We start from the raw sequence: 72,089 nt of genomic DNA, 5'->3' as shown, positions 1-72,089 counted from the left end.
GTAATTCAACATTTCACTTGATAACCCAGGCATGGTATGTGAAAACAGCTCCATGGAGTATTCTGTAGTGTGGCCTACCGCATCCTTCAATTTGGGTTGGGGTGAAGGACACAAAGAAAGGTGTGGTTCATGACCATGAGCCTCCAAAGACGACTCAGTGCTTGTATTTTTTACAAGTTCAGAAGAGAAGGCGATAGAGCTGGAGGCCGAGTCAGCAATGTAGGCCAAAACTTTTTCCTGAAGCTCCGGCTTCAAAAGCGGTTTACCTACTCCCAGAAAAGGGAGCCTTCGAGGCCTTGTGGAGCCAGACGATGACGCAGGCTCAACACCTCCTGCATTAGGTGTTATTTGGCTTTTGCCACTACCAGCGAGCAGGGACCTCACTCCTAATGTCACTGTTTGAATTGTCTTAACTTGTATTGAATTTATTGTCTGTACATGTCCCCGCTTAATTGTAAAGTGCTGCGGAATATGTTGGCGCTATATAAATAAAAATTATTATTATTATTATTATTATTATTACCAGCAGAGCCAACACCAACACCATCATTACCAGCTGGCACCCGCCGCCCACTAACACGGCCTCTTACACCACACTTCCTCATTTTTTTTTACAAATGTACCCACAATTCCACCAACGATATGGAACTGTAAAACAAGGTACAAGGTGTATATAGGACAGGGTAGAACTTAATTCTCCTACCACTTCTGGACACTGATTTATTGTGTGAGGCCCAGTGTATATCACACCGCTGTATAACAGGCTGAATTTCGCTGTTGTGACAAATGTTAGATAGGACAGAAGAAATGGAATGTCCTTACACCCTTCTGGACACTGATGTATTGTGTGAGGCCCAGTCTATATCACACCGCTGTATAACAGCCTGAATTTCGTTCTTGTGACAAATGTTAGATAGGACGGAAGAAATGGAATGTCCTTACACCCTTCTGGACACTGATGTATTGTGTGAGGCCCAGTGTATATCACACCGCTGTATCACAGCCAGAATTTCGCTGGTGTGAAAAATGTTACATAGGACAGGGCAGGATTGGAATCTCCCTAGAGTGTAGGTCTGTAAGAATGGACAAACTCCTCGGCTTTTCCTTACAGAGTGACACCCATATATAGGTTCAATTTGGCCGTGATAACAGCCGTTACACGGTCCTGAGAGAGGAGCGTGCACGTACACCGCGGTACAGTGTATGTAAATTTGTCAAGCTCCGTGTTTTTGGATATGGACTGACGCACACTGTCTCTCTCTAGTTTTGAATGTAATCAAACAGCAAATCAACTATACTGTTTGAAAAGCGGACAAAACTATAAGGTGTAGGTCTGTAAGAATGGACAAACTCCTCGGCTTTTCCTTACAGAGTCACACCCGTATATAGGATCAATGTTGGCCGTGATAACAGCCATTACACGGTACTGTGTGAGGAGCGTACACCGCTGTACAGTGTGTGAAAAATGAACGCTCAGTAACTTACAAGGACAAAATTAATAAAATCTGGATTGCTTTGAAAAAAGCAGTTTGCTCAGCAGTGTGCACACAGCAATGCAGCTACCAGGTAGTCTTAAAAGGCAGCCTAATAACCAACAGAGCTGATGCACCAAAATATAGCCTCCCCTTGCACTGCACAGTGACTGGTGTGTTGTACAGGCAAAATCGCTAGCAGCAGAATCAGTTTTTGGTATCTTCTTCCCTGCCTAACGCTCTCCCTACAGAATTAGCAGCAGCAACCTCTCCCTATTCTGAGATCAGCATGAGTAACATGGCGGTCAGTGTTCACGCCCTTTTATAACCCCTGTGACGCCCCACAAAGCAAGCCAATCACTTGCATGCCCTTCTCAAAGATGGTGGTGACCGCTGCCTATGTCATCACGTTGCTCACAGTGTCCATTCTCCCTGATTGGCTGCAAAAAGGGCGCTCAAGCATCATGTGAAACGCAACTTTGGCGCTAAAGTCGCCGACCTCGTGGCCGACCTCACGCTGGGGTCAGGTTTCGTTTCATGAAACCCGACTTTGGTGAAAGTCGGGGACTTTTGAATTTTTTCGACCCGTTTCGCTCAACTCTAGCAACCAAGTATTAGGCTGAGGGTGCCAATATTTTTGTCCGGCCCATTTTTGGAGTTTTGTGTGAAATGATCAATGTTTTGCTTTTTGCTTCATTCTCTTTTGTGCTTTTTCATTTAAGACAAATTAAATGAAGATAATAATACCAAAGAATTTGTGATTGCAATCATTTTCAGGAAGAAACTGAGCATTATCTGACAGAATTGCAGGGGTGTCAATACTTTTGGCCAACACTGTAGGTGTAGTCAGAACAGGAAAGTTCTAGTAGGGGGACAAGGTCACAAAATAAATGGTCAATGATGTTTGGGCCACAAAAGTGTAGATTTGCTGTTGTTGCCATGTAAATTAAAACACAGGCAAATCCAATCACCCAACACATGACTGTCAATATCACACAATATTCTCTTTTCATGATAACGGTATAATGAAGAGCATTACAGATGGCTACATATCTATCATAAGACATAACTGTGAGGAGAAGACATTCAGATGATGCTAAGGAACCTAGAAAATAAAACTGAGTGATACAGCCAGCAAAAGTAATGGTGGCCCCATTATTCAGTAGGATGTGAAGCATGAAGGGGGTAATGTCTATGATTACCACAATGTAACTGATGGACAGTTGTGAGATGAAGAAGTACATTGGAGTGTGGAGGGTCTTGCTGGTGAGCACCAGGGTGATGATCAGGAGATTCCCACATATTGTTCCACAATAAATCATCAGGAGAAGATAAAAAAGGAACATTCTTAGTTCTTGACTAACTTGAAATCCTATGAGGAAAAGCTTTGCGACCGCAGTCAGATTATTCTCCAACATGAAGAACAAATAGTTATTATACTAGAGTAAAAAATAAGAAAGGATTCATTTGTTTTTTAGAAACAATAGTGTTCCAAAATAATTATAATGCATTTTACGTGACAGAATAGTTAATGTATGTTGATATGGGCAACTGTCACTATAAAGAGCTGCACAGTACACGTTTTTTGGGAAAATATATAGGGAAAGCCATGTTTTTACTTTATTAAGAACAAATTAATGAATTAAATGAATTTAGTTCTCCTGGTCCAGATAAATTACATCCAAGGATACTGAAAGAGTATACAGAAGAAATTGCAGAGCAACGAGTCAGAATCATTGAAAAATCCTGAAAAGCAGGAGAAGTGCCAGTTGATTGGAGAAGGGCAAATTTTGTCCCTATCTTCAAAAAAGGAAAGAAGACAATGCCAGATAATTACAGAGCAGTGAGCTTTACTTCTACACCTGGAAAGATCTTTGAACAAATTATTAAACAGCATCAATGTAAGTACCTGGATAAGAATACAGTAATTAACCAGAGCCAGCATGTGTTTTTAGCAAACAAGTCATGCCAGTCTTACTTAATGTCCTTCTATGATGGAACCACTGACTGGGTGGATCAGGGAAATATGGTAGATAGAGTATGTATTGACATCAGCAAAGCATTTGATAAAGCATGCCATACTATCCTTATTAAAGAATTAGCAAGTATGGGATTGAAAAGACAATGGTTAGGTGAATTTATAACTGGCTCAATGATCGTACTCAAAGAGTGGTAATAAATGGTTGCACATCCAATTGGAAGAATGTTTCAAGTGGGGTACCACAAGGCTCTGTCCTGGCCCCAGTGTTGTTCAACATGTTTACAAATCATCTAGATAAGGGAACTGAAGGTAGACTAATCAAATATGCAGACAATGCAAAGCTAAGAGGGATAGCTAAAACTGGAGAAGACAGAAAGGTTTTGGAAGGATCTAAATAAGCTTGGACAATGGGCACTAACAAATAGTATGGTATTTAAAAGGAAGAACTGCAAGATTCTACATCTGGGCAAGAAAAAAAAAATCTGTAGAATGGGAGGAAAAGAACTAAGCAACAGCAAATCTGAAAAAGACTTGGGTATACTAATAGATGACAGACTACATTTGAGTCAATAGTATGATGCAGCAAGAAAAAAAGGCAAACACAGTACTAGGATGTGTTAGGAGAGGCATAGAGTGTAGATCACAAGAAGTAATTATCACCCTCTACTCCTCCTTGGTCAGACCTCATCTGGAATACTGTGGCCAGTTAAAAAAGACAATGAAAAACTAAAAAATGTTCAGAAAAAAGCTACCAGGATGATGAGCAGACTGCAAAGTATGTTCTACGAGGAATAATTTATGGATTTAGGAATGTTTAGCTTGTAAAAAAGGAGACTAAGTGGAGACTTAATAGCTGTCTACAAATATCTGAAGGGCTGTCACATTGTAGAAGGATCAACTTTATTCTCATTTGCACCTGGAAATACGAGAAGCAGTGGAATGAAACTGAGAGGGAGAAAATACAGATTAGATATTAGAAAGAACTTTTTGACAGTGAGGGTGATCAGTGAGTAGAACAGGCTGCCACGAGAAGTGGTGAGTTCTCCTTCAATGGAAGTCTTCACACAGAGGCTGGACAGAAGTTTGTTTGAGATGGTTTAGTGAATCCTGCATTGAGCAGGGGGTTGAATACGATGACATTTGAGATCCCTTCCAACACTAGCATTCTATGATTCTATGACAAAAACATAAGTAAAAATAAACAAAATAGATAAAAACAAAATTAACATATACCCTGCTGTTAGTACGCAAAATGCAATAGTGCATACAGGGTACTTAATAAACACTTTTTTTGACTGAAAAAAATGCAACTAGCATCAAGGTGCATCCAAACTGGGACAGTCCAAACCTCTAATATTAAAACACTGCCATGTGTCAATAATGACCTCAATGTGAATAAGGGCCGAGCACGACTGGAGCTCAACTATAGACACTTAGTCATAGGAAACTATATAAATGCAATGCCCAAAGAAACGGAGTCCAAACCCATGTGTGCACTGAGTGCAAGAACCTAAAACAAATGTATGCGCTATCTTTCTTCAAATTGTAAACTGCTGTTATATACCTTCCAATTGGTGGCGTATTTTGGCCCCATTCCTGCTCGGCTTTTTATTCACATTGAGGTCATTTTTGACACCTGGTATGGTTTTATTATCATCATCATCTCAACTGGATACACCTTGATTTTTGTAAAATGACTTTTAGTCTTTTTTTTAATCAAAAACAGTGTTTACTAAGTCCCTTGTGCTATTTATATGCATCAATGCGTTAACTTACAGCAGGGTGGAGGTTCATTTTGTTTCTAGCTTAGATTTTGTCTGTTTAACCCCTTCACCCCCAAGGGTGGTTTGCACGTTCATGACCGGGCCAATTTTTACAATTCTGACCACTGTCCCTTTATGAGGTAATAACTCTGGAACGCTTCCATGGATCCCGGTGATTCTGACATTGTTTTCTCGTGACATATTGTACTTCATGTTAGTGGTAAAATTTCATTCAAATATCTTGCGTTTATTTGTGAAAAAAATGGAAATTTGGCAAAAATTTTGAAAATTTCGCAATTTTCCAACTTTGAATTTTTATGCCCTTAAATCACAGAGATACGGCACACAAAAAACTTGATAAGTAACATTTCCCACATGTTTACTTTACATCAGCACAATTTTGGAACCAAAATTTTTTTTTGTTAGGAAGTTATAAGGGTTAAAAGTTGACCAGCGATTTCTCATTTTTACAACACCATTTTATTTTTAGGACCACATCACATTTGAAGCCAATTTGAGGGGTCTATATGATAGAAAATACCCAAAAGTGACACCATTCTAAAAACTGCACCCCTTAAGGTGCTCAAAACCACATTCAAGAAGTTTATTAACCCTTTAGGTGCGTCACAGGAATTTTTTTGAATATTTAAAAAAAAATGAACATCTAACTTTTCTTCATAAAAAAAATAATTCAGGTTCAATTTTTTTTATTTTACCAAGGGTAACAGGAGAAATTGGACTGCAAAAGTTATTGTGCAATTTGTCCTGAGTACGCAGATACCTGATATGTGGGGGGGGACGACTGTTTCGGCGCATGGCAGAGCTCAGAATGGAAGGAGCGCCGTTTGACTTTTTCAATGCAAAATTGGCTGGAATTCAGATTGGACGCCATGTCACGTTTGGAGAGTCCCTGATGTACCTAAACAGTGGAAACCCCCTACAAGTGACCCCATTTTGGAAACTAGACCCCCCAAGGAACTTATCTAGATATGTGGTGAGAACTTTGAACCCACAAGGGCTTTACAAAAGTTTATAACGTACAGCGGTACAATTAAAAAATCATATTTTTTCCACAAAAATGATCTTTTCACCCCAATTTTTATTTTCCCAAGGGTAACAGGACCCTAAAAGTTATTGTGCAATTTGTCCTGAGTACGCTGATACCCCACATGTGGGGGTAAACCACTATTTGGGCGCATGGCAGAGCTCGGAAGGGAAGCAGCGCCATTTGACGTTTTTGGCTGGAATTGAGATCGGACACCATGTCGCGTTTGGAAAACTCCTGATGTACCTAAACAGTGGAAACCCCCCACAAATGACACCATTTTGTAAACTAGACCCCCCAAGGAACTTATCTAGATGTGTGGTGAGCACTTTGAACCCCCCAGTGCTTCACAGAAGTTTATAACGCCCGGGCGTGAAAATAAAAAATTCGTATTTTTTCCACAAACATGAACTTTTAGTCACCATTTTTTATTTTCCCAAAGGTACCAGGAGAAATTGGACCTTAAAAGTTGTTGTCCAATTTGTCCTGAGTATGCTGATACCCCATATGTGGGAGAAAACTACAGTATGGGCACACGTCGGGGCTCGGAAGGGAAGTAGTGACGTTTTGGAATGCAGACTTTGATGGAATGGTCTGCGGGTGTCATGTTGCCTTTGGAGAGCCCCTAATGTACCTAAACAGTGGAAACCCCCCACAAATGACACCATTTTGTAAACTAGACCCCCCAAGGAACTTATCTAGATGTGTGGTGAGCACTTTGAACCCCCCAGTGCTTCACAGAAGTTTATAACGCCCGGGCGTGAAAATAAAAAATTCGTATTTTTTCCACAAACATGAACTTTTAGTCACCATTTTTTATTTTCCCAAAGGTACCAGGAGAAATTGGACCTTAAAAGTTGTTGTCCCATTTGTCCTGAGTATGCTGATACCCCATATGTGGGAGAAAACTACTGTATGGGCACACGTCGGGGCTCGGAAGGTAAGTATTGACGTTTTGGAATGCAGACTTTGATGGAATGGTCTGCGAGTGTCATGTGCGTTTGGAGAGCCCTTGATGTACCTAAACTATTGAAACTCCCCACAAGTGACCCCATTTTGGACACTAGACCCCCCACGGAACTTATCTAGATGTGTGGTGAGCACTTTGAACCCCCAATTGCTTCACAGAAGTTTATAACACTCGGACGTGAAAATAAAAAAATCATTTTTTTCCACAAAAATGATATTTTTGCCCCCAATTTTTTATTTTCCTAAGGGTAACAGGAGAAATTGGACCCCAAAAATTGTTTTGCAATTTGTCCTGAGTAGGCTGATACCCTACATGTGGGGGTAAAACACTGTTTGGGCGCATGGCAGAGCTTGGAAGGGAAGGAGCACCATTTGACTTTTTCAACTCAGAATTGGCTGGAATTGAGATCAGACGCCATGTTGCATTTGGAGAGCCCCTGATGTGCCCAAACAGTGGAAACCCCCAATTCTAACTCCAACCCGAACCCCAACATGCCCCTAGTCCTAACCCTAACCCTAGCCCTAACTCTAGCCCTAACCCTAGCCCTAACCCTAACCCTAACCCTAGCCCTAACCCTACCCTAACCCTAGCCCTAGCCCTAACCCTTCCCCAACACACCCCTAGCCCTAACCCTAGCCCTAACCCTACCCCAACACACCCCTAGCCCTAACCCTAGCCCTAACCCTAATGGAAAAATGGAAATAAATACATTTTTTTTATTTTATTATTTTTCCCTAACTAAGGGGGTGATAACGGGGGGTTTGATTTACTATTTATGGCGGTTTTTATTTTTGGCAGCTGTCGCACGCTAAAAGACGCTTTTTATTGTAAAAATAGTTTTTGCATCACCACATATTGAGAGCTATAATTTTTCCGTATTTTGACCCACTGGGTCATGTGAGGTCTTATTTTTTGCGGGACGAGTTGACGTTTTTATTGCTACCATTTTCGGGCACGTGACATTTTTTGATCGCTTTTTATTCCGATTTTTGGGACGCAGAATGAAGAAAAACCAGCGTTTCATGAATTTCTTTTGGGGGGGTGCGTTTACACCGTTCCGCGTGTGGTAAAATTGATAAAGCGGTTTTATTCTTCGTGTCAGTACGGTTACAGCGATACCTCATTTACGTCGTTTTTTTATGTTTTTGTCGGTTTTATGCAATGAAAACTATTTTATATAAAAAATAATTATTTTTGCATCGCTTTATTCTGCGAGCTATAACTTTTTTATTTTTTCGCTGATGATGCTGTGTGGCAGCTTGTTTTTTGCGGGACAAGATGACGTTTTCAGCGGTACCATGGATATTTATATGCGTCTTTTTGATCGCGCGTTATTACACTTTATGTTTGGCGGTATGATAATAAATCATTATTTTTTGCTTCGTTTTTTATTTTTATTTTTTAAGGGGTTCGCTAAAGGGGTTAACTAATGGGACAGTTTTATAGGGCGGGTCGTTACAGACGCGGCGATACCTAATATGTGTACTTTTATTGTTTTTTTTTTTATTATTTCCAAAAAATGGATTTATTGGGGGAATTTTTTTTTTTTTTTTTCTAATTTATTTGGCGATTTTTTTTAAATTATTTTTACACTTTTTTTTTATTTTTTTTTTACTTTATTAAATAGTCCCAGGTGGGACATCACTGTCCTGTGACAGATCGCTGATCTGTCACATCACAGATCACTGTGACAGATCAGCGATCTGACACAGGCACTGCAGAAGGCTTCCTCATGCCTGCGCTTTGCAAGCACTGAGGAAGCCAGCTTCCTCAGGCCCCCGAAGGCCCCTGTCGCCATCTTGGATTCGGGGGCCTGGAGGAAAGGAGTCCCCCGCAGCAGCGCTGCACATTGCCCTGCCATGGGGGGCTCAGGGAAGCACGGAGGGAGCCCCCTCCCTGCCGATGCTTCCCTTTAACTCCCGGTACACAGCGATCATGTTTGATCGCGGTGTGCAAGGGGTTAACGTGTCGGGGGCGGTCCGTGACCGCCCCTGACACATTGTGCCGGGTGTCAGCTGTGATAATCAGCAGACACCCGGCCGCGATCAGCGGCGCTCACCACGTGGGCGCCGCTGATCGCACCCGACGTACTATCCCATCCATGGGCATAGGGGCCCAGGTCCCATGGACGGGATATACCGTCGGATGTCAGGAAGGGGTTAATGGCAAGTGTGACCATGCTCCTAAACATTACATGTACACCAAGTTATATTCCAGTTAATTTCTTTCAGTTTTTCTATAAGTAACAATAAAGTCTACAAAATATTTGTAATATGTAAAAAATAATGATAACTTTATATAGTTCCTAAAGAATCGAACATGAATTGTAAAATACATTTTCTTTTAAGTTTTCTTTGCTTTACAGTCCACTGTGTTCATTTCTAAATAGCCATGAATTACAGAGAAAAGCTGAAAAAATCAATAAAAATTAAAGCAAAATAAACTTTCTAAAAATAATACCTATATTCCATGAATAAAAATAATGAAACCTCATGATATGAATTAAATAAGCTTTATAGAGTATGAAGCCACAGTATTCCTCAAGGTCTTTCCCATCTCATCCCAGCAGAACATTAGAAAACAATAGTTTTATCTTTCCCCTAATTCCTCAGATTTGAATACATTCCCCAAACTTTTAAATAGGATTCAACGCAGAAGGACTGGTCCAAATAAATAAAAACATAAATGACTTCTAGTCATTAGCTACAATGCATAGTACAGTTGTGGCCAAAAGTATTGACACCCCTGCAATTCTGTCAGATAATACTCAGTTTCTTCCTGAAAATGATTGCAATCACAAATTCTTTGGTATTATTATCTTCATTTAATTTGTCTTAAATGAAAAAACACAAAAGAGAATGAAGCAAAAAGGAAAACATTGATCATTTCACACAAAACTCCAAAAATGGGCCAGACAAAAGTATTGGCACCCTCAGCCTAATACTTGGTTGCACAACCTTTAGTCAAAATAACTGCAACCAACCGCTTCCGGTAACCATCAATGAGTTTCTTACAATGCTCTGCTGGAATTTTGGACCATTCTTCTTTGGCAAACTGCTCCAGGTCCCTGATATTTGAAGGGTGCCTTCTCCAAACTGCCATTTTTAGATCTCTCCACAGGTGTTCTATGGGATTCAGGTCTGGACTCATTGCTGGCCACCTTAGAAGTCTCCAGTGCTTTCTCTCAAACCATTTTCTTGTGCTTTTTGAAGTGTGTTTTGGGTCATTGTCCTGCTGGAAGACCCATGACCTCTGAGGGAGACCCAGCTTTCTCACACTGGGCCCTACATTATGCTGCAAAATTTGTTGGTAGTCTTCAGACTTCATAATGCCATGCACACGGTCAAGCAGTCCAGTGCCAGAGGCAGCAAAGCAACCCCAAAACATCAGGGAACCTCCGCCATGTTTGACTGTAGGGACCGTGTTCTTTTCTTTGAATGCCTCTTTTTTTCTCCTGTAAACTCTATGTTGATGCCTTTGCCCAAAAAGCTCTACTTTTGTCTCATCTGACCAGAGAACATTCTTCCAAAACGTTTTAGGCTTTTTCAGGTAAGTTTTGGCAAACTCCAGCCTGGCTTTTTTATGTCTCGGGGTAAGAAGTGGGGTCTTCCTGGGTCTCCTACCATACAGTCCCTTTTCATTCAGACGCCGACCGATAGTACGGGTTGACACTGTTGCACCCTTGGACTGCAGGGCAGCTTGAACTTGTTTGGATGTTAGTCCAAGTTCTTTATCCAACATCCGCACAATCTTGCGTTGAAATCTCTTGTCAATTTTTCTTTTCCATCCACATCTACGGAGGTTAGCCACAGTGCCATGGGCTTTACACTTCTTGATGACACTGCGCACGGTAGACACAGGAACATTCTGGTCTTTGGAGATGGACTTGTAGCCTTGAGATTGCTCATGCTTCCTCACAATTTGGTTTCTCAAGTCGTCAGACAGTTCTTTGGTCTTCTTTCTTTTCTCCATGCTCAATGTGGTACACACAAGGACACAGGACAGAGGTTGAGTCAACTTTAATCCATGTCAACTGGCTGCAAGTGTGACTTAGTTATTGCCAACACCTGTTAGGTGCCACAGGTAAGTTACAGGTGCTGTTAATTACACAAATTAGAGAAGCATCACATGATTTTTCGAACAGTGCCAATATTTTTGTCCACCCTCTTTTTTATGTTTGGTGTGGAATTATATCCAATTTGCCTTTAGGACAATTCTTTTTGTGTTTTTTCATTTAAGACAAATTAAATGAAGATAATAATACCAAAGAATTTGTGTTTACAATCATTTTCAGGAAGACACTGAGTATTATCTGACAGAATTGCAGGGGTGTCAATACTTTTGGCTACAACTGTAGATGGGTGTCTGCCTACAGCCTGAAAATGATGCATGGCAGAGTGCACATTCTCTCTGCCGCCACCATCATAGTCTGTGGCCCCATCGGCGCATACATACAAATCCCATTTTGTGGGGGCTTCAGTCATACGTCCCGATGGGTCCACTCACCGACTGCTTGAATGCAATGTGACAACATCCTAACTCCCAACCAATTTACTGGAACTATGAGATTATGTTTTTCACGAACTGAATATATGCAGAGTAAAAAACTCACCAAAAACTTAACCTCAACTAGACTGTACCATTTGTTCATAACGGTTTCCTTAGGTTACTTACATTAGTTTTTTTTTTTCTCGCTTTTACTGAAATTAATCTCAATTCCATTGTGAAGAAATGTCCCTGAGTGAAACGGCTCCAATGTTCTCCGTAACATTCGTGTTGTGAGGCTATCAGGTACCTGAACATGAACCCCAGCTGATATTTATATGGCTAGTGTGAGGCAAGGTGCTAGACTTCCGGAGTCTTGGGAGATTTTTTTCCCCATTGTCTGGAGTGTCCCCTTTGCACTCTGAATTCGAAACTTAAAATTAAAACTATTGTAAATTTTAATTTGAGGGTATGGAAATCTATTTGGTTATAAGAAGAAGATAAAGTGCAGGACGAAAAAAGAATTTTAAATAAAGATTTCATAACGTAATTTTAGCTTCCACAGGTGCTTCTCACAAAATTAGAATCTCATCAAAAAGTTAATTTATTTCAGTTCTTCAATACATGAGGAGAACATAATTTTACCTCTATATAAGTCACTAGTGCGACCACACTTAGAATACTGTGTACAGTTCTGGTCTCCGGTGTATAAGAAAGACATAGCTGAACTGGAGCGGGTGCAGAGAAGAGCGACCAAGGTTATTAGGGATCTGGGGGGTCTGCAATACCAAGACAGGTTATTACACTTGGGGTTATTTAGTTTGGAGAATCGATGGCTTAGGGGTGATCTTATTACAATGTATAAATATATGCGGGGACAATACCAAGACCTATCTAATGATCTTTTTACTCTTAGACCTGTGACGGGGACAAGGGGGCATCCTCTACGTCTGGAGGAAAGAAGGTTTAAGCATACTCACAGACGCGGATTCTTTACTGTAAGAGCAGTGAGACTATGGAACTCTCTGCCATATGATGTTGTAATGAGTGATTCCCTAATAAAATTTAAGAGGGGACTGGATGCCTTTCTTGAAAAGTATAATATTACAGGGTATATACACTAGTCTCCTTAATATTGCCTTGATCCAGGGAGCTAGTCTGATTGCCGTATGTGGAGTCGGGAAGGAATTTTTTTTCCCCAATGTGAAGCTTACTGTTTGCCACATGGGTTTTTTGCCTTCCTCTGGATCAACATGTTAGGGCAAGTTAGGACAGGATATGGGTTGAAGTATATGGACTTAAAGTCTTCCTTCAACCTTAATTACTATGTTACTATGTTACAAAAACTGAATCTCGTGTATTCTATAGAGTCATTAAAGAGTGATCTATTTCACGGGTTTATTTCTGTTAATGTTGATGATTGTGGCTTACAACCAATGAAAACCCAAAAGTCATTATCTCAGTAAATTAGAATACTTTATAACACCAGCTGAAAAATTATTTTCAAATCCAAAATGTTGGCCTACTGAGATGTATGTTCAGTAAATGCACTCAATACTTGGTCGGGGCTCCTTTTGAATCAATTATTGCATCAATGTGGTGTGACATGGAGGTGATCAGCCTGTGGAACTGCTGAGGGGTTATGGAAACCCAGGTTGCTTTGATAACAGCCTTCAGCTCGTCTGCATTGTTGGGTCCGGTGTCTCATCTTCCTCTTGACAAAAACCCACAGATTCTCTTTAAGGCTAAAGTCAGGTGAGTTTTTGCTGGCCAATCATATGATTCTAACTTTGTGAGAAGCACCTGTATACATATATATTATATATGGTCATGTATAATAAACTGGAAAGCAACTGATAACATAAACAGAAAATAGAAAAGGTAAAGTTCTCTTATATATGAGACAAATCCATAAGGCAATACAGGCACAATAGAGATGAACGGATCAGGCATCATTCAACTCTGCTTGTGTAAACAGGCTTTCCTGGCAAAGTCACATTGCTGAGAATTAATAATCCATGAATGTTTAAATGTTTCAGTTTACTGTAATAATATATTTAAAAATTAGTGGTTCATGCACATGGATTTTCCCTTAATCAAAAAGGACCACATAAAAGCTAAAGCTAGGAGGTAGGAACTTGTGATGACACAATGTCATTCTGGACACTTTTGCTGGGGTGAATTATTCTTAATTATGCCAGATATCTGATGACCTTTTTTATATGTCAATTTGCGGAATGCCTGCTGATTATAGATTGCACCAGTCCCCTGCTCTTTAGTAGTCAATCTGCATCACTTGGAGGACAATTATGCAGACTAATTGAAGAATGGAACAATGAGGGAACAGCAATGACAACCTCCCCCCAATACTGTGGAAAAATGACCTAAAATGGGAGCTGAGGGTTATGAAAGGGTCCTGCTTCTGTCACCAATGTGATTCTACAGGCCATCAGCGCAAAGAAAATGGTTCCAGATGGTGGAACACAGATCTGCTGCACTGCAGAAAACTGAGCCCACAAAGCCATTTGGATAGCCCAGGTTGGGATAATCAGGTCACCTGGCCACATAGCTTGATGTGTTTGCTCTTTCTAAGCTTGCCTATTCTATCTCCTCTTTGTGGGTAACTGCCAAAAGCAGGGTGCTGCTGGTTGGGGTACTTAGATCTGGATGCTCCAAATTCATGGTGGTTCTAATTCACAGTGACCCAGTAGAAAGGTGAGACTCTGTCATTTGCAAATTCTTGTGTCCTTGCTGGGAATGTGATATATTATGTTAAGAGTTGGTGACCCAATAAACTCTCACCATAGTGTTGTACTCTCACCCTGTGCTATCTGAGTAGTACTCTGCCCATGGGGAAGGAGTACTAATATTCAGTGGGATGAGCTACAGTCCATGCGGGCTTTCTAAAGACAGCTGTACCAGTGGACTAGACCACCCATACTGTAGATCTTTGCACCTCAACAGAACTCAATCTATAAATGCTGCAACAGACAACAATATAGTTCTGTGGCTTACTGCTATCAAAATACAACATTAAAATAGACACAAAGGTAAATTGGATATATTTTGTCTTCAATATCTCCCATCCTTAACAATGCATGCTAACGCTATGAGATCCGTGGCTTTGACAGGAGCAGTACAGTAGAGAGTTAGTACAGGCAGACGATAAGACGTGTGTCAGTTTAGGGCTAGTAATGGAAGCCCCTAGACAGGGAGTGGTTGCCTGCCTAAGTGTTATCCTGTAGAAGATAGTACACAGACAGGTAGGAAGGCAGGCTGATTAAATCATCAATATGAGCTGTAGATGAATTAAGGTCTACACTGATCTATGCCTGTTTGTTTGGACAAATGTTTGTATGGGGGACATTACAACCAGATGAGGACCAGCTTGGGGGACATTTCTGCAAGAAGAGGACCAGGATGGGGGACATTGCTACAAGAATGAGACCAGGATGAGGGGCATTACTACAAGAAGGGGACCAAAATGGGGAACATTAAAACAACATGGGTATCAAGATGGGGGACATTACTATAACATGGGGACCAGGATGGTGGGATTAACTGCAAGAAGGGGATCAGGATGGGGAACATTACAACAAGATGGGTATCATGATAGTAGACATTACTATAAGATGGGGACCAGGATGAGGGGCATTACTACAAGAAGGGGACCAAAATGGGGAACATTAAAACAACATGGGTATCAAGATGGGGGACATTACTATAACATGGGGACCAGGATGATGGGCTTAACTGCAAGAAGGGGATCAGGATGGGGAACATTACAACAAGATGGGTATCATGATAGTAGACATTACTACAAGATGGGGACCAGGATGAGGGGCATTACTAAAAGAAGGGGACCAAAATGGGGAACATTTCAACAAGATGGGTATCAGGATGGAGGACATTACTACAAGAAAAGGAGCTGGATTGGAAACATTACTATAAGATGGTAATCTAGATGGGGGATATTACTAGAAGATGGGAATCAGGATGGGGGAGTTAACTAGAACAAAGGTTCAAGGGTGAAAAACATTACAGCAAGATGTGTATCAGTATGTGGGACATTACTGCAAGATTGGTACCAGGAAGGGGGACATTACTACAAGAAGAGGACCAGGATGGGAAACATTAAAACAAGATGGGTATCAGGATGGAGGACATTACTACAAGATGGGAACTAGGATGGGGACAGAACTATAAAATAGAGATCAGGATGCGGCATTACTACAAAGTTAGGAGCAGGATGGGGGACATTACTATAAGATCGGAGCAAAGATGATGTCAAAATTCGGTCACAGTTCCATAAATCATTGCATTTCCACTAATCCTTTTGTTATGAATTTGGCTAGGACATTGGTGCTGTATGATGAGCAGGGGGAAGATGGGATATACAATGATTGATGAGTGGTGGGTGTGGAGAGGTTAGAGGAGCTGCACGCTCTTTTTTCCCCCTTAAATTTAAATTTAAGTGTGTTGTTTCCGGCAGCTAATCAGGACACAGAAACCATCCAGAACGTCATGACACAAAGTCTTCTGGCTGATGAAGTCACTTGTCCTTGGCCATATAAAAAGTAGACATCTTGTTTTGCTGGCACCATTTTCTCAGCGTCACAGTGCAGAGAAACCGATCCTGATAGTGCTGTAAGTGAGCTTGTCATTTACAGTTGTGGCCAAAAGTATTGACACACCTGCAATTCTGTCAGATAATACTCAGTTTCTTCCTGAAAATGATTGCAAACACAAATTCTTTGGTATTATTACCTTCATTTAATTTGTCTTAAATGAAAAAACACAAAAGAGAATGAAGCAAAAAGCAAAACATTGATAATTTCACACAAAACTCCAAAAATGGGCCAGACAAAAGTATTGGCACCCTCAGCCTAATACTTGGTTGCACAACCTTTAGCCAAAATAACTGCGACCAACCGCTTCCGGTAACCATCAATGAGTTTCTTACAATGCTCTGCTGGAATTTTAGACCATTCTTCTTTGGCAAACTGCCCCAAGTCCCTGATATTTGAAGGGTGCCTTCTCCAAACTGCCATTTTTAGATCTCTCCACAGGTGTTCTATGGGATTCAGTTCTGGATTCATTGCTGGCCACCTTAGAAGTCTCCAGTGCTTCTCTCAAACCATTTTCTTGTGCTTTTTGAAGTGTGTTTTGGGTCATTGTCCTGCTGGAAGACCCATAACCTCTGAGGGAGACCCAGCTTTCTCACACTGGACCCTACATTATGCTGCAAAATTTGTTGGTAGTCTTCAGACTTCATAAAGCCATGCACACGGTCAAGCAGTCCAGTGCCAGAGGCAGCAAAGCAACCCCAAAACATCAGGGAACCTCCGCCATGTTTGACTGTAGGGACCGTGTTCTTTTCTTTGAATGCCTTTTTTTTCTCCTGTAAACTCTATGTTGATGCCTTTGCCCAAAAAGCTCTACTTTTGTCTCATCTGACCAGAGAACATTCTTCCAAAACGTTTTAGACTTTTTCAGGTAAGTTTTGGCAAACTCCAGCCTGGCTTTTTTATGTCTCGGGGTAAGAAGTGGTGTCTTCCTGGGTCTCCTACCATACAGTCCCTTTTCATTCAGACGCCGACAGATAGTACGGGTTGACACTGTTGTACCCTCGGACTGCAGGGCAGCTTGAACTTGTTGGGATGTTAGTCGAGGTTCTTTATCCAACATCCGCACAATCTTGCGTTGAAATCTCTTGTCAATTTTTCTTTTCCGTCCACATCTAGGGAGGTTAGCCACAGTGCCATGGGCTTTACACTTCTTGATGACACTGCGCACGGTAGACACAGGAACATTCAGGTCTTTGGAGATGGACTTGTAGCCTTGAGATTGCTCATGCTTCCTCACAATTTGGTTTCTCAAGTCCTCAGACAGTTCTTTGGTCTTCTTTCTTTTCTCCATGCTCAATGTGGTACACACAAGGACACAGGACAGAGGTTGAGTCAAGTTTAATCCAAGTCAACTGGCTGCAAGTGTGATTTAGTTATTGCCAACACCTGTTAGGCGCCACAGGTAAGTTACAGGTGCTGTTAATTACACAAATTAGGGAAGCATCACATGATTTTTCTAACAGTGCCAATACTTTTGTCCACCCTCGTTTTTATGTTTGGTGTGGAATTATATCCAATTTGGCTTTGTTTTTTCATTTAAGACAAATTAAATGAAGATAATAATACCAAAGAATTTGTGTTTGCAATCATTTTCAGGAAGAAACTGAGTATTATCTGACAGAATTGCAGGGGTGTCAATACTTTTGGCCACAACTGTATGTAGTATGCATGTTGCATGTAGTATATATGTAGTATATATGTATTATATATGTTGTATGTATGTTGCATGTAGTATATATGTAGTATGTATGTTGCATGTAGTATATATGTTGTATATATGTATGTTGCATGCATGTGGTATATATATATATATATATATACAGTATATATATTGTTATAAAACACTCCGGGATCGGCTTTGCTGGGGTCAAAGGTCAAGTGCGTTCAGCATGAAACTCAGGCGCAGAGCTGGGATTCGGGTGTAACTGACCCTGGGTCAGGTAGAATCATAGAATCATAGAATCATAGAATCGTAGAGTTGGAAGGGACCTCCTGGGCCATCTGGTCCAACCCCCTGCTCAAAGCAGCATTCGCTAAATCATCCCAGTCAGATGTCTGTCCAGCCTCTGTTTGAAGACTTCCATTGAAGGAGAACTCACCACTTCTCGTGGCAGCCTGTTCCACTCATTGATCACTCTAACTAGGTTTATTAACGGTGAAGGCAATGCAAAAGGAAATAATACATAAAACAAATCCTTGCCTGTCCGGCACTAACTAAACAATGGACAACCTAACTACCAACTGGCGGGCTTCTCCCGTCCAGCCAAACCACAGTTGCAGTGGGCACTGCTTTCACTCACGTGTGTCTCTCACACAGATAGGCTCTCTGTGCTCCCAGGCTGAGACACTCACACAACCACCTGGCATCCTTTTATATCCACCTCCCATTATTCATTAGCAAGCAGGTGCGATACTGACCAGACTAGGCCACATAGGAAAGGAATCTGGGCGAGATATACCTGCCCTCATCCACTATTCCCACATGATTCTCACATATCCCCCCCTCTGCTCAGACCACTCCGGTCGAGCAATGACACCCGCCAAACAGTGCACTCGGGACAGGGCATCTGCATTTCCCATCTGTAACCCTGGGCGGTGCTCCACCGTAAAAGTGTAGGCCTGCAGGGCAAGGAACCACCGGGTCACCCGGCTATTCCGTTCCTTGTTCAAGTGCATCCACTTGAGAGGGGCATGGTCAGTGATCAGCCTGAACTTTCGGCCCACCAGGTAATATTTGAGGGCCTCTAGAGCCCACTTAATGGCGAGGCACTCTTTTTCTACGACTGCATACCTTTGCTCGTGTTTATTCAGCTTCCTGCTGAGATAGAGGACTGGGTGTTCCACTCCGTCCCTCACATGTGACAGTACGGCCCCGATACCGGTATCAGAGGCATCCGTTTGTACCACAAACTCGCTGCGGAAGTCCGGAGTCACCAGTACGGGCTGAGAGCAAAGTGCCCGTTTTAGGCTATGGAAGGCTTCTTCAGCCGCTAAACTCCATTTAATCATGACGGAGTCTTTCCCTTTTGTAAGATCCATCAGGGGGGTAGCGATGGCTGCAAAATTGGGTATAAACCGGCGATAATAGCCGGCGATCCCCAGGAAGGCTGGCACCTGCTTCTTGTTGACAGGTTGTGGCCAGTCCTGAACCGCCTGAAACTTATCAACCTGGGGTTTAACAACACCCCTCCCAATTACATACCCCAAGTACCGGGCTTCTTCTAGCCCGATGTGACATTTCTTGGGGTTCGCGGTTAGACCTGCCTCCCACAGGTCGTCAATCACAGCTTGTACTTTCTGGAGATGAGTCTCCCAGTCCAAGCTGTAAATGACAATGTCGTCCAAATAGGCCGAAGCGTACTGCCTATGTGGCCTCAGGACTCGATCCATCAGTCTCTGGAAGGTCGCCGGTGCTCCGTGCAGTCCAAATGGCATATACACATACTGGAATAAACCTTCCGGCGTAGCAAATGCCGTCTTTTCTCTGGCAGCCTCTGCCAGAGGGATCTGCCAATACCCCTTTTACCCCTTTGTTAGGTCTAGGGTCGTAATATACCGGGCTTTTCCTAACCGATCTATTAACTCGTCGACCCGGGGCATAGGGTAGGCATCAAATTTTGAGACCGCATTCAGTTTCCTGAAGTAATTGCAGAACCGGATGGTGCCGTCCGGTTTAGGAATTAGCACATTCGGGCTGGACCAAGCACTGTGCGATTCCTCAATGACACCTAACTCTAACATTGCCTTCACTTCTCGGGAAACGGCTTCACGGCGTCTCCGGGATTCGGTAGGGCTTTACGTGAACTGTGACACCAGGTTCCGTTACGATGTCATGTTTCATTAGCGTAGTCTGCTCGGGTTTTTCTGAGAAAAACTTTTGTTTGTGAAGTAGAAACTGCCTGACCTCAGTCTTTTGCCGCTCCGAGAGGGTCTCTTCAACCCGTACCTCCGGTACGGTATGCGAGCAGACGGGACGGGCCAGCTCCGCTGACAAGGCAGACCGATCTTTCCAGGGTTTTATCAGATTTACATGATAAATCTGTTCAGGTTTCCGTTTACCTGCCTGGTATACTTTGTAGTTTACTTTACCAACTCTTTCCTTAATCTCAAAGGGGCCCTGCCACTTTGCCAGGAACTTACTGTCCACCGTGGGGACCAGGATCAACACCCTATCTCCGGGTGCAAACGTACGGATCTTGGCGCCCCTATCATAGATTCTTTTTTGGGCTCCTTGAGCCTGCATCATGTGTTCTTTGACGATAGGCATAACAGCCGCAATACGGTCCTGCATTTGTGTGACGTGATCTATCACTGTTTTAAACGGAGTGACCTGACCCTCCCAGGTTTCTTTTGCAACGTCTAACAGTCCGCGAGGACGTCGGGCGTACAATAACTCGAAAGGCGAGAATCCCGTGGAAGACTGGAGAACTTCCCTGATGGCAAAAAGCAAATACGGAAGTAAATAGTCCCAGTTCTTCCCATCCTTGTCTATCACCTTTCTCAGCATCTGCTTCAGAGTTTTATTGAACCGTTCGACCAACCCGTCTGTTTGAGGGTGATACACGGATGTGCGTAACGGTTCGATTTGTAACAATCGGCAGAGCTCCTTCATTACCCTAGACATAAAGGGGGTCCCCTGGTCGGTGAGTATCTGTTTTAGTATTCCGACCCGACTAAACACATGCACCAGTTCCTTGACAATCGTCTTGGTGGCCGTGTTACACAAAGGGATGGCCTCCGGGTAACGAGTGGCATAATCCAAGATGACCAGGATATGTTGGTGTCCACGTGCAGACCGTGGAAGAGGCCCAACTAAATCCATCCCAATCCTCTCAAACGGGACTTCAATAATAGGTAGGGGTACCAAAGGGCTACAGAACCGGGGCTTAGGTGCAGAGGCTTGGCAGTCAGGACAAGACTCACAATATACACGAATATCGTGATGCATGCCTGGCCAAACAAAACAGTGTAATATCCTTTCGGTGGTTTTCTGGACTCCCAGGTGACCTCCCATCAAATGTCCGTGGGCCAGGTCCAGCACCTGCCGCCGGTAGGGTTTTGGCACGACTAATAGTTGCACCGTATCTTCCCCCTTTCTCTCTATCTGATAGAGTAAATCATTTTCCAGAACCATGTAAGGATATGCCAGCCTAGAGCCAGGTTCTATGGGTACCCCATTTATCACTTTTACATTTGTCCTAGCCTGAGAAAGGGTAGGATCCTTTATTTGCTTGCTTTGGAAGTCATCTTTCTGAACTTCTAAATCCAGCAAACGGGGAGGTGGACGGCTGTCGGCCTCCTCCTCTTCCCCGGTCTCCTCCGTATCACCCGCCATGACTGAAAACGGGAACTGCAGGTCATTTCCCGCAGACTCTTCCCCTGAGTCTTCCGGGGAGACCTCTTCCAGTGGCTCGGGACCCACACGCGCCCTGGGAGAAGAATCATGTATACTATTACCCGAGGGCATCAACTGATTCTCCCACAATTGCCAAAAGTGGGGAAAATCCCGGCCCAGGATGACATCATGCAATAACGCCGGGACGAGTCCCACTTTATGTTGCACAGACCCATAGGAAGTAGTAATGCATATGACCATGGTGAGGTACAAACAGGTGTATCCATGCACACACGTTACAGAAAATTTGTCTGATTTTCCAGTCGGGGCTGACACCAGACTGGCCTTCACCAGAGTCACCACACTTCCCGAGTCTAACAATGCCACCACATTTTTGCCATCAACAGTTAAATCACACAAGTGTTTTTCCACATCCTTTTGACCGGCATTCACACTCACTACCCGTGCAACCATAGACATGCGGTTTTTAGAGTCTGTGACGTCGCACTGCATGGGTTCAGTAGTGACCGGACAGTTCGCAGCAATATGTCCCATCTCTTGGCCCCTTGCTTAGACCATGGTTCGTTACTCTCGGCCTCGCAGTGCGGGCAGTCCCGTTTTCCTCCCCAACTGTCTTAGGGATTTTTCCATCTCCCCTACTCCCTGGAACAGTCTTACCGGTTCCACGTGGAGATGATGAAGAACGAGGTGGGGTAGCGTCGTCTCGGAGTCCTTCCGCCACGGAGTAACGTTCAACCAGATCCACCAGTTGATCTGCCGTCGTAGGATTTCCATGGCTTACCCACTTCCTCAGGGCTGGCGGTAGAGCTCTCAGGTACTTGTCCATGATGACTCTCTGGATTATCTCTGGCGCTGTCAACACCTCGGGTTGTAGCCACTTCTTCGTCACGTGGATCAGGTCGAACATCTGTGACCGCGGTGGTTTATCCGGCTGATAGGTCCATTGATGCACTCTCTGTGCACGGACATCGGTCGTCACTCCCAGCCGGGCCAAGATCTCGGATTTCAATTTGTCAAAGTCCTGCGCAGCTTCAGGTTCCAAGTCATAATACGCCTTTTGGGCCTCACCGGAAAGAAACGGGGTAATCAGGCCGGCCCATCGTGCCTTCGGCCATTTTTCTCGCACCGCCGTCCATTCAAACGTGGTCAGGTATGCCTCGACGTCATCTTCGGTCGTCATCTTCTGCCAGTACCGACTCACGTGAATCACTCTCGACTCGGCTTCCAGGTTAACCTCATGTAGGCTTGCCAGGCACTGCGCCACCTGCTGGAGAAGCGAACGATCGGTAGCTGTCATGTCCACCAACTCCTTCAGCTGGGCCATCATCACCCGATTAGCTTCTTGCTGGATGGCGGTGGACTGTACCAGCGCTTTTACCACGTCCTCCATGCTCATGCTTGCAACGTGATGCCCGCGTTCTCCACCACAATGTGATAAAACACTCCGGGATCGGCTTTGCTGGGGTCAAAGGTCACGTGCGTTCAGCATGAAACTCAAGCGCAGAGCTGGGATTCGGGTGTAACTGACCCTGGGTCAGGTTTATTAACGGTAAAAGCAATGCAAAAGGAAATAATACATAAAACAAATCCTTGCCTGTCCGGCACTAACTAAACAATGGACAACCTAACTACCAACTGGAGGGCTTCTCCCGTCCAGCCAAACCACAGTTGCAGTGGGCACTGCTTTCACTCACGTGTGTCTCTCACACAGATAGGCTCTCTGTGCTCCCAGGCTGAGACACTCACACAACCACCTAGCATCCTTTTATATCCACCTCCCATTATTCATTAGCAAGCAGGTGCGATACTGACCAGACTAGGCCACATAAGAAAGGAATCTGGGCGAGATATACCTGCCCTCATCCACTATTCCCACATGATTCTCACATATCCCCCCCTCTGCTCAGACCACTCCGGTCGAGCAATGACACCCGCCAAACAGTGCACTCGGGACAGGGCATCTGCATTTCCCATCTGTAACCCTGGGCGGTGCTCCACCGTAAAAGTGTAGGCCTGCAGGGCAAGGAACCACCGGGTCACCCGGCTATTCCGTTCCTTGTTCAAGTGCATCCACTTGAGAGGGGAATGGTCAGTGATCAGCCTGAACTTTCGGCCCACCAGGTAATATTTGAGGGCCTCTAGAGCCCACTTAATGGCGAGGCACTCTTTTTCTACGACTGCATACCTTTGCTCGTGTTTATTCAGCTTCCTGCTGAGATAGAGGACTGGGTGTTCCACTCCGTCCCTCACATGTGACAGTACGGCCCCGATACCGGTATCAGAGGCATCCGTTTGTACCACAAACTCGCTGCGGAAGTCCGGAGTCACCAGTACGGGCTGAGAGCAAAGTGCCCGTTTTAGGCTATGGAAGGCTTCTTCAGCCGCTAAACTCCATTTAATCATGACGGAGTCTTTCCCTTTTGTAAGATCCATCAGGGGGGTAGCGATGGCTGCAAAATTGGGTATAAACCGGCGATAATAGCCGGCGATCCCCAGGAAGGCTGGCACCTGCTTCTTGTTGACAGGTTGTGGCCAGTCCTGAACCGCCTGAAACTTATCAACCTGGGGTTTAACAACACCCCTCCCAATTACATACCCCAAGTACCGGGCTTCTTCTAGCCCGATGTGACATTTCTTGGGGTTCGCGGTTAGACCTGCCTCCCACAGGTCGTCAATCACAGCTTGTACTTTCTGGAGATGAGTCTCCCAGTCCAAGCTGTAAATGACAATGTCGTCCAAATAGGCCGAAGCGTACTGCCTATGTGGCCTCAGGACTCGATCCATCAGTCTCTGGAAGGTCGCCGGTGCTCCGTGCAGTCCAAATGGCATATACACATACTGGAATAAACCTTCCGGCGTAGCAAATGCCGTCTTTTCTCTGGCAGCCTCCGCCAGAGGGATCTGCCAATACCCCTTTTACCCCTTTGTTAGGTCTAGGGTCGTAATATACCGGGCTTTTCCTAACCGATCTATTAACTCGTCGACCCGGGGCATAGGGTAGGCATCAAATTTTGAGACCGCATTCAGTTTCCTGAAGTAATTGCAGAACCGGATGGTGCCGTCCGGTTTAGGAATTAGCACATTCGGGCTGGACCAAGCACTGTGCGATTCCTCAATGACACCTAACTCTAACATTGCCTTCACTTCTCGGGAAACGGCTTCACGGCGTCTCCGGGATTCGGTAGGGCTTTACGTGAACTGTGACACCAGGTTCCGTTACGATGTCATGTTTCATTAGCGTAGTCTGCTCGGGTTTTTCTGAGAAAAACTTTTGTTTGTGAAGTAGAAACTGCCTGACCTCAGTCTTTTGCCGCTCCGAGAGGGTCTCTTCAACCCGTACCTCCGGTACGGTATGCGAGCAGACGGGACGGGCCAGCTCCGCTGACAAGGCAGACCGATCTTTCCAGGGTTTTATCAGATTTACATGATAAATCTGTTCAGGTTTCCGTTTACCTGCCTGGTATACTTTGTAGTTTACTTTACCAACTCTTTCCTTAATCTCAAAGGGGCCCTGCCACTTTGCCAGGAACTTACTGTCCACCGTGGGGACCAGGATCAACACCCTATCTCCGGGTGCAAACGTACGGATCTTGGCGCCCCTATCATAGATTCTTTTTTGGGCTCCTTGAGCCTGCATCATGTGTTCTTTGACGATAGGCATAACAGCCGCAATACGGTCCTGCATTTGTGTGACGTGATCTATCACTGTTTTAAACGGAGTGACCTGACCCTCCCAGGTTTCTTTTGCAACGTCTAACAGTCCGCGAGGACGTCGGGCGTACAATAACTCGAAAGGCGAGAATCCCGTGGAAGACTGGAGAACTTCCCTGATGGCAAAAAGCAAATACGGAAGTAAATAGTCCCAGTTCTTCCCATCCTTGTCTATCACCTTTCTCAGCATCTGCTTCAGAGTTTTATTGAACCGTTCGACCAACCCGTCTGTTTGAGGGTGATACACGGATGTGCGTAACGGTTCGATTTGTAACAATCGGCAGAGCTCCTTCATTACCCTAGACATAAAGGGGGTCCCCTGGTCGGTGAGTATCTGTTTTAGTATTCCGACCCGACTAAACACATGCACCAGTTCCTTGACAATCGTCTTGGTGGCCGTGTTACACAAAGGGATGGCCTCCGGGTAACGAGTGGCATAATCCAAGATGACCAGGATATGTTGGTGTCCACGTGCAGACCGTGGAAGAGGCCCAACTAAATCCATCCCAATCCTCTCAAACGGGACTTCAATAATAGGTAGGGGTACCAAAGGGCTACAGAACCGGGGCTTAGGTGCAGAGGCTTGGCAGTCAGGACAAGACTCACAATATACACGAATATCGTGATGCATGCCTGGCCAAACAAAACAGTGTAATATCCTTTCGGTGGTTTTCTGGACTCCCAGGTGACCTCCCATCAAATGTCCGTGGGCCAGGTCCAGCACCTGCCGCCGGTAGGGTTTTGGCACGACTAATAGTTGCACCGTATCTTCCCCCTTTCTCTCTATCTGATAGAGTAAATCATTCTCCAGAACCATGTAAGGATATGCCAGCCTAGAGTCAGGTTCTATGGGTACCCCATTTATCACTTTTACATTTGTCCTAGCCTGAGAAAGGGTAGGATCCTTTATTTGCTTGCTTTGGAAGTCATCTTTCTGAACTTCTAAATCCAGCAAACGGGGAGGTGGACGGCTGTCGGCCTCCTCCTCTTCCCCGGTCTCCTCCGTATCACCCGCCATGACTGAAAACGGGAACTGCAGGTCATTTCCCGCAGACTCTTCCCCTGAGTCTTCCGGGGAGACCTCTTCCAGTGGCTCGGGACCCACACGCGCCCTGGGAGAAGAATCATGTATACTATTACCCAAGGGCATCAACTGATTCTCCCACAATTGCCAAAAGTGGGGAAAATCCCGGCCCAGGATGACATCATGCAATAACGCCGGGACGAGTCCCACTTTATGTTGCACAGACCCATAGGAAGTAGTAATGCATATGACCGTGGTGAGGTACAAACAGGTGTATCCATGCACACACATTACAGAAAATTTGTCTGATTTTCCAGTCGGGGCTGACACCAGACTGGCCTTCACCAGAGTCACCACACTTCCCGAGTCTAACAATGCCACCACATTTTTGCCATCAACAGTTAAATCACACAAGTGTTTTTCCACATCCTTTTGACCGGCATTCACACTCACTACCCGTGCAACCATAGACATGCGGTTTTTAGAGTCTGTGACGTCGCACTGCATGGGTTCAGTAGTGACCGGACAGTTCGCAGCAATATGTCCCATCTCTTGGCCCCTTGCTTAGACCATGGTTCGTTACTCTCGGCCTCGCAGTGCGGGCAGTCCCGTTTTCCTCCCCAACTGTCTTAGGGATTTTTCCATCTCCCCTACTCCCTGGAACAGTCTTACCGGTTCCACGTGGAGATGATGAAGAACGAGGTGGGGTAGCGTCGTCTCGGAGTCCTTCCACCACGGAGTAACGTTCAACCAGATCCACCAGTTGATCTGCCGTCGTAGGATTTCCATGGCTTACCCACTTCCTCAGGGCTGGCGGTAGAGCTCTCAGGTACTTGTCCATGATGACTCTCTGGATTATCTCTGGCGCTGTCAACACCTCGGGTTGTAGCCACTTCTTCGTCACGTGGATCAGGTCGAACATCTGTGACCGCGGTGGTTTATCCGGCTGATAGGTCCATTGATGCACTCTCTGTGCACGGACATCGGTCGTCACTCCCAGCCGGGCCAAGATCTCGGATTTCAATTTGTCAAAGTCCTGCGCAGCTTCAGGTTCCAAGTCATAATACGCCTTTTGGGCCTCACCGGAAAGAAACGGGGTAATCAGGCCGGCCCATCGTGCCTTCGGCCATTTTTCTCGCACCGCCGTCCATTCAAACGTGGTCAGGTATGCCTCGACGTCATCTTCGGTCGTCATCTTCTGCCAGTACCGACTCACGTGAATCACTCTCGACTCGGCTTCCAGGTTAACCTCATGTAGGCTTGCCAGGCACTGCGCCACCTGCTGGAGAAGCGAACGATCGGTAGCTGTCATGTCCACCAACTCCTTCAGCTGGGCCATCATCACCCGATTAGCTTCTTGCTGGATGGCGGTGGACTGTACCAGCGCTTTTACCACGTCCTCCATGCTCATGCTTGCAACGTGATGCCCGCGTTCTCCACCACAATGTGATAAAACACTCCGGGATCGGCTTTGCTGGGGTCAAAGGTCACGTGCGTTCAGCATGAAACTCAAGCGCAGAGCTGGGATTCGGGTGTAACTGACCCTGGGTCAGGTTTATTAATGGTAAAAGCAATGCAAAAGGAAATAATACATAAAACAAATCCTTGCCTGTCCGGCACTAACTAAACAATGGACAACCTAACTACCAACTGGCGGGCTTCTCCCGTCCAGCCAAACCACAGTTGCAGTGGGCACTGCTTTCACTCACGTGTGTCTCTCACACAGACAGGCTCTCTGTGTTCCCATGCTGAGACACTCACACAACCACCTGGCATCCTTTTATATCCACCTCCCATTATTCATTAGCAAGCAGGTGCGATACTGACCAGACTGCCTTCTACTACTCTTTGGTCAGACCTCATCTGGAATACTGTGTCCAGTTTTGGGAGCCACATTTTAAAAAAGACATTGACAAAGTAGAGCAAGTTCAGAGAAGAGTGACCAGAATGGTGTCCGGTCTGCAAACCGTGTCCTATGAGGATTTCAGAATGTTTGCTTGCAAAAAAGAAGGCTAAGAGGAGACTTAATAGCTGTCTACAAATATCTAAAGGGCTGTCACATTGTAGAAGGGTCATCTTTATTCTCATTTGCACAAGAAAGAAGTAGAAGTAATGGGATCATACTGAATTGGAGGAGACACAGATTAGATATTAGAAAAAACTTTTTGAAAGTTAGAGTGATCAATGAGTGGAACAGGCGGCCATGAGAGGTGTTGAGTTCTGAATATTATAAATATATATTTTTCTGAATATTTGAGATTTTCACCCATTTTATAAAGTTTTGCTTGTGTTTCCGATCACCAATCCGAATGTGTCATATTTGTGCCGAATTTATGTTTAGCGATTGTTTTTCGAACAACTATGCTTAATACTTGTTAAGGCTTAGTATTATATTAATCAATTTCAATGTTTTGGGGCACAGCGCTGGTCTGAGGAAAATTCCTGGTTCTCTCCATTTTTGGGGGATATTGATTTGGATGAAAGGTCATTCTGTAGACTGTATCATGTGCAGACATTCATTGTTTTAGTGATGGTGCCAGTTATATCATTTACTTTTCCATTTTTCTTATTCATGTCATTATTTGTAATGGTCAATTTTGTAATTCTGTATTTTCCCATATGTAGAGAAATCTCTATGGTACGGCTGTGCTGGGGATGTAAACTGCTCTATAAAGAGGAGCTGGAATAATACCATTATATGCGTTACACAGAAAAAGATGAGGAAATTGTTCTGTTCATTCGGAAAGTAGAAAGATCCATGGTCATTGCAGGACATGCAGACATCTCAGTCACACCCTGGCCCTACTGACTGAGGGGCCCGAAATCCTATAAGAAAGCACCAGTAATGAATGGCACAAGGTAAGTCAGGGGCGAAAATATTATTTGGAAACTATAACATCAACGCTCTTGTGTTATTATATTTGATGCTCTATAACCCGGTGGTGGCACATATGGCTGGATTCTGCATTGTTTGGGTCTTCCTCTGCTCCTCCGCCTTTTATCATGCTTTTTATTACATCTTTGTGTGTTTAGACATAATTTCATTGGTTGATGACCAATCTGCTGTGTAGATGGAGGAGTTTTCATACTGATTGTGTATTTACTTCTCCTCTTATCTTTGGATGTGTCCACCACCTTCACGTGTCCCATCTTTATATGAGACGGCTCAGGATTTATGGTTCTGCTGTTGAGTTACATCATTCTCATTAATTGTTTGTGTGGGAAACATTCACACGTTCAGTATTTAGTCAGTTTTTTTCATCAATATTTGTAAGATAAAATCAGAAGTGGAATAATCAGAGGAAAAGAATAATTAAAACACCTCACAACTTCTGCATTTTCCACCCACTCTTGGCTTTAACTTACAGATACCGACACAAAATTTTGACCAAATAATGAACGTGTGAACGGGGCCTATGTCTAATTGCCTCATGGAGGATCAGTAGGAAAAGTTCTTTATTATATTTCATGTCTTCCTGATTATTCATGTTTTCCAAACTTTATTTACAGGAATATTTTCAAGAAAACAGGAGATTACAGCGTCATTCAAAATAATTGAGGTTTGAATATGTTGGAAAATTATGACATCTGATGTAAGTATAAATTCTTTGTGAGAAAATGCAATGATTTTATAATAGCTTTTTACTGATATAATCATTGCTGTATTATTATTATTATTATTATTATTATTATTATTATTATTGATGTTATTGTACATGTCATCTGCCTGATCGTTACTGTTGTCCATCACTAGGTTCTTCACAAAAATCTAAAATGTTGTAAAGTATGAGTGTAGGATGTATGTAGATCCAGGCAGAGCTGCTTTCTTCAGTAGATTGATGGTGATTTTGTGAACATTGAATTGTTGTAAGTGCTTCTTATGGTTTTTGGCCATGACCAATGGTAATACAGCGTCTGGTTTGTGCCATAAACTTTTAACTTCAGTTTTCAGGCCTTGAGTAGGGATGAGCGGAACCTTGTATGTTCGGGTTCGTCAAGTTCGGCCGAGCTGTAGTTCCAAGTTTGGTTCTATATTTGAACATGACCCTGAGCTTGAACGCTAACACAATAGAAGTCAAAGGGGACAAAAAGATTGGTGCATTAAAATGACGGTAAAATGGTCATACTAAGGACTAGGAGGGCTGAAAAAGGAAGCTAAATGAGGTAAACGCAGGACAAGTAACCTGCAAACAAATGTGGATAGGGAAATGACTTAAAATAACAAAGAATAAAAAAAAAATTAGAAACTTGACCCAGAAATGGAGGAGGAGGAGGTAGGGGGTAAATGTGGTGAGCTAAGTGAAAGGGGCAAGAGAGGAGTAATCCAACACTGTTTTTTATTTATTTTTTCTTCATTTTTTGGGTTTTTTATGTTTTTCTTTAACTGATTTAAAAAAATAGAATTATCAAACAAAAAATAACCCAGGAGGTGGAAGTGGCAATGTCATAAAGTTTTGCATCTTGCACTCTCCCCTGAGCAGTTGATGTTGACATGTATCAGTTGCTTCATGTCTCTGGATCATTTATGAGGGCTGTTATCTGAGGTGCTATCAATTTGTGGTTTTAGAGGCTGATAAATCTCATGCACTTATCAATTTCAACATAAATTTTTATTGGTATTACTTTATTTGGGTTGTCATCGTAAGAGCTAGTTTCATTATAGTGATTGATGTCTTTCATGACTTGGAGGATACATTCAAGGTTCTATCAATTTTCCTGATTGACTGACCTTCATATTTTAAAGTTATGATGGACATACTGTCATTTCTCAGTACTTAGTTGAATGGTCCTTGCCATATTCTGGTTTAGAGGAGCAGTGGGATATGGCTCAGCACTGTACTCAACACTGCCTTCAATGTTCCCATTCCAATAAGAACACGTAAAGCCATAGTATGAGCCGTGGAGCCCAAATTTCCAACAGACTCTGTAAATCTCGTCTCTTTAGCCAAGTGGTCTGTAAGAAGACTCCAAGAGAAAAGAGGTAAAGTCAGCTCTTATTTGACTAAATAGACTAGATTTATACTGAGGGAAGAGAGAACCAAATATCAGGAACAGAGAATCACAATAACAAAGGAGAAACACTGACAGATTGGGAGAGCAGCAGCGCTATTATTTTGATGCAATATTAATAATAGTTAGTGTGTAGTTCTATATGAGTTAAGGTATATTAACTATTGCTTGTCATGGTTAATCTATATCCAGGATATGATGTAGGGGCAGTAGTCTGAATTCCCCATCATCCACCTTACTCTGTCTAAACACCCAGATGCAAAAATCACTATGAACGTCGGCATCTAAGGTGTCTAACAAGCTATACCAGAGTTATTTCTGATTGTGGCCATTGAAGCCGATGACAGTTGTAATAAAAAGATGAAACCCCTACTAGGAACCTCGTCATTCAATCCTTGCTGGGCAATGAACTACAATGCAACTCTTTAATACTCAGGATCTATGTGATCTGATTAGATATTCTAGCACAATGCAAAGCACTTTGTGTAATATGGATACCTCTATACATAACAACCCTAATACTGCACGTATTGTGCCCACCAATAGTTTCCTGCTGTCACCATTACCATAATCCTGGTTTTGCACTGTGTGATATTATAGCTAATGACATTTTATTTTACTATTTATTCAGGAGATCAATCGGACTGTGAATTCAGAATTTTTCCTTTTAGGATTTCAAAATGGCCAACGTTCAACTATTCTCTTGGTCTGTCTTCTCCTAGTGGTTTACTGTGGGACAATATGTGGGAATCTCCTGATCATCACCCTGGTGTCCACCAGCAGGAACCTCCACTCTCCAATGTACTTCTTCGTCTCACAACTGTCCATCAGTGACATCATGCTGACCACAGATATTGTCCCCAACATGTTTCACATCCTACTGAATAATGGGGGATCCATTACTGTTAATGGATGTATCACTCAATATTATTTTTTCTGTGCAGCAGAAGCTTTTGAATGTTTCATCCTTACAGTGATGTCTTATGACAGATATGTGGCCATCTGTAACCCGCTCCATTACACGACTACCATGACAAGTGACCGCTGTGTGGTATTGGCCGCCATCTGTTGGGTGTTCGGTTTTTCTATTACACTGATGTACTGTATAACGATATCGATGATGACGTTTTGTGGACCAAATATCATTGACCATTTTTTTTGTGATCTCATTCCTTTATTAGAAAGAGCCTGCTCTAGCACTTACGCTATTGAGTTGGAGGTCTTCATAATGTGTTTTCCGATCCTCTTCATCCCTCTCACAGTGATTATAGTATCTTATATTAATATAATTGTCACTATCTTACAGTTCCAGTCCAATATCTGTAGACAGAAAGCCTTCTCCACCTGTAGCTCCCACCTCACTGTTGTATCCATCTTCTACTTTACTCTATTAAGTGTTTACCTGTTTCCTAAAGGAGAAGAGACCTTAAAATTTAGTAAACTCCTATCACTTCTATATACTGTATTCACCCCATTGATCAACCCCATTATCTACAGTTTGAGAAATAAGGACATCAAAAAATCTCTACGGGAAAAGATCAATAAATGTGTAACATATCTCAACGATATAATATTTTCTAGATAAAATATGTAGTCGGAAAGTATATTTCTGGATTTTGGAAACAGATGGATTTTTTGATACTCATCAATTACACTTTCTGCTTATGTGAAATTTTTTATAATGTAGCAATATAAAGCAAGAATCAGCTGGAAGAAGTGAAATAGCAAAATCAGCATGAGCAATTGCATGTGGAAAAGGACACTGAGCTCTTCCAGACGAAGACGGGGTATTAGACTGCCCGTCAGTGTGAAATACCTGACTGAGATGATTACACTGACCATCAAGAGAGGAAGTGGTGATGTGAACTAAAAATACCCTTTGTTATGTAAGTTAACAAGGCAAGTTGGATGTTGTAATTTTTGTGGGTTAACAAGTGCATCGTTAGCATCAATCAAAAAGTTGATTGTTGGAAAGGCATGCTTTCAGATCTTCACCAGGTATTGGCGAATTCGAACTGTAAAGTTCTGGACCCGTACCGTCACAAGGTCCCGAACACGGGTTTCCATGGGAAACCTGTGTTACAGTTCGGGTCCAGTTTGGGTCCAGGGCCTGTAAAAGCATAACAATAAACATTATAATTATACTTAATGGTCCAGTGACACATCCTCCCGTCACTCTGTCTCCCGGCTGCATTTGCTTCCGGGGTCGCTCATTATCTTCTGGCGGTATTTACTGCACTCGGCAGTCTTTGTTTTTTCTGGCAGTGTTCGTGCGGTGACATCAGGGTTCACTGACATTCATGGCCCAAGCCATAAACTCGGGTGAACCCTGACATCACCATATGAAGACTGCCAGAAAAAGCTGAAGACTGCCCTAGTGCAGTGAATACCGACGTAAGTTAATGAGCGGTTCCGGCAGTAGATGCGGCTGGGAGACAGCGGGACGGGAGGATGTGTCGCAGGACCGGTAAGTATAATTATAAAGTTTATTATTAATTTTATGCATTGTTTTACAGCCCCCTGCTCCATCCCATATCTGTAAAGTCCAAACTCGGAGTTCGGACGCAAGTTCGCGTCATCCCCGACCCCGAGCTCGAACTTTACAAAAAAACTTGGGCGAATCCGCCGATACCGATCATCGGGGGGTTTGCCCATCACTAATCTTCACTCTAAATGTGAAAGGGAATTCTTCCCAGTTTTTAAAGGGAATCAAATTTGACATATTACAATTTTTTTATTATATTAAACTACTACCAAAAATGTATCTACTTCTGCAAAAAAAAAAAACATTCATCACTTTGGACTGATTAAAATTCCTTTCCTTATAAACTGTACATAATTTCAATGGGTGGGCCCTCAAATTTGATGGTCTTTAATTTAAAAAAAAATCAGAAAATACAGTGTTTTTAAATATGCTGTTGGACACCACTGGTCACATTGAGGTCCATTTATCAATAGCTATACAGTGTTGCATGAAAGTTTGTTAACCTTTCAGAATTGTCCATATTTCAGTATAAATTTGACATAAAATCTTTCACGCAAGTCCTAAAAGTAGACAAAGAAAACCAAATCAAAACATATTAGATTTTGACAGATTTGATTGAGAAATATGATCCAATATCATATATCTGTGAGTGGTAAAAGTATGTGAACCACTGAATTAGGAAAAAAAAGAAGGTGAAATTAGAGTCTGGTGTCTTTAATCAATTGACTGAAAATCAGATGTGAATAAGCAGTCTGTTGTACTAAAAGAACAGGGATGTATCAAAGCCTAATCTTCACAACTCAGGTGTGTGGAAGTGTTTCACAGCATGAACAAAGAAGATGTTTGTGAATGAAATAATGAAGAAAGCAGATTTCTGAGGATCTCAGAAGAATTGTACATGCTCATCAGGCTGAAAAGGTTGCAATATTATCCTTAAAGAGTGTGTACCTAACCAATTCTGTCAGACAGATTATGTAAAATTCAAAACCAATATTAACCTCCCCAAGGGATGTTGACCAATAAAGGTTTTTCCAAAATCAAGTGATATGAAGGTCCACAAAGTCACAATTGAACCGAAGGTAACTTCTAAGCAACTAAAGGCCTCTCTCAACTTAACTAATTTTAATGTTCATGGATTCACCAACAGGATTGTCATGATCCAGGATGGGCTTTGTCTTTGGCCCATCCTGGTCAGACAGGGGTTAATTGTTTCTGCCTCTCTCTGGCAGAGGGCGGCTATTTAATGCTCACATGACCTAGGTCCGGTGTCAGTTATACTCCTGCCCTCGGCTGAGTTAGTTGACCTTGTGCGTACGTGTGCCTTGTGCCAGATATCTTGCTTGCTTGTTTGGTTTTGATCCGGTTCTGTCCCTGTTATGAGTTTTGCCTGTCCCTCTTGTACTGCACTACCTCTCTGTGTATGACCCTCTGCCTGTGACTTGACTATTTTTTGCTCGTCCCTCTGGTACCGCACAGCCCTCTCCGTGTATGAACCCTCGCTTGTCTGACCTGCATTTTCCTCTCCTCTTCTACAGATTCCCAGCAGTAGGTACATTATATCATCTGCAGCAGTAGGACGCTGAGCCTCGCCCCCTGCAGTCACATGATCTAGGTCCTGGGACTCCTTACTATTTTCTGTGCCGCAGGTCCTGTCTGCTTGAACCATCACTACAGCATTGGACCCCGTGCTCTCCCACAGTGTGGGTAAGTCACCCTGCTCGGCGTGGCAGTTTGCCGATGCCGACAGGGTCCTGACATTAGAGTCCTGACATTATAACTGACCGTTACCATTTTTTTTCTCTGCTCTCTTTCTCCTGTGTGTGATGGATCCTATGCACGCTCTTTCTGAGCAGGTAAAGCACCTGACTCAGATGTCTCAGAGACTCCTGGGGGAACAACTCGCCCTGGCTCAGTTTCAGCAGTTGATCGCTGACACTGTGCAGAGGGTTTTATCATCGAGGGCTCGGGATGTTTCATTAATTTCCCCTGAGTCTCCGGTTGAGTTACCAGTTACCTTTTCTGGAGATAAAAGGGAATTCAAAGTGTTCAAGGAGGGCTGTAAGCTTTTCTTTTCATTGAGACCACACTCTTCTGGGGATGAAAGACAGAGAGTGGGGGTCATTATGTCTCTGTTAAGGGGAGCTCCCCAGGCTTGGGCTTTCTCCCTTCCGACCACTGCCCCTGAGAGTATGACTGTGGATGCATTTTTTGAGGCCCTGGGACATATTTATGATGAGCCTGATCGGATGCGTATGGTTGAGGACATGGTGATGAGTGTGTGCCAGGGGAAGCACTCAGCCGAGTGGTTTTGCTCAGAGTTCAGAAGCTGGGCTGCTGAGGTCTGCTGGAATGATGCCGCCCTCCAGGGTTTGTTCCGTAGAGGCCTGTATGAACATCTGAAGGATGCCTTGGCTCTCCACCCTCCGCCTGATTCCCTGGAGGACGCTATGACACAAGCCGTCCGAATGGATCGCAGGCTACGGGTCAGGGGAGTGATGCAGATTGAAACCCCATTATTTTCCCAAGGAAAGGGAGCCAGTCCTACATTGGAAACCATGGAGATGGGAACCATCGATGTCAAGGAGAAAGAAAAGAGACAATGGCGCTTGGGAAAATGCTGTTTTCACTGTGGTGATTCCGGACATTGGAAAAAGGATTTTCCCTCCTGTCCACTGACCAGCAAGCGACTGAGCCCGGGTGATTGTTGTGGAGGTCACCTAGGCTCTCAGGTACCTTTTTCTCCATTTTCTAAAATGCTGTTGCAAGTGGAACTTTGTTGTGGGAGTGTCTCCACACCCACTTCTGCTTTCGTGGATTGCGGATCGTCGTTGAACTTTATTGACTCTGACTTGGTGTCCAGGTGTAAGTTAGGGACAGTTAGGCTGGAGACTCCTATCCACGTTGTTGCCATTGACAAAACACCACTGGCTAAGAATGACGTCATATTTCTTACAGAGGAGTTTCTCCTTAAAGTGAGTTCCTTGCACCAGGAACATATTTCATGCTTTGTTATGGACAACCTGCCTGTGGGACTGGTGTTGGGGTTCCCCTGGTTACAATTACATAATCTAGTGATTAATTGGCAATCTCGGGACATTGTTAAATGGGGTCCCTATTGTTCTGAAAAATGTCTTGCTACTGTGTCTGTGTCGTCCGTTGGTCTGGAAGGTATTCCGGAGTACCTAAAAGACTATACGGATGTTTTCTCTGAAAAAGAGGCTGAGGTTTTACCACCACAATGCCCATTTGATTGTGCCATTGACCTGGTTCCAGGTGCTAAATTGCCCAAGGCCCGCTTGTATAACCTTTCAGGTCCCGAACGGGCTGTTATGAAGGAATACATTTCCGAGAGTCTCCGTAAGGGACACATTCGTCCTTCCGTCTCTCCCGTGGCGGCAGGGTTCTTTTTCGTAAAGAAAAAAGACGGTGGTTTATGCCCATGCCTCGATTTTCGAGAGTTAAATAAGATAACTGTGAGAAATACATATCCCCTCCCACTTATTCCTGATTTGTACAACCAGTTGTCGAGAGCTAAGTGGTTTTCGAAATTAGATCTACGGGGAGCGTATAACCTTATCCGAGTCCGGGAAAGAGATGAGTGAAAAACTGCTTTTCTCACTACTGAAGGGTTGTTTGAAAATTTGGTCATGCCTTTCGGTCTGACCAATGCTCCAGCGGTCTTCCAAAATTTCATAAATCACGTGTTCTCTGATTTTATTGGACGTTTTATGGTGGTGTATTTGGATGACATACTGATCTACTCTCCTGATAAACAGGCTCACATTGGTCATATTCGAGCAGTCCTCCAAAGGCTTCAGGACAACTGTCTCTTTGCTAAACTACAGAAATGTTTATTTTTTGTACAGGAACTGTCTTTTCTGGGGTTCATTGTGTCTGCTGAGGGGTATCGCATGGATCCTAATAAGGTGCAGGCCATTGTCGATTGGGTCCAACCTTGTGATATAAAAGCTCTGCAGCATTTCCTAGGATTCGCCAATTATTATCGCAAATTTATAAGGGGGTTCTCACAGGTGGTTAAACCCCTCACAGATATGACTCAAAAGGGGGCTGATATCAAGAATTGGTCAGCCGCAACGATAGCGGCGTTTCAGTTTTTAAAAAATTTTTTTCATATCTGATCCGGTTCTTATTCAACCGGACCCGTCTGAACCATTTATTGTTGAGGTGGACGCCTCGGAGGAGGGGGTGGGGGCGGTATTGTCCCAGGGACCTGCCACTTTGACTAATTTGAGACCTTGCGCCTTTTTCTCGAAGAAATTCTCCCCTGCGGAGAGAAACTATGATGTTGTGAATCGAGAACTTCTGGCCGTGAAGTTGGCCTTTGAAGAATGCAGGCATTTTTTGGAGGGGGCTGTCCATCCTATAACCGTAGTTACAGACCACAACAACCTAGCTTACATTGAGTCAGCTAAAAGATTGACTCCTAGACAGGCTAGATGGTCACATTTTTTCCCGATTCCACTTCTCTATCACTTTTCGGCCAGTATCCAAAAATGTCAGAACTGATGTGTTGTCACACAGTCTAGATTCGGTTTCCCCCCCCCGAACCTCCATCCTCCATTCTTCAGCCCGGGGTGTTGGTGGCAAGTATTTCTAATATGTTGGAACGGGAGATTCGGGAAGCCCAGTCTCTTGCACCTCCGGCTAAGCCGGTGGATAAACTTTTCGTACCAGCTCAGTTTCGTCTCAAGGTCCTCCGGGAGTTCCATAACTCAGTTCTGGGTGGACATCCAGGGATCTCGGCTACCCGGAAGGCCATTGCTAGAATATTCTGGTGGTCTTCTTTAGCCTCTGATGTTGGGGAATGTGTCTGCGTGTGATGTTTGTGCCTGTGCGAAAACCCCCCATAACCGGCCGGCCGGGGAATTGGTACCACTGCCAATTCCTGAGAGACCATGGACTCATTTGTCCATGGATTTTATCACCAACCTTCCCCCCTCCAAGGGTAATACCGTCGTTTGGGTTGTGGTGGACAGGTTTAGTAAGCAGGCACATTTTGTACCTTTGGCAGCTCTACCTAATGCGGAAACGTTGTCCAGATTGTTTGTTGAGCATGTGGTGCGGTTGCATGGGGCACCCTTGAATGTGATGTCCGATAGAGGAGTACAATTTGTTTCCAGATTTTGGAGGGCATTTTGTAAGAGGTTGGGTATTGTTCTGCCCTTTTCATCCGCTTACCATCCAGAGACTAATGGGCAGACCGAGCGGACCAATCAGTCTCTGGAGCAAATTCTGCGTTGCTTGACCTCAGCCCAACAGGATGATTGGTGTACTGCATTACCTTTGGCCGAGTTTGCGTTTAACAACTGCATTAACCAGTCTCCGGGTACATCTCCCTTTTTCTGCAACTATGGGTTTCATCCTCATTTCGGAGAGTTTTCCCGTTTGGACTCTGGGTGTCCTGGGGCGTATGAGACTATCCAGCGGTTGGGGGAGGTATGGCGGGAGGTCCAGAGTAACATTACAAAGGTCCAGGATAAATATAAATTTTTTGCAGACAAAAATCGGTCCGCGAGGCCGGTGTTCCAGATTGGGGATAAGGTATGGTTATCTACCAAGAATATAAGGCTCAAGGTCCCCTCTGCGAAGCTTGGACCTAAGTTTATTGGTCCCTATGAAATTACTGAAGCGGTTAACCCAGTGGCTTTTCGGTTGCGTCTCCCGCCATCTCTACGGATCCCCAATGTTTTCCATAGGGCCCTTTTGAAACCTGTGAGGTCCTGTGGGAAGGGATCATCGTCTTCCCCACCACCGGTTTTGGTAGACGGGCAGTCTGAGTACGAGGTGGAACGAATTGTTGACTCTAGGTTGGCCCTTCGTGCCCTTCAATATCTTGTACATTGGAAAGGCTACGGTCCTGAAGACCAGTCGTGGATTCCTGCTCGATCGGTTCATGCTGATCGGTTGGTCCGGGCCTTTCACGCCAAGTATCCTGAGAGACCCAGGGGTCCAGTGGCCCCCCATTGAGAGGAGGGTACTGTCATGATCCAGGATGGGCTTTGTCTTTTGCCCGTCCTGGTCAGACAGGGGTTAATTGTTTCTGCCTCTCTCTGGCAGAGGGTGGCTATTTAATGCTCACTTGACCTAGGTCCGGTGTCAGTTATACTCCTGCCCTCGGTTGAGTTAGTTGACCTTGTGCGTACGTGTGCCTTGTGCCTGATATCTTGCTTGCTTGTTTGGTTTTGATACGGTTCTGTCCCTGTTACGAGTTCTGCCTGTCCCTCTTGTACTGCGCTACCTCTCTGTGTATGACCCTCTGCCTGTGACTTGACTATTTTTTGCTCGTCCCTCTGGTACCGCACAGCCCTCTCCGTGTACGAACCCTCGCTTGTCTGCCCTGCATTTTCCTCTCCTCTTCTACAGATTCCCTGCAGTAGGTACATTATATCATCTGCAGCAGTAGGACGCTAAGCCCCGCCCCCTGCAGTCACATGATCTAGGTCCTGGGACTCCTTACTATTTTCTGTGCCACAAGTCCTGTCTGCTTGAACGATCACTACAGCATTGGACCCCGTGCTCTCCCATAGTGTGGGTAAGTCACCCTGCTCGGCGTGGCAGTTTGCCAACCCCGACAGGGTCCTGACATTAGAGTCCTGACAAGGATATTGCAAAAAGAAAGCCATTGCGCTACAAAAAAATCCATTGCTGCCTATCTGCATTTTACTTTAGATAATGTAGAAGAGCCAAAAGGCTAATGAAAGAATGTTTTTAGAATGGATGAAACCAAAATAGAGCTCTTTAGTTTGACTGAAAAGTGTAATGTTTAGTAAAAGAAATACTGCAATACTGTGTAAAAGCCTTGTACAAAAGGAAAAAAAATGGCAGTGATAGTGTGATAGATTGGGCCCGCTTTGCTGCATCTGGACCAGGCCAGCATGTCATTATAATATAATAATAATAAATTTTATTTCTATAGCGCCGACATATTCCGCAGCACTTTACATTTCAGAGGGGATTTGTACAGACAATAGACATTACAGCATGACAATAATCACATAGATCATAACAGTTACCAAGAGGAATGAGGGCCCTGCTCACAAGCTTACAGTCTATGAGGAAAGAGGTAGACACGAAAGGTGGGAGGTAACAGTTCCCCTGATTGTATGGACCAGCCATAATGTTAAGTGTGTAACAGTACAGACACAGAGGGCTAATGGATGCATAAAGCATGTGGGAACATGATGCGGGAAATCTGGTTATGGTAAAAATTTTGGCTGTGCCACACAGGGATAGATTAGGTTAATGTGTTGAGGCGATTGGACAGTCTGATTAAATGCGTTTTCAGGGCACGCTTAAAATTGTGGGGATTGGGGACTAATCGTATTGACCTGGGAAGTGCATGAATTGGCGCAGCACATGTAAAGTCTTGGAGATGGGAGTGGGAGGTTCTGACTATTGAGGATGCTAACCTCAGGTCATCAGCAGAACGGAGGGCACGGGTAGGGTGGTATACTGAAACAAGGGAGGAGATGTAGGGTGGTGCTGAGCCATGGAGGGTTTTGTGGGTGAGGGTAATAAGTTTATACTGAATTCTGGAGTGGATGGGTAGCCAGTGTAATGACTGGCACAAGGTAGAGGCATCGGTGTAACGATTAGTGAGGAATATGATCCTGGCTGCAGCATTCAAGACGGATTGGAGAGGGGAGAGTTTGGTAAGAGGGAGACCGATTAGAAGAGAGTTACAATAGTCGAGACGAGAATGAATAAGAGAAACAGTAAGAGTTTTTGCAGACTCAAAAGTAAGAAAAGGTCGAATTCTAGAAATGTTTTTGAGGTGCAGATGACAAGAGCGAGCCAGTGATCGAATGTGGGGGGCAAAGGAAAGCTCGGAATCAAGTATCACCCCAAGACAGCGGGCCAGTTGCTGGGGAGTAATAGTGGAACCACACACAGAAATGGCAATGTTGGGTATAGGTACATTAGTAGAGGGAGAAAACACAAGGAGTTCAGTCTTTGACAGGTTCAGTTTCAGATATAGTGAGGACATGATGTTAGACACAGCGTTTAGACAATCGCCGGTGTTTTCTAGAAAGGCTGGCATGATGTCAGGAGAAGAAGCGTATAATTGGGTGTCATCAGCATAGAGATGGTACTGGAAACCAAATCTACTGATTGTTTGACCAATAGGGGCAGTGTACAAGGAGAAGAGGAGGGGGCCTAGAACCGATCCTTGAGGAACCCCAACAGTAAGGGGAAGGTGAGAGGAGGAGGAACCGGCAAAAGATACAGTAAAGGAGCGGTCAGAGAGATAGGAGGAGAACCATGAGAGACCGGTGTCCTTGAGGCCAATGGAACGGAGCATAGTGAGGAGGAGCTGATGATCCACAGTGTCGAATGCTGCAGAGAGATCCAAGAGAATTAGCATGGAGTAATGACCATTTGATTTAGCTGTTAGTAGATCATTAGAGACTTTAGTGAGGGCAGTTTCAGTAGAGTGTAGAGAGCGGAAACCGGATTGGAGAGAGTCGAGAAGAGAGTTATCAAAGAGATAGCAGATAAGACGGGAGTGGACCAGGCGTTCCAGGAGTTTAGAGATAAAGGGAAGATTAGAGACAGGTCTATAGTTAGCGGCACAGTTTTGGTCGAGGGATGGTGTTTTAAGTAGTGAATGTATGATGGCATGCTTAAATGAGGAGTGAAAGATACCAGAAGAGAGAGAGGTTAAATATTTTAGTTAGTTGAGGGTTGAGAGCAGGGCAAAGGGACTGGAGGAGATGTGACGGAAATGGGTCACTGGTGCAAGTGGTTGGGCGAGAAGATGCAAGGAGCCTGCTTACTTCTTCTTCTGTGACTGGTTCAAAATCAGAGAGTGAGCTAGATGCAGTGGGGTAGGGAGGACAGTGCATGGTATGAGGTGATTGGGAGATAATTTCCTGTCGAATCTGGTCAAATTTTTCTTTGAAGTAATTGGCCAGATCGTCAGCTTGGAGCTCCGTGGTTGGGGCCTGTACTCTTTAAGTAGAGAATGAAAAGTGTCAAAGAGATGTTTCGGGTTGTTGGACAGTGAGGTGATGAGGGTGTTGAAATAGGCTTGTTTGGAGAGGTGAAGGGCAGTGTTGTATGTTCTAAGCATAAACTTAAAATGGATGAAATCTTCGTGTAGATTGGATTTTCTCCACAGACGTTCGGCGCACCTGGAGCACCGCTGCAGGAAACGTGTTTGCACCGTGTGCCAGGTTTGTCGCCATCTGCGTTATGGTGTTCTATTTATAGGGGGTGCAAATTCATCCAGGGCACTTTGAAGTGTTTCATTGCAATGCTTCAATGCAGAATCAGGAAATGAGAGGGAGGAGACAGGGGCCAATGAAGACTGCAAGTTCTTCATAAGTTTCTGGGTGTTAATGGCCTGTATGTTTCTATAAGTATGGACAGTGAGGGTGACCTGAGCAGCCTGGCAGTTCTTGATAGAGAATGAAAGAAGATTGTGGTCAGAGAGTGGGAGAGGGGAGTTTGCAAAATCATCCATTTAACAAAGCCGAGAGATGACCAAGTCGAGGGAGTTTCCATCTTCATGCGTTGGAGAATTAGTAAGCTGCGAAAGGCCAAATGAGGAGGTTAGAGATAAAAGGTGAGTAGCAGATGGTGAGAGGGGAAGAGCAATGGGGATGTTGAAATCTCCCATGATGAGGGTAGGGATGTCACAGGATAGAAAATGTGGAAACCAAGTGGCAAAATGATCCAGGAACTGATGGGAGGGGCCAGGAGGACGATACACCACCACCACTCGCATTGAGAAGGGGGTGTAAGGTCTGATGGCATGGACCTCAAAAGAAGGGAAGACTAGTGAGGGTAGTTGAGGGATAACCTGAAAGGTACATTTTGGTGATAGGACCAGACCAACGCCTCCACCTGCTCTATTGTCTGATCTTGGGGTATGAGAGAAATGTAGTCCCCCGTATGAAAGAGCAGCAGCAGCGGTAGTGTCTAACTGCTGGATCCAGGTTTCAGTAAGAGCCAGGAGGTTAAGAGAATTAGAAAGGAAAAAGTAATGAATGAAGGAGAGTTTGATACACACTGAGTGAGAATTCCAAAGTGCACAATTCAGAGAGACAGATGACATGCAGGGAATATTAAAAAGATTAGAGGGGTTTCTGAGTGTAGCAGTTGGGGGGTTTGACTTTCTATAACATGGGGGACCTGGGTTGGGAGCAATGTCTCCTGCGACTAGGAGAAGGAGGATAGAAAGAGTGAGAAGATGGTAAAGTGATTTGTGAGAGCGTCTCTTATGTTGAATGGTAGGACTGACTGGATCTGTGCAATTTAACAATGTGAAAAGAGCGTGAGTGCTATACATAGGAGAGGAAAGGAGTGAGGGGCCGATATGGATAGAGTGTAGAGAGTTAATGCCAGGGCGGTGGATGTGTGTGAATGCAGCCGCCAGGATATAAATTACACAAATGCATATGGTATATATTTGTGGTACTCCAAATGTACAGGGAGTAGATGTATATAAATGTCTTACCTGTCTCCTGCTCTGTCTAACTGCCATGTTATAACTGCCAGTACTTTGATAAACTGTACTTCGAAAAAGTGTGCATAAATGCCCCCTGCATAAATGCTCCCCCTAGCTATGTCTATATATATAGGAGGTTAAGGCTAAGATTTTTTTTTTCTCTCTCTCTTCTCGTTAATCAGTCAAACTAAATTGAGACAGCAGGACCCAAAAACAGTTGTGGTCAGATAAGCAGATGTCCAGCACTACATGGATCATAAAGCACTTTGAAAAGTTTCTTGACCTCACAACATAAGGGGACAAGCAGAGTAAGTTGAAATAGCCATATACCAGATATAAGCTTGCATAGTTGGAAACACATATATAGCATTCAGGATTAACTGCTTGCTGACATTAATGACAGAGCAATGAATTCTAAATTTTACCTTAGGGTACCTTACCTTACCTAAATTTTAATTAGCATATTTCCCAGAGGAGCATTGCGGCTTTAAGTCTCCTCACCTCGACATGCTTAGCATGTCATTCTTCATAAGGAGAAATGATACTTCTTGGATATCGGTCAGACGCCTCTCTCACAGCCAAACCAGATCTCACACTTTGCACTGATGAGGGGCAGTACCCCGAAACACAGTGTCTGCAAATGGAGATTCTGGCTTGGCTTTTATCCTAAGTCATGTAAGAAGGCTCGTTAAAGGGTCAACATTGACTTTTAGGATTGCTACCTCCAATAGGTGGCACTAAAGTTCTAGTCCTCTTCCTCTCTGAAGAGACAATTTGCATAATTAGCATATTTCTCAGAGGAGCATTGCGGCTTTAAGTCTCCTCACCTCGACATGCTTAGCATGTCATTCTCCATAAGGAGAAATGATACTTCTTGGATATAAATTTTACCTCAAAATTCTAAAGGAAAATGTCAAGTCATCTGTCCACGAGTTTATTCTCAAGAGAACATGGGTTATGCAGCAAGACTATGACCAAAAGCACAGAAGTCATTCTACAAAAGAATGGATAAAGAAGAATAAAATTAAAGTTTTTGAATCGCCAAGTCAAATTTTGACATTAATTCTGTAGAGATGTTACGGAATAACCTTAATCAAGGAGTACTGAGAGAAAATCCAACAACATAAAGGAGTCCAAACTGTAGAAGGTATTAGAGAAGAATAGGGTAAGATTGTTCCAAGCTTACATGTAAAACTAATGGGCAATGGCCAGAAACATTTAGATGCAGTTATTGTTGCACATAGAAGTAATATCAGCTACTGAAAGCAAAGGATCACATACTTTTGCACATACATGTCATAGACGTGTAATAATGGATAATTTTCGTAAATAAAAAAAATTACAATTTACAGTTACTAATTTTCCATTCTGTTTTCTTTTTGTACTGTTATGTCTTATGAAAATTTGATTTTGAATTTTAGGTAAATTTAATGTAAAAATATAGAAAATTCTGAAGAGTTCACACACTTTTAAGCAGGGCAGTTTGATGTTACTTAGACTGATTGAATTGAAAAGCTTGACAGGGAATGGACACAGCACTTGGTCACCTAAAAGTGACGCACATTTCAAGTTGGAGGCTTCTGAGTATTTTTTTTTTACAGAAAATTAATTTGGCTTTAGTCAAATGTCCTTGTAAAAATAGCATGTCATATTATTACCCCCAGTGTATCCAAACTAAAGGAACAAAAAGGCGCAATAGGGTCTTATCCGGGTTATTGCTGGAGAAATAGATTAGAATTTACTCACCCTTTTTAGGAGAGGTTCAGGCATGTGGGATCAGTAATCTGCTTGCTGCACGCCCAAAGGTCAACTCTGCGACCGCTTAAACATCAGATTTCGGAATAAATTCTTGGACTTTTGTGCGCTACCAGATAAATTCACCAATCCAGTATTTAGGAGAAAGATTAATCCATTTATTTCCCAACGCGTTTCGAAATGTGTACCATTTCTTCATCAGGGGATGACATATATGGCACACATTTGATATATGTCATCCCCTGATGAAGAAATGGTACACATTTCGAAACGCGTTGGGAAATAAATGGATTAATCTTTCTCCTAAATACTGGATTGGTGAATTTATCTGGTAGCGCACAAAAGTCCAAGAATTTATTCCAAAATCTGATATTATTACCCCCAGGACAGACAGTCATTCCCTCTCTGAATTCTTTCCTAAGTGCAGCCATTCTAAGACTTCCTCAAGCAGACAGTTCATTTGTCTGATTAAAATATCTGAATAAATCGTCTTTCCCACGATGAGTTTTTGATGAGCTTTTTTACTGTGTATTTTCGAAAAAATTCCTGTAACCTTTTTTATTTAATGGGTCCAGAAATTGTGCAGAAAATCTGCAACCACAAAATCTCACCAAAAGCTCATCATGAGAATGAAAACTAACCATTCCTGGACAGCGGATAGACACATGGTCACCAGTCATTATCTGTTATTATTCATGAAGAAGACCTAACAGAATTTCAAAGTTTTCTCGGGTTCATGAGAGTTATGACTGGCCCTTGTGGTGAAAAAAAAATTAAATTTCAGTTATATAGGACTAGCTATGAACCCATTCTACACCCGGGTGAAGAGCATTTTTAATGGTATATGGTCTCCCATCCTGGTATGTGCTGCCACCCTCCTATCCTGGTACGCATGGCACCCATCATTCCTATCCTGGTATGCATGGTCCCCTCACCCCCCCAATCCTGGTATGCATGGTACTCCCTCATCCGTATCCTGGTATGCATGGTACTCCCTCATCCCTATCCTGGTATGCATGGTCCCCTCACCCCCTATCCTCGTATGCATGGTACCCCTCATCCCACAATCCTGGTATGCATGGTATGCCTTCATCCCTATCCTGGTATGTATGGTCCCCTCACCCCCTATCCTCGTATGCATGGTACCCCTCATCCCACAATCCTGGTATGCATGGTATGCCTTCATCCCTATCCTGGTATGTATGGTCACCTCACCCCCTACCCCCTATCCTGGTATGCATGGTACTCCCTCATCCCTATCCTGGTATGCATGGTCCACTCACCCCCTATCCTGGCATGCATGGTACCCCTCATCCCCCAATCCAGGTATGCATGGTATTCCCTCATCCCTATCCTGGTTTGTATGGTCCCCCCAAACCCCTATCCTGGTGTGCATGGTACCCCTCATCCCCCAATCCTAGTATGCATGGCCCCCTCATCCCCCAATCCTGGTAAGCATGGTCCCCTTGCCCCATTTTTGTGGTATGCATGGTCCCCACACCCCCTTTTCATGATATGCATGGTCCCCTCACCCCCCTTTCGTGGTATGCATGGTCCCCTCACCCTCCTTTCGTGGTATGCATGGTCCCCTCACCCCCCATTCATGGTATGCATGGTCCCCTCACCCCCTTTCATGGTATGCATGGTCCCCTCACCCCTTTTTCATGGTATGCATGGTCCTCTCTCCCCCTTTCGTGGTATGCATGGGCCCCTCACCCCCTTTCATGGTATGCATGGTCTCCTCACCCCCCAATCCTGGTATGCATGGTCCCCTCACCCCCCTTTCATGGTATTCATGGTCCCCTCACCCCTCTTTCGTGGTATGCATGGTCCTCTCACCCCTCTTTCGTGGTATGCATGGTCCCCTCATCCCCCAATCCTGGTATGCATGGTCCCGTCACCCCCCTTTTCATGGTATGCATGGTCCTCGAACCCCCTTTCCTGGTATGCATGGTCCCCTCACCCCCCTATCCTGGTATGCATAGTACCCCTCATCCCGCAATCCTGGTATGCATGGTCCCCTCACCCCCTTTTTGTGGTATGCATGGTCCCCTCACCCCTCTTTCGTGGTATGCATGGTCCTCTCACCCCTCTTTCGTGGTATGCATGGTCCTCGCACCCCCTTTCCTGGTATGCATGGTCCCCTCACCCCCCTATCCTGGAATGCTGGGTACCCCATATCCCCCAATCCTGGTATGCATGGTCACCTCACCCCCTTTCGTGGTATGCATGGTCCCCTCACCCCCCTTTCGTGGTATGCATGGTCCCCTCACCCCCCTTTCATGGTATGCATGGTCCCCTCACCCCCTTTCGTGGTATGCATGTCCCCTCACCCCTCTTTCATGGTATGCATGGCCCTCTCTCCCCCTTTCGTGGTATGCATGGGCCCCTCACCCCCTTTCGTGGTATGCATGGTCTCCTCACCCCCCAATCCTGGTATGCATGGTCACCTCACCCCCTTTTCCTGGTATGCATGGTCACCTCACCCCCCTTTCGTGGTTTGCATGGCCCCCTCACCCCCTTTTGTGGTATGCATGGTCCCCTCACCCCCCTTTCGTGGTATGCATGGTCCCCTCACCCCTCTTTCGTGGTATGCATGGTCCTCTCACCCCTCTTTCGTGGTATGCATGGTCCCCTCATCCCCCAATCCCTGTATGCATGGTCCCGTCACCCCCCTTTTCATGGTATGCATGGTCCTTGCACCCCCTTTCCTGGTATGCATGGTCCCCTCACCCCCCTATCCTGGAATGCTGGGTACCCCATATCCCCCAATCCTGGTATGCATGGTCACCTCACCCCCTTTCGTGGTATGCATGGTCCCCTCACCCCCCTTTCGTGGTATGCATGGTCCCCTCACCCCCCTTTCATGGTATGCATGGTCCCCTCACCCCCTTTCATGGTATGCATGGTCCCCTCACCCCTCTTTCATGGTGTGCATGGCCCTCTCTCCCCCTTTCGTGGTATGCATGGGCCCCTCACCCCCTTTCGTGGTATGCATGGTCTCCTCACCCCCCAATCCTGGTATGCATGGTCCCCTCACCCCCCTTTCGTGGCATGCATGGTCCCCTCACCCCTCTTTCGTGGTATGCATGGTCCTCTCACCCCTCTTTCATGGTATGCATGGTCCCCTCATCCCCCAATCCTGGTATGCATGGTCCCCTCACCCCCTTTTTGTGGTATGCATGGTCCCCTCACCCCCTTTTCGTGGTATGCATGTTCACCTCACCCCCCTTTCGTGGTTTGCATGGCCCCCTCACCCCCCTTTCGTGCTATGCATGGTCCCCTCACCCCTCTTTCGTGGTATGCGTGGTCCTCTCACCCCTCTTTCGTGGTATGCATGGTCCCCTCATCCCCCAATCCTGGTATGCATGGTCCCCTCACCCCCTTTTTGTGGTATGCATGGTCCCCTCACCACCTTTTCGTGGTATGCATGGTCACCTCACCCCCCTTTTGTGGTTTGCCTGGCCCCCTCACCCCCCTTTCGTGGTATGCATGGTCCCCTCACCCCCCTTTCGTGGTATGCATGGTTCCCTCACCCCCCTTTCGTGGTATGCATGGTCCCCTCACCACCCAATCCTGGTATGCATGGTCTCGTCACCCCCCCTTTTCGTGGTATGCATGGTCCTCGCACCCCCTTTCCTGGTATGCATGGTCCCCTCACCCCCCAATCCTGGTATGCATGGTCCCCTCATGCCCCTGGTCCCCTCACCCCCCTTTTTGTGGTATGCATGGTCCGCTCACCCTCCTTTCCTGGTATGCATGGTCCCCTTACCCCTATTAAACTACACATAAAAAACAAACATTTATACTCACCCTTCTTTCCTGTGCTCCAGTGCTGTCACTGTCATTCTGCTGGAGGCCGCGACAGGAGTGCGGCCGGGATCGCGCATGCCCATAGCGCTGTCTGGAGCCATATTGCTGAAGACACACTGCAAATGTGTCTTTAGTAAAATGGCGCCGGATCACACTATGTGCATGCGCGATTCCGGCCGCACTCCTGCCCCGGTCTTCGGCTGAAGAGAAGTGCCGTGGCAACGCTCCTCCCGGTCAGGTAAGTATGGCTTCGGAGATGGCGGTATGCAGTGTGTGCGGTACCGCCATCTCCGGCGCCATGCACACTCCTCACTGCGGGATGCCTCATTCTGGAAAGAAACAAGAGAATGCTGGAGTCCAGATCTATAAAGCAGTACAAAATTTTACTGACAAAAAACTGCCACATATAGAGTAACAGAACAATCATGACAGTATAATAAAAAGACAATAAATGAAGGCCCGGAGCCCACTGAGACAGACAAATCAGCAACAAATACATTTGTTATCATATGAAAAGCACTCAGGCCCTTTGTAAGGGAAATGAATTAGTGCGGGTAAAAAGTGCTGGTGAGTCTGCACTGAAAAGAGTTAATCCACAGAAGTCTATGGCACTAGACCCTGGCAGTATGAATCTATAGTGCTGTGGCAATGAGTATGACCCCCACTGATATCTAATTAGCTGTGGACAATATAATCTGAAAATGCAGCATATCATAAGGGGGGCAGTAAGACATCACCAGCGGACCAGCGTCCCCGCAGTAGCGAGTGCAGTACAATCCAGGCAGAGAGAAAAAAATAAACTCCCCCCCCCAAGGAAGCAGTATTTTCACTGCGAAACACGTGTTGGAGTGCACAAATCAGTGCTCTCTTTGCACCAGGACATGATGGGTATGTACCCACAATGATATTTCTCTTCCCCTTCGATGGGCGTCTGTGCAATAGATATAACACATAGTGCTGAACCCTTTTTTTAAATTTTTTTCTCTCTGCCTGGATTGTACTGCACTCGCTACTGCGGGGACGCTGGTCCGGTGGTGATGTCTTACTGCCCCCCTTATGATATGCTGCATTTTCAGATTATATTGTCCACAGCGAATTAGATATCGGTGGGGGTCATACTCATTGCCACAGCACTATAGATTCATACTGCCAGGGTCTAGTGCCATAGACTTCTGTGGATTAACTCTTTTCAGTGCAGACTCCCCAGCACTTTTTACCTGCACTAATTCATTTCCCTTACAAAGGGCCTGAGAGCTTTTCACATGACAACAAATGTATTTGTTGCTGATTTGTCTGTCTCAGTGGGCTCCGGGCATTCATTTATTCCCTTTTTATTATACTATCATGATTGTTCTGTTACTCTATATGTGCCTGATTTCTGTCAATAACATTTTGCACTGCTTTAGATAGATCTGGACTCCAGCATTCTCTTGTTTCTTTCCAATTTAGTGGGAGTCGTCTCTGTTGATTGAGACTACATGAGGCATAACTCTTGTTCTTACAGTAATGGACTAAACATGCTTCTTTGGAGAATTTTCTTTATTTGGGGATGCCTCATTCTGTCTGGAGCCAGACTGCGCAGGCGCATCGAGCTTGCGCAGCCTATAAAGGCTCCGGACAGAGTGATGCTTAGCCTGTTATATTATAGATTGTAAGAGATATGATTTCCTGTTCAGAATAATCGATCATTTCCCAAAATCAAAGCATGTTTTTTAGCATAATAAACACGTGCATGCATTAATGTAAATCAATGTTCAATAAATTATATATTCAGGAAAAGTTTCTCCATAAATGTCTTTCTTCTGACCCTGTATATAATTGGGTTTATCAGATAGAGTGTATAGCAGAGACAAGATCTTATCATCAACTCACGATTGTCCTCTCTTTGTAATACATAAACACTGAACATGATCCAGTAGAGTAAGGAGCCAACAGTGAGGTTGGAGCTACAGGTGAAGAATTTTTGAATCCTGATGTAGTTGGTATCTAATATATAGATCATAATAAAGGATCTCAGAACAGCCAAGTTCTAAACAAATTCGAGGCGGCTCACAGAAATATAGTTTTGTGGTTAAAATGATGAAGATAATGAAAAATAAATAAAACCATCATACTCCATAACCACCACTTAGAGGGATATCTCACACAAATCTTGTCAACACAGAGTGTAACAAAGGGTCTTACAGATGGGCACGTATCTGTCAGAAGACATCATGGTGTGAAGACATTCCAATGCCTCTGAAAAAGTAAAATAATTCACGCATAATTTAAAGCTAATGGTTTATCAGTAGATTGTAGCGCATTTTGGAGACAATGTATGAGGTTAATAGGATGTGACAAGTGGCCAGTTCTGATATTTAAAAATACAGTGGAGTGTGGAGGTGCTCAAAGATGGAGACTATAATACTCTACGTGTAGCAGACCATGACCACCGGTACATAAGAGAAGTTCACTGAGCAAATTATCTTGAGTAAACAGTATTTAATTCATATAGGTGAACATGAGATAAGAATTCAGTAGCACACAGTCCATGCTGCTGCCATAACACACTCAAAAGCGAAAGTAAGAAGTACAACAACAATAGAGAACTTCCCTCCCCACAATACAGCAAACATATAACTTCACACTATCGCCATCTGCTGTCAGGTTAGTGTAAAGTCCTCCCATCACTTATAAGTCCTGATCTGTTGCTTATGTCAACACCCTTTCTCAACACTAAGGAGTTATTCAATCAAACCCAACTTTTTTATTAGTCTCTGGTGTTTATCAGCATTCAACGCCTTCGTGAAGATGTCTGCTGTCATTTCTTCAGTAGGACAATATTCTAACTTCAAGACTCCTTGTTCCTGATGATCTCTCAAGAAATGATAATTCATATTTCCCAAGTCTTTGATTTTGAAATGTCGCTTCAGGATTTTTAGAATGTTTTCTTTATCCCTTTCTTTTTAAGAACAAATCAAAATGTCGTCTACATATATGAGTACATAAATCCATCTATTCATCAGCCTTTTTGTGTACAAGCATGGATCAGCTTTGCTTCTTTGAAATTTGTCATTTGTAAGCTTTAGCTGCTTGCTTTAAACCATATATGCTTTTCTGTAGTTTTCAAACTTTCTTTTATCTTTGAATCCTGGAGGTTGTTCCATGTAAATGTCTTCTGATGAATCTCCATTCAAAAATGCTGTCTTTACATCTAAATGTATCAGTTCCATCTGTTTCATTGCTGCAACTGTAAGTAAAGTTCTTATTGTAGTATGTTTGACAACTGGAGCAAATGTCTCATCATAGTCTTCTCCGTAGTTTTGGGAATACCCTTTAGCTACGAGTCTTGTTCAGTATCTTTCGGGTGTGCAATCTGTTTGGTATTTTACTTTAAAAATCCATTTACATCCTATGGCTTTTCTTCCTTCTGGTAAATCTGTCAGTGTCCATGTATTTGAGTCATGCATGGATTTCATTTCTGTTTCTGTTGCTTCTATCCATTTATTAGCTTCTTCTTTAGGGAGTTTAGATATGTCTTTCCAAGAGGTAGGTTCATAAATTTTACTTGTGCTTGTCTTGTATGAGAGATGTTTTGGTGGTTTACCTTTGTTCTCTCTCATTGAACGTCTTGGTTCTGTGTCTGTAGTTGTATTTCTTCATTTTCAGTATTCTGTTCTTCATCAATTTAATCTACTTTCTCATCAGATACCTCTTCAGCTATGTCACTGCTGTTTTTCTCATTTTTTGTGTCAATTGAAATCATTACATCTTTTAAGTTTTCAATGAATGTCACTCTGTTACTCACCATGACTCTGTCTGTTTTGGGATCTAGGAATCTGTATCCCTTGCAATTTTCACTATGTGCCACAAATATTCCCTCCATTGATCTGTTTTGAAGTTTGAAATGTTTTTCTGTTGGAATGAATACACAAACTCTACATCCAAAAACTTTTAAATGATTGACACTTGGTTTCATACCTTGCCTCAGTTCATATGGAGTTTTCTTCATTTTTCTGGAAAAAAAATCTGTTCTGTAGATATGAAGCTGTCATTGCTGCCTCACCCCAATATTTCTCTGGTAGTTTGGAATCTGTCAGCACACATCTCATCATTTCTGTCAGAGTTCTGTTTTCCTTTCTGCTACTCCATTTTGTTCAGGTGTGTACGGAACAGTTTGCTGTTGTTCTATACCATTCTGTCTTAAGTAGTTTTCTATTTTGTGACCTGTAAATTCATCTCCATTACCACTTCTGATGACAGCTGGCTTCCTTTGAAATTTGTTACTCGACCTTGCTACGTAGTCTACAAGTTTATCAAAAATTTCACTTTTGTTCTTAATTATGTGACTGGGTATCTTGAGTAGTCATCTATAAGAGTCACCATGAATCTATTTCCTCCTGATGTAGTTACTTTCATGGGTCCACATACATCAGTGTGCACCAAATCAAGTGGTCTTTTGCTTTTCATCTCACTTTCTTTTGGAATAGATATTCTTGTGGCTTTAGATTTTTATACAACATTCACACCTTACGGTAATTGAGCAATCTTTTGTCAATTCTTTTCTTTGTAGTTCATTTATACTTTCAGGGTGTCTGTGTCCTAGATGTCTATGCCACACATGAATACAGTTTTTGTGATCATGTGTACTTACCTTCATCTGTTGCTTTGGTGTGTCAAGATGATATAATTGTTCATCTGCCTTGACAATGGTTGTCACCTTGTTTCGTGCTAGAATTGCAAACTCATTGTCTTTGAATTTTACAGTGAGTCCATTGGCTGTTAAACGCTTCACAGATAACAATCCGCTGTTAGGTGTCAGGTTCCTGTTGCTGCACAGCAGGAATCTCGAGCCTTGCATTCGGCAGTCTCCCATTCCTCTCCGGCCGCAGAGGAGGCTGCTCAGCAGACTCGTCGATCCAGGTGCTCTGCTCAGACCAGCTCTGTAGGTTTGGTTGCTGCTGCCACCTCTGGTCAAGCTATAGCAACACATGCTGATCAGCAGCGAGCTACTCCAGGGACTAAGTAATCCTTTCGGTACACTGAGCACGCCCGTGGGACGATCTCTCATTGGTGATCGGAGGTCACATGCTCAGGTCCTTCTCCAGTTCGGATTGGACCATCAGGAAGATCAGGAAGGTCCCAAAAGGACCCGGCTATAAAAGGTTCGCATGGCCACTCGGCCATGCGCTAATATAGAGAAAGATTTAGACCATGTGGAGTGAATGTTGTGTGCATGTATGAATGTCTCTGGTGAATGACTCATTGGAAACCCCTACCCTTGGTACACATGTGTTGTGTAGCCAAGCCTGTTAGCGCCCAGGCTGAGGAGCAGGTAAGAGGCAGAGTCAGAGACTGGCATCAACACCAAGTGGTGGCTTGGTCTGTACGCCACGGTTCACTTGGTCGACACTCTACGGTCACCAGCATCACTTAGTGGCGTCCACAGTTGTGAAGCTACACGCTTAGTAGGTCTAGAGTGACTCTGACCCTGTGTCCTTGAGGCTGAGTTCTGTGACCTGATACTGAGCGTTTACCTTGTCGAGCTCTGTGAGCTTTAACAGGCTCCGGCATTTATGTTCAGCGGTAGTGCGGCTCTGTGAAGCAGCAGAGTACGCCCCTGTACACACCGAGTGACGTTAACCCGCAAGTGTTCCTCCATTATACCGCCATATAACATCCGCCATTACTGAGCAGCAGTTTTCTACCCCTGCACGGTGGACCCCGGGCTGGGAACGCACCTTCTTACCATCTTTTATTATTTGGTGCATTCCGCCATCCCTAACATTCGCCTTCCAAATTTGGAACATACAACACATCCTGTACAAGTATCTTTGAATCTTGTCCGAACATGTTTGAACAGTTTAGCGTACCTTTTCCGATACCTTCTGCAGTTGTTTTGCTTCCATCTGCAAGATAAATGGATTCTTTCTTATCTAAACCAAGATCAGTGAAGAAATTCTTGTCACTTGTCATATGACTCGTTGCTCCTGAATCAATAAACCAACCAAGTGATGATTTCTTGTCTGTTACTTTAAATGAGTCATTCCAATTATTCTCACATGAATTGGAAATTGTGTTTTTCAGTTTCTGTGTATGCTCTTTATGTTGTAATTTTTGTTGTTCTGCTTTCCATATGGTACAGTCTTTCTTTAAATTACCTTTTTTGTTACATTTGAAACATTCTCTTGTCTCTTTATTATAGGTTTTTTAAATTCTGTAGCTTTAAGAGCATTTTCACTGTCCTTTTTCTGTAGAAGAATCATTTGTTTGTTCTTTTCTTCTCTGATATTCATCTATTAGTCTTGTTTTCACAAAGGCTAAAGTAATGTCCGTTTCTGGTCTTGTCTCAAGGGCATTTATCAAGGCTGCATATGAATCTGGTAAACTGCACAATAATATTGCTGCTACATGACTTTCTTTAATGTCTTCTCCAATAGACCTTAGCTGTGATATTACTTCAGTCATTGAGAATATGTGCTTCTGCATGTCGTCATTTGCACTCAATCTCATACTGTAAAGCTTTCTTAATAGAAATAACTTGTGATTTAAACTGGGTCTTTCATGTAATTTTCTTAATGCGTCCCACATTCCTTTCACTGTTTCTTCATTTCTTATGTGTATTAATTGAGCATCATCCACCAACAAGCTAATGGTGGCTCTCGCTTTTCTATTTTTGTTATCGCATGTCTGATTATCTTCATCAGGTCTACCCGTAATGATTACTTCCCATAAATCATCCTTAGATAACAACATCTCTACTTTGAATTTCCATCACTGATCATTTTCACTGCTCAGCTTAGCTACTGTGAGGTTTCAGCTCAGTGCTGCACATCATTTTTACATAGCTTTACTTGTTTTATAGAGTTGAAGTGAAGATATTCTTCTTTCTTCTTGAGTTCCTGTATATCCTATGTGTGGTGATTCTCTGTAATTATCTCCAGTGTGCGGCCCTCCAGTTCCTGGGATCATGAATTCCTTTGTCCCTCTGTATCTGGATTTTTTTTTTCAGCCTCCATTCACTGGGTTTTATCTCCTTCTGTTTACAGAGCTTCTCTGCTTTTCCAGTATCTGAGGTTATTGCTTGGGGCTATTGCCTGGGATTCTCTGTGTGTCTGGGCCCATAACCTGTAGCAGAGTGCATCTTCTGAGAATGACCACTGGTACATAAGAGACGTTCACTGAGCAAGTTATCTTGAGTAAACAGTATTTACTTCATATGGGTAAACATGAGATAAGAATTCAGTAGCACACAGTCCGTGCTGCTGCCATAACACACTCAAAAGCGAAAATAAAAAGTACAACAACAATAGAGAACTTCCCTCCCCACAATACAGCAAACATACAACTTACACCACTGCCATTTGCTGTCAGGCTAGTGTAAGGTCCTCCCTTCACTTATAGTAAGTCCTGATCTGTTGCATATGTCAACTCTAAGCAGATTCCAAAACATGATTGCATCATAAAAAATAGCCGTAAGCAAAATATGGCTGCTTCAGAAACATAAAGGATGGAAAATTTCAAAGAAGTTTACTGCCTTGAAATCGTAAGAGGAAAAACTTTACCACCACAGTCACAGTTGGATGAAAGTAAAATTTAAAAGCAAGCTAAACTTCAAACTGTATCAATTCAGACTGTATTATTCAAGACAGTTCACCAAGGGACTTATATTGGTAGATTTGTGAGTGGCTGTTTTCATCAGTATTTTGCACCTGTGCTGCCCTCACCTTTATCATTGGGGTCTGTGGCATCTTGCTAGTGCATTTGTAATCTGACTTGGTGTTGATAAGGCGGTTTCTGGTACGTATTGTTCCAGACCCGGAGTGTAAAACATTTTATTTGTTATTTTATAATTTTTTTAAAGATACTTTATTTTACTGCAGCTCAGTAAAAAATACTGGTAGCTATTAGGTTATTAATGACGTTAGATGAGGATTGTAATGAATGATAAGGCCTTCTTCAAGATAATATATTTGCTTTTGATTTTATTTGTGAAAATTTAATGGTTTCCTGGCATAAAGATCAATAAAAAGGCGTAAAAATATTGGAAGTCAATGGAATTTTAACCATTTGGTGATATCCTGTCTTACAATAATTTCTTACAAGATTTGTGGAGTCTTACAATTGTAGCTTTTCATTAAGAAATGTATGACACTATAGCAGGGGTCCCCAACCTGAAGCTCGGGAGCCACATGTGGCTCACGGTCCCATGAATTGTGGCTCGTGGCTGTCTGCAAGCTTGATGCATTAGCTTCAGGTCTAGTAAACAGGTAAGAGGAGCACATCTCAAAATGGTGAATTTTGTGAGTAACCCTGCACAGAAGAGCAGATCTACCTCTTCCGACAAGCCTACAACTTGCAGTAACCACCGATCCACCAAACCGCTGCACGACCAGCTCTACCCTCGCCTACTGTATTCTCACCCATCCCATTGTAGATTGTGAGCCCTCGCGGGCAAGGTCCTCTCCCATCCTGTACCAGTCGTGACTTGTATTGTTTAAGATTACTGGACTTGTATGTATAAGGTACACCCCACCTCACATGTAAAGCGCCATGGAATAAATGGTGCTATAATAATAAATAATAATAAATAATATTAATCTGGATGCATATAAATTTGTCTTAGAACATTCATCATAAATTTATTCTGATTCAGATTTTTAGTTTTATTCATAATTAGTGATTCCTGTTGTAAATCAATGCAATTAGCATAAGCCTGCTTAACTAAATTTTCTGGATATTTCTGAGCTAAAAATCTATTCTTTAATACAGTGGCTTGTTCTTTAAAATCTTCAACAGCAGAACAATTCTTTCTAATTCTTCTAAATTGATTGTTAGGAATATTTCTCAGCCACTTTGAATAATGTCCATTGTTAAAATGAATATAATTGTTAATATCAACATTTTTTTAAAAAAAGTCTTTGTTAAAATTTCATTTTCTTTAATAAAAATAGTAATATCCAAAAATTAATATTGCAGCCATCATATAAAGAAGAAAAAGATAACCCCAATTGTTATTATTAATTTCATGTATAAGAGTCAATATTATTATTAGTATTATGCCATATAAAAAAATCATCAATGAATCTTTTAAACATAATTATTTGAATATGCCATTTTGAATTAAAATATAATATTCCTCAAAAACACCCATAATAAGATTAGCATAAGTAGTTGCTATTACTGTCCAAAGATTCTTAAATATCAAAAAAATCCCCCAGGAAGACCAATTATTTCGGGAATTAATTCCCTTATAAGTAATTCATCTCATTATATAGATAGAATTATGGTGACACATGTTTTTAATCTTAAGTGTTATATTCATGATTCTACACATTTGCCGTATATACTCGTGTATATGCCGACCCCCCTAATTTTCAGATATCAAAGAAGTACTATTCGGATTAAACGTGCGCTGCTAGACAAAACGACTCCTTTCCAGATTGTGTACTTGTATACTTTTATTTTCCCATTTTCCCAACGCGTTTCGAAGTTTAAAACTTCTTCCTCAGGGGATGATATGTACCTATCATCCCCTGAGGAAGAAGTTTTAAACTTCGAAACGCGTTGAGAAAATGGGAAAATAAAAGTATACAAGTACACAATCTGGAAAGGAGTCGTTTTGTCTAGCAGCGCACGTTTAATCCGAAAAGTACTTCTTTGATATCTGATGATCTATGGTCACGGCGTGGCCATTCGGATGTGCAGCAGCTTTGACCTCTATTCCTTTATGCCTTAAACTCTCCTGCTATTGGTGAGTATAACAGCTTGAACTATATCTCTTTTTACCTGGGTAAGACCCTATTGCGCTCTTTCTCTTTTAGTTTTGACCCCCCTAATTTTGACACAAAAAACTGGAAAAACGTATTGACTCATGTATAAGCCAAGGGTGATGCTGCACAAGGGTTAATGGTGGTCCAAAAAGATGCTCCATAGATAAATACCCCCCATAAAATGCTGCAAAAGTGTTAATGGTGGCCCAACAAGATACTCCTAGGATAAATACCCCCATATATTGCTGCACAAGGGTTAATGTTGTCCCAAGTAGATGCTCCATACATAAATACCCCCATATGATGCACAGGGATAATGGTGGCCCAAGTAGAAGCTCTATACATAAATGCCCCCAAATGCTGCACAAGGGTTAATAGTGGTGCAAGCAGAAGCTCCATACATAAATACCCCCATATGCTGCACAATGGTTAATAGTGGTCCAAGTAGAAGCTCCATACATAAATACTCCCTATATGCTGCACAAGGGTTAATAGTGGCCCAATTAGATGCTCCATATATAAGCACCACCCATAAGCTGCTGCCTCTGCTGTTATAAAAAAAGACACATACTCACCTCCCCGTCACTGGGGGCCAGGTGCCGATGTAGCCACTGGCTCAGGCCCCCAGCACTGGCTATATTTACCGTTCCTGATTCCATCGCTGTCTCTGAGTCCTGTGCAGTGACGTTAGCAGAGGGCACGCACTGACTACATCACCGCACCCTCTGCTAATGTCACAGCCAGAGGACCCGGAGACAGCGATGGAACTGGGAGCGGTAAGTATTGCTCAGCTCCCCGTCCTCCCCATCATACTCACTGCCCTCCGGGCGCCCGGTCTCTTCTGCCCCTGCTGCTTCCAGCATGATGTCGGCATCCAAGCTGTTCTTGCATTCAGTGGTCACGTGGTAGCGCTCATTAAATATGCGCATATTCATGAGTTTAATGAGCGGTACCACATGACTGCTGGGACACTGAGATCATGGGGGAAGCAGGGGGGCTGCAGAGACCGTGCCAGGAGGGGGGAGTATGGTCTCTGACACTCCCCCTCCCACGCCGACCCCTGTATATGACTCGTGAATAAGCCGAAAGGGGGACTTTCAGCCTAAAAAAATGGGCTGAAAATCTTGGCTTATACACAAGTATATACAGTACGGTAATACAAATTTTACGTAAAATACAATGGAAACCTCAATATCTTCCTCTTACAATGGATGTTTCTTCATTATATTCGAATGTATCACATGATATTGGTCTGTCCTGTTTTTATAAATCTTTAATAACAGATAATAGATTGTCAAGGGATCAAAAAAACTTTTTATTAAAGGGTCTAGAATTTATTTTAAGAAATAATTATTTTACACTTGAAGGAACTCTATATCATCAGACTAATGGGACTGCAATGGACTCGAAGGTAGTGCCTACTTATGCTAATATTTTTATGGGAGTTTTTGAGGAATATTATATTATTATTTCAAAGTGGCACAGTCAAATAATTATTTTTAAAAGATTTATTGATGATTTATTTTTATATGGGATAATACTAATAATAATATTGACTCTTATACATGAACTTAATAATAACAATTGGGGGTTATCTTTTTCTTCTTTATATGATGGCTGCAATATTAATTTTTTGGGATATTATATTACTATTTTTATTAAAGAAAATGAAATTTTAACACAGACTTTTAAAAAAAAAAAAAAATGTTGATATTAATAGTTAACAGTGGACATTATTCAAAGTGTCCGAGAACTATTCCTAACAATCAATTTAGAAGAATTAGAAAGAATTGTTCTGCTGTTGAAGATTTTAAAGAACAAGCCACTGTGTTAAAGAATAGATTTTAAGCTCAGAAATATCCAGAAAATTTAGTTAAGCAGGCTTATGCTAATTGCATTGATTTACAACAGGAATCACTAATTATTATGAATAAAAACTAAAAATCCGAATCAGAATAAATTTAGGATGAATTTTATAACTTAATTTTCTTCTGAACGTAAGAAAATTCGTGATATTCTTCATAAAAATTGGTGCACCCTGTTAAATGATCCAATTCTTTGTAAAATTCTTCCAAGGAACCCTGGCATTACTTTTCGAAGGGCACCAACTAGTAAAAGTGTATTAGCCCCCAGCTGTCTCAAATCAATTAATAATAGTTCTACTTTTATAAATAATAATATAAACATAATATAAAAAATATATACATAATATAAAATATGGTTTCTTTTACATGGACTCTCAAGGCATTGGGCAATAGCACACAATAAAAATATTAATGGGTTAAAAATAAGTCCAATTAAATATATCCCCAAAGATGCTTGGGATAGGACTAAAAAATAAATAGGAAAGAAATATACTGGATTTACAGGCTTAATACCCTAAAACCGCATGGACTTAATGAGATTACTGAAGTATTTTTATAACCCTCATTTTTTACAACCCTCAGGTTTTATATTTTTATATTTTTTGAATCAATGAGTTAAGATTGGTATTTATTATTTGAATGAAATTATTGAAGTAATTTTATAACCCCCATTTTTTTTATCATCTCCAGTTTTTATATATTTTTTAAATCAAAATACATATTTTTTCAATCAATTATTTATTATTTTATCTAAATTACCGTATGTAGTTGTGCATAAGTCAAGTTTTTCAGCCCCTTTTTTGGGCTGAAAAAGTCCCTCTCGGCTTATACACGAGTCATACACTTGAAAGCCAGTGAGGGAGGGGGAGCAGGAGACATGATACTCAACCCTCCTGGTGTCTGCATATCCCCAGCTCTGCTACATCTCAGTCCCGGCGTCAGTATCTCCCTTCCATGAATATGGACGCCTCTCCACTCTCATTGGGGTGGAGCCCCATATTAATGACTTTAATGAGCGGTACCATGTGACTGCACAGGAGGAAGACAGGAAGGGAAATACAGATGCTAGGTCTGAGATGTAGCAGAGCCGGGGATATGCAGACTCCAGAAGGGTGAGTAGCACTGGGGGAGGGTGAGATATATATAGATTTATGTATAGTGGGATCTTATTTAGCGTTCCCCATGAGTGACATGGTCTGTATCCTCCTGTGCTGTAACAATAAACAGGAAGCAGTCCAGGCCTCAGCCAGCGATTACCTGCCCATAATTGTATGACTTGTGGGCACAGATGGAAGGAGGGGGAGACCGAGCCCGGAATAAGTGATTGGAAGTCTTTGGCCTGCCTGGAGCTCAATCTACTACATGGCAGGCAGGAGGAAATACTAAGAGGAGAGGTGAAAGTCTATCAGTGCAGCACAGACATATTGCCTGTCCTTTCCTTTACTCAGCTCCACAACGTACCTGTTCGGCTGCATCTGTGACCATGAGCTGGCAGGCCTGGCACTACCCATCACAAGATTTCCCTTACCCCTTTTAGTCCTTTAAAGGGTTGCTCCACTACATTGAATCTCAAGATGGATCTCCACGGATCAAATATTGATGATCTAACGCAGCCACCAATCATCTGCCAGTTTCCCTACTATTCATTCTTATAGGGTCAGCTCCGTGGCACACAGCAGATGCCACTAGAAAAGTTGACACCAGGAGGGTGAGTAGCATTGGGGGAGGGTGAGCCAGCCATGCCATAAGAATGCCATAAGGAGTGGTGAGTATGTCATTTTTTTTTAAATCGCAGCAGCATTATTATATAGGACATATATGGAGCATGTTATGGGCCACCAAAAACCTTTGTGCAGCATTATATGGGGCATATATATTAACCTTTGAGCAGCATTATTATATGGGGCATATTTTAATATGGAGCATGTTATGAGCCACCATTAACCTTTGTGCAGCATTATTTGAGGCATATATTATTATGGAGCATGTTGCATTTCCCAACCTCGGCTTATACTCAAGTCAATAAGTTTTCCCAGTTTTTTGTGGCAAAATTAGGGGGGTCGGCTTATACTCGGGTCGGCTTATACGCGAGTATATATGGTAACTGGTTTTAATTGTTTTAAAAGGAGTACTTGACATTATATATATTTTTTATTGATATTAAATATGGTGCTACCTTCATTATAGCCCGATATTGATTATATTGGTAATATGTTTGTGCTTTTGCTACGGTTCTTTCGCAGCTCCCTTGTAGTGCAATCTTGCAGTTTTTTGGGATAGTTTTCTTGGTTCACCCATTGTCGGGTTTTTGTGTGCTGCGCCACCTTTTGTTACTGCACAATCCTATATATTGAGTGTATATATGGATTTTGTAATAAGTATTATATATGTAATTTTAGAGATTAATTTGTATATACAGTAGATATATTCATATCTATAATGTATGCAGTGAGTAATTCCTCTGTAAATTTATTGAATATCTAATTAAGCTTTCTTTTTCTCCTCTTTCCTCCTTCATTCAATTATAATTTAGCCTTGATGTTCTTATGTTTCTGTCTGGTCAGTTTTCTGCAATTGATTTTATCGGTGTGTAATTCTAATAGTGCAGATCCACTTTAAATGCACATATTTTATTATATTATTTTTTTTAATTATGGAGTTACCGTATATACTCGTGTATAAACCGGCCCATGTATAAGCCGACCCCCTTAATTTTGCCACAAAAAACTGGGAAAAGTTATTGCCTCGCGTATAAGCCTAGGGTGGAAAATGCAGCAGCTACTGGTAAATTTCAAAAATACAAATAGATACCAAATAAAAGTAAAATTAATTGAGACATCAATAGGTTAAATGGTTTTGAATATCCATATTGAATCAGGAGCCCCATATCATGTTCTATACAGTTCATGATGGCCCCATTAGATGCTCAATACAAAATACACCCCAGATAATGCTCCATAAAGGTTAATAATTGCCCCATAAGATGCTCCATAGAATAATATGCCCCATATAATGCTCCATAAATGTTATGGCCCCATAAGATACTCAATAGAATATGCCCCATATGCTGCTCCATAGATTATGCCCCCATAAGATGCTCCACAGAATATGCCCCCATAAGATGCTCCATAGACTCTGCCCCCATAAGATGCTCCACAGAATAGGCGCCCATAAGATGCCCCATAGAGTAATCCCCATATGCCGCCGCTGCTGCTGCAAATTAAAAAAATGACATACTCACCTCTCCGTCTCTGGGGGGGCAGATGCCGGTGTTGCTGCTGTGCTGGCTCAGGACCCAGCACCTGAGATATTCACCTGTCCCCGTTCCCACGCTGCTCGCCGCTGTCTGCCTCATCATCTCTCAGTGACGTTCAGGCAGCAGAGGGCGCGGCGCGCACTAATTATGTCACCGCGCCCTGTGACCTGAACATCATACTGAACAGTATGATCTCTGACACCCCAGCTCCCCTTCCCCCACCGACCCCCTGATATGACTCGCGTATAAGCCGAGAGGGGGACTTTCAGCCCAAAAAAATGGCCTGAAAGTCTCGGCTTATACAAGAGTATATACGGTATCTTAAATTCTTTATTTTTTAACTGTATGAAAGAAACACACAAGTAGAATTTTCTTTATATTTTTACTTTATTTTCTAATAAAGGTCTCTATAGTAAATTTTAATTTTTGCCCTTTTGATGGTAATTTTCTTTTCCTGTTAATTGGAAGAATTTTTTCTGTTGTGTGGGACGTGGTCCGGAGGATTGAATCCCTGCTGGGCTGGTCTCATATCCAGGATTCCTTTAACAATTTTTTTCAAGCTGGTTCGTGTTCTTTTTTCTTCTCTTTTTTCTTTTTCCTTTTATATTTTTTCTTTTTCTTCTTTTATCTATAATTCAAATGAAATAACATGACTAATTTATTGTTGAAGGATGTTGTTTTATATAAATGATTATGATCTGTAAAAATCATGTGATAATGCGTAGGCCATTACGTGAACTTTCACCTTTTCATTGACATGTGACTTTTGGCGCTAGATTCTAATGTCGAATGTATTTAACCAGCAAGTAGCGATATTGTATCTTTATATCATCCCCTGAGGAAGAAGTTTTGAACTTCGAAACGCATTGGAATTGTGAATAAACCATCATCTCCTTTATGAATAACTGATCCTGAGTCATATTTGGCAGCACATCAAATCCACAAAATCTCTATTAATTTAAATGTCTTTTCCCAAATTGTAAGTTAGACAGGGCATAAATACTTCATAGACCTATTCATTCTGCAGCCTTACACATATTGGAACATGGTCATTGCCACGCTTGCTACACCGTATTCAGAATTTAATTCTAGTGATTTTGGTGTCTGGTTAAATCCAGTTTACTGACATTGATCATACAGCTCCCCCAACTCCTGTATTATATTCACTTTACAGCGGCCTCACTCTCTACAAAAGTGGTTCTATTGGGATCTGGTGGCAAGAATGAACTGTGGAGCTCACAAAACTCAGCTTTCATGGCACCTGCTGGCCCTCTGAGTATGTGAAGTGAAGGCTGCATAATAACATGGCGGTGGACGTGGAGGTGGTGGCGGGTGAAGCCCAAAATTCAAATGGGCATATTTTGGTGGCATTGTAAAGTGCTGGGGAATACATATTGCACTATCTAGCTACAATTTTTATTGAGATACCTCCCAAATGTAGGAGTGAGAGCCCTCACAAATGTTAAAAGAAAAACTAAAGCCAATACATTCTGTGTGAATATAAGCTAAATGGGATATATATATATATATATATATATATATATATATATATACTAGCTGAAGAGCCCGGCGTTGCCCGGGCATAGTAACAAACTGTGGTTAGTTATAACAAATTAGAATGATTATTGATTATATTGCACATAAAAACATTTCACATCATATATTCAACACTACAGATTTGCAACACAATTAACTAGATGATTACCCAAGTATTGATACTATTTTATTTTCAACTCATTCAAGAGCCTTTTGATAAACAACATTTTTGGTTTTTCCTTTCAGTGCAAAGATGAACAGATTCTGTCAGTTCCAACTCTTGAACAGATCACGTAAAGTTGACCATGAGAAAATCATGGAGATTGCAAATCGATCCCTACTACTTTCAAGGACTGTCCCTGAGCATTGTTAATGGACATTGCAAACAGCAGTTGAACTGGAAACTGGAGGCGTTTAAAATCCAAAAACAAATCAGATGGAATGAGTGGAATTCCTGAAATGAAAATGTCCTCTCCTTTGGCACATCCTGTTTCTGAGCTGTGTATCTAACCCTATCCTGTGTGATAATGTCTGCTGAGCTGTGTACCTAATCCTCTCCTGTGTGATACTTTTTGCTGAGGTGTGTATCTAATGCTATCGTGTGTTACTGACTGCACAGCCGTGTATCTAATCCTATCCTGTGTGATACTGACTGCTGAGTAGTGTATCTAATCCTATCCTGTGTGATACCATCTGCTGAGCCTTGTATCTAACCCTATCCTGTGTGATACTGACTGCTGAGCCGTGTACCTAATCTTATCATGTGTGTTACTGACTGCTCAGCCGTGTATCTAATCCTATCCAGTGTGATACTGGCTGCTGAGCCATGTATCTAATCCTATCCTGTGTGATACTGACAGCTGAGCCGTATATCTAATCCTATTCTGTTTGAAATGGAAACTGGAGGCGTATTCTGTGTGATACTGTCTGCTGAGCTGTCTATCTAATACTATTCTGTGTGATACTGTGTGCTGAGCTGTGTATCTAATCCAATCCTGTGTGATACTGTCTGCTGAGCCGTGTATCTATTCCTATCCTGTGTGTTACTGACTGCTGAGCTGTGTATCTAATCCTATTCTGTGTGATACTGACTGCTCAGCCATGTGTCTAATCCTCTCCTGTGTGATACTGACTGCTGAGCTGTGTATCTAATCCTATCCGGTGTGATACCGACTGCAGAGCTGTGTATCTAATCCTATCCTGTGTGATACTGTCTGCTGAGCCATGTATCTATTCCTATCCTGTGTGATATTGACTGCTGAGCTGTGTATCTAATCCTATCCTGTATGATACTGGGCTCCCCCTGCAGTCTGTGTCAGAGGGTGGTCTGTGTTGGCACGGTAATAAATTGTGTTATTTCCAGCTTTACAGAAGGACGATAACACCATAGAAATGATAAGAATAATAGGCAAAATTATTTGGTAAATTGGAACGCGCAGGGTTAAAATTTCGCCTCACAACATAGCCTATGACGCTCTCGGGGTCCAGACGTGTGACTGTGCAAAATTTTGTAACAAATATAAACCTAGCACTCAACTTAAAGGTATTTGCAAGGCGGTTTATTGTAGTACACGAAAAAGACGTTTCGGTCAATGTGACCTTCTTCAGTTATGAGGAGAAAAATGTGGAGAAACACCTGCTAATAATAGCAGTTATGTGTGGGGATGCTATATATTGTTGGTAGGGAGATTGGAGAGCAGAATTCAAGAGATAGAAATTAACATATAAATGACCATAGCCTGGTCAATAGAAATACATTGAATGGGGTGGGAGTGAGCAGACAATGGTCCCTGGGTGTCGGGATTGTGTTAGTTGAGACACAGTGCAGAGGTCCAGAGAAATATGTTAAATATCTTTATTGTGATAATTCATACAAAGGCAGTATATTCAAGGAGAACTATATAGGGAGAGCCAAAAGAAGCTGAGATCGAGAGTATTTGTGCTGTGCAGACTTGTGGGAGAGAAATAACGCTATAAAATCCCAAATGGATAGGAATAGGCTTGTAGCAGTGGCATCCAATTCCAACACATTAATATAACCGACTCTGTGAGAAAGAGAGGGATACGTTAGTATATTGTGGTATCAAGAAGGCTCCTAGAAAAACGAATATACACATGAAAGTAGCATAATAAACAGGTCAAACAACAAATAAAGGAACCATTACATATACTGAGTGTTGACTCTTATAAGGGGCTTATGTGAGATGTAGTTTTTTAGAAAAATGCTGATATTTCGTAATCCCTATTTAACCCTCTCGGGTTCATAGTTTCAAGGGTATGGATCCAAAATGCCTCTCGTTTTTTGAGGTGAAGGATCCTGTTACCACCCCGTCGGGGGGTGGCACCTGTTCAATTACCTGAAACCGAAGTTGTGAGATGTTATGACCCTGGGTAATGAAGTGGTGGGGAATGGGAAGAAGAAGATTTTTGCACCTAATTGTTGATTTATGCTTTGATATTCGATCTCGTATGGGTTGTGAAGTTTCCCCTACATATAAGAGACCGCAGGGACATTTAATGAGATATATCACATAGGCAGAATCACATGTAAAGAAATTGGAGATTTTAAATTCTTTGCCAGAATGGGGGTGAACAAATTTATCTCCCTTGAGAACATTGTTACATTGGACACAATGTAAGCATGGGAAAGTTCCCATTTTAGGTTTATGTGGAAAACGTTGTTTGTGAATAGTGGATTTAGGGCCAATGTTCTCAAGGGAGATAAATTTGTTCACCCCCATTCTGGCAAAGAATTTAAAATCTCCAATTTCTTTACATGTGATTCTGCCTATGTGATATATCTCATTAAATGTCCCTGCGGTCTCTTATATGTAGGGGAAACTTCACAACCCATACGAGATCGAATATCAAAGCATAAATCAACAATTAGGTGCAAAAATCTTCTTCTTCCCATTCCCCACCACTTCATTACCCAGGGTCATAACATCTCACAACTTCGGTTTCAGGTAATTGAACAGGTGCCACCCCCCGACGGGGTGGTAACAGGATCCTTCACCTCAAAAAACGAGAGGCATTTTGGATCCATACCCTTGAAACTATGAACCCGAGAGGGTTAAATAGGGATTACGAAATATCAGCATTTTTCTAAAAAACTACATCTCACTAGTGTTGAGCATTCCGATACCGCAAGTATCGGGTATCGGCCGATATTAGCGGTATCGGAATTCCGATACTTAATTCCGATACTTTTTTCATATCGGATTCCGGGATCGGAATCAGAATAGGAAGTTCCCATCATGCTATGAGCCTGCTTGCTTTGATTAAGCCAATGGGAATCCTCCGAAGTGTGGGCACATCCTGTTAGGCATGTAGGCATGTTAACTATTGGCATGGCTGTGATTGGCTGCCGAAATGATGTCATGATGCACTATAAAAGCCACCGCAGCCGCCATTTCTGGTCACTCTGCTGTGAATTCAGTTAGGGACAGGCTGCTGTAGAAGACTGTGAGGGACAGTTAGAAATAGCGATTCTAAAAACAATATTGTGCTTTATCCAGGCTACATAAACCACCACTGTAGCTTGCTTTTCCCTAGCAGCGCTGTTTTCACAGCTGTCTGCAAGGGCTGTGTGAGTGCAGCTCACGCTGTGGAGTGGGTCCTGCAGCCACGTCAGGCTGTAGGCCACCCAGTGTGATCACTGCTGCCTCATACATCTTTTATTTTTTGAGCTGCATTTTTTAAATAATTTCAATCTAGTGTGCTTCCATCCGTATCCATATACGTTGGTTGCAAACACTAGTAGTAGACAGCGGAGCCTTTCTGCAGCCTTTCAGTGCTAGTGTCCACTTTGCTGCACTGTTCACGGCTGTCTGAGAGGTCTCTGACTGTGTGTGAGTGCAGCTCACGCTGAGTAGTGTGTCCTGCAGCTACGTCTGGCTGTAGGACGCTCAGCGTGCGTCACTGCCTCACACATATTTTTATTTGAGTGCAGCTCATTTTTTCTTCTATTAGTGTGCATCCATCCGTCTCCATCTACGGTGGTTGCAAACACTATATAGGAGTACACAGCGGAGCCTTTCTGCAGCCTGTCAGTGCCAGTGCCCACTTAGCTGCACTGTTGACGGCTGTCTGAGAGGTCTCTGACTGTGTGTGAGTGCAGCTCACGCTGAGTAGAGTGTCCTGCAGCTACGTCTGGTTGTAGGACGCTCAACGTGCGTCACTGCCTCACACATATTTGTCTCTGAGTGCAGCTCATTTTTTCTTCTCCTATTAGTGTGCATCCATCCGTATCCATCAACATTGGTTGGTTGCAAACACTATATAGGAGTAGATAGAGGAGCCTTTTTTTCTGGCTTGTGCCCTGCCGGCGCAGCCAGATTAGTATTACCCAATTTTTTTGGAGCCTCATCTTTTGCATTGTAGGTTACCTGCCTGCATTGTAATAGCTCCAAAAAGTTGGTGATACTATCAGTTTCAATTCTTTGTTCTCATACTTTGAGTTTGTTTCAAACAAAGAAACCACATAAAAAGTTCACCAAACACTACATTTTGAACTTGTGTAGGCCACATCAGCTCCTATTAAAGTCTAGTCCACACACACACACTTCATAAAATTAGTGTTTCTTGTACCTGTAACCAGCTGTTCAGGAATAAGCACACTAAGGCCCCCCTTTGTCCTTTTTTGCCTATCTTAAGCAGTCTTGCAAGATGAAGAAGGCAGGGAGTAAGGCGCGGGGGCGTGGGCGTGGGCGTGGAGTTTCAGCAGGGAGAGGACGTGGGGATTCTGCAGGGAGAGGACGTGGGGATTCTACAGGTAGAGGACGTGGGGATTCTGGGCCTGCTGCGGGCACCAGTGGATCAGCATCCCCCAGTTTTAGCAGGCAACAGTCCTTTATGCGCAGCTTTGTAGGACCTCAACGTACCCCACTGCTGCGGGAGGAACAAATTGAAGCCGTTGTCGGATGGATGGCAGCTAACGCATCGACTTCAATTACTTCCGCATCCTCTCAGGGTCAGAGCACCGAAGAGCAACCATCTGTCTCTTCACCACCTGCCAAAGTGCCCAGGCAGTCAGAGAGACATGGACAGGAGCCATCACAATCTCTACTTCTGTTCTCGGAATCTGTTGGCTTGGAAAGAGGGGGCCAGCCAAGCAGCATTCCTGAATGTGAAGAAGAGGGAGTATGCAGTGATGCGCAACTTCTTTGTCCCTCTGAATCTGAAGAGGCGAGTGGGCCAGTGCCTATGGTCAGCACACCTCAGTACGCATCAGATGATGACGAGACTCAGTTGCCACTTTCTGGTGCGTACGGTGCTGGCGAGACAACCCCGGAGAAGCAGCTGTTTGAAGAGGGGAGGGAAGATGATGAGGTCCTTGACCCATCATGGCGTGAGCAACAGGAAGGTGGTGGGAGCAGCTCGGAGGAAGAGATTCCCCTACCGGCCAAAACAGGAGGCAGAGGGAGGGGGAAGACTTGGTTGCCTGTACCCTCCACTTCGGCACCCGTTAGGAGCATTCCTCCTTCCAAAGGCAAACCGGGCGCTCACAAGAGTTGCAGTGCGTGGTCCTTTTTTGACACAGTTGCAGATGACATTTGCTTTGTCAAATGCAAGCTGTGTCATCAGAGAGTCAAAAGAGGGAGAAATGTCAGCAACCTCAATACCACAAATATGTGGAAACATGTGCGCACCAAGCACGAGTTGGAGTTGCAGAGACACCCTCAAGACGTAGGCCAACGTACAGCACC

General features: G+C 43.2%; 1 protein-coding gene across 1 annotated transcript; it reads left to right on the top strand.

Moving 5' to 3' along the window:
• The first annotated feature begins 30,694 nt into the window (after positions 1–30,694).
• LOC141049955 (olfactory receptor 1496-like) lies at positions 30,695–33,030 on the top strand. Its single transcript, XM_073546797.1, has 2 exons — positions 30,695–30,709; positions 32,077–33,030. The coding sequence occupies exons 1-2, from the start codon at positions 30,695–30,697 to the stop codon at positions 33,028–33,030; spliced, it is 969 nt and encodes a 322-aa protein (XP_073402898.1).
• Positions 33,031–72,089: the final 39,059 nt, after the last annotated feature.

Source organism: Dendrobates tinctorius, unplaced genomic scaffold (genome assembly GCF_039654945.1).
Source record: "Dendrobates tinctorius isolate UK_male_01 unplaced genomic scaffold, ASM3965494v1 ptg000151l, whole genome shotgun sequence".
In the NCBI taxonomy this organism is placed as follows: Eukaryota; Metazoa; Chordata; class Amphibia; order Anura; family Dendrobatidae; genus Dendrobates; species Dendrobates tinctorius.
This window is presented reverse-complemented; position numbering and strand designations above follow the sequence as displayed.